At 44.1% G+C, this 72,089-nt stretch overlaps 1 protein-coding gene across 2 annotated transcripts; it reads right to left on the reverse strand.

The window, feature by feature from the left end:
- Positions 1-7,860: 7,860 nt before the first annotated feature.
- On the reverse strand, positions 7,861-33,689 carry NUP50 (nucleoporin 50). Of its 2 annotated transcripts, none has more exons than XM_050805914.1 (8): positions 33,232-33,689; positions 29,004-29,082; positions 24,956-25,039; positions 20,565-20,751; positions 17,772-18,434; positions 14,185-14,266; positions 12,393-12,511; positions 7,861-11,447 (listed from the first exon to the last, which is right to left on the reverse strand). In XM_050805914.1, the coding sequence occupies exons 2-8, from the start codon at positions 29,070-29,072 to the stop codon at positions 11,245-11,247; spliced, it is 1,407 nt and encodes a 468-aa protein (XP_050661871.1). In that variant the 5' UTR covers positions 29,073-29,082; positions 33,232-33,689; the 3' UTR covers positions 7,861-11,244. The 2 variants fall into 2 exon arrangements, with proteins under 2 accessions (XP_050661871.1, XP_050661872.1); XM_050805915.1 differs by lacking the exon at positions 33,232-33,689 and adding an exon at positions 32,746-32,874.
- Between the last annotated feature and the right edge of the window lie 38,400 nt (positions 33,690-72,089).

Raw genomic sequence — 72,089 nt, forward strand, 5'->3', positions numbered from 1 at the left:
AGTGTCCGCTCAGGCCTGACGGCTCAGCTCTGCACGATTTCATGTTCCAAACCCATGTCTTAGGGCAGCACAGAGCCAGGTCATGTCGTGCCCCAAAGTGTGGGGAGAGAGCCTCAGCGAGCCCCGAGCGTGGCCCAGCCTTCTGGCCCAGCCCCATTTGAGTGCTCTCAGGGGATGCCAAATGCTGTTTCCAAGTTTGTGTCCGTGTGGCTAAAATCCACCTATTTCTTCAGGAACTCTTCCCCTGGTTGTTCTGGGGACCTTGGGAGGAACACAGCCCTGACAGCTCGTCCGTGGGAAGATGAGGCAGTCCAGGTCATGAGCAGCACAGCGGCCCGCCCTCTGTTCTCAGAGGTGAGGGGCGTGAGAAGGTTCTCTCCCCTAGGCCAGCATTTGGCCGAGCTTGGAGGCTTGCCTGGATGGCTCGGGGCGAGCTGGGCTCCTCGTCTGTCAGATGGTAAAAGTGCTGCCCGCCTCACAGGTGACCATGAGGACCAGTCACAGTGATGTGTGAGAGGGCTCGCTGGTCACAGAAACGTGTGCACATCATGCTGGTTTAGAGACCAGCCCTCAATGTGTAAGGCATGTGAACAGAGCACACGGTGGACTGGCGGTTTCATAGCCAACACATAGCATCTACTATGTGCGGCCGCTGGTCCGACCCCATCTTACAGACGAGGAAACCAGCACACAGGCACTAGGGGACTGCCTGGAACAAACAGCAGGGGCCAGCGACGGGAGTCAAACCCAGGCATGTGGCCCGGCCTGCACGCTGAGCCACACGGTGCTGCCCGGACATATGGACAGACACTTGGTGGAGTCTGCCTTTCTCGGTCCCTAAAACCCTCTCCAAAGGGTACTTGCGATGCCGGATTCAAACCTTGCTCAGGGCCACTTAGCCACTTGAGAACTAGACAGGAAGGTATTACTCCCAGGTTTGTCTTTCCAAAGTAACAAATGACATGTGGAATAAAGTAACAGAGTAACAAGTGGCAGGGCCAGAACCAGCGCCCCCAAAGTCCGGGTGTGGGCACATTTGTATTTCTTGTGCGGCCATCTTTAATTTTTCTGGGAACATAACCTGCCTCTTGTGTAATGCAGGGAAGACTCAAGCATGGTGACAGGTACCTAGGTGTCCTCAACAGAACACTTGATCCCAAAACCCCTTTAACACATTAGGTTTCCTCAACAGAAAACTGTGCTTTAATCCCAAACTCCCTTTAAGACATATTGGGGCCGGGCGCCGTGGCTCACGCCTGTAATCCCAGCACTTTGGGAGGCCAAGGCAGACAGATCACGAGGTCAGGAGTTCAAGACCAGCCTGGCCAATATGGTGAAACCCTGTCTCTATTAAAAATAGAAAAATTAGCCAGGCGTGGTGGGCACGTGCCTGTAATCCCAGCTACCCGGGAGGCTGAGGCAAGAGAATCACTTGAACCCGATAGGTGGAGGTTGCAGTGAGCCGAGCTTGTGCCATTACACTCCAGCCTGGGAAACAACAGACTCCGTCTCAAAAAAAAAAAAAAAAAAAAAAGACATATTGGTCTTTAATGGCAAACTCCCTTTAAAAAAGGCCTGTTGGTCTTAAAGAGGATTTGGGATTGAAGCACAGTTTTCTGTTGAGGAAACCTAGGTGTCACTTTTTAGAACATGAAGAAGAAAGTTGTGGGATGGGCTTTTCCATTTAAAGGAATGTGATGATCCCAGGTTCTGATGGGTGATGATGGTCTCCGTTTATACCCTTTCTTCTTTCAGCAGCTGTGAGTTCAGGTAGTGGCCGTCTTACATTTTGACGTCCTACTGGAGGTGCCTAGTTGCCTGCAAAGACAACTAAGACTCATTATTTCAAAAGAAGATTATTGAAAACACGAGTGACAGGTAGTCAGAAGAGAACAAAAGGATGCAAGATACTCTCTAGCCAAGTCAGCTTGGAGGCAGGATGGGTTGCTGAGTGGGGTCGCCGCTCACGTCTGGATTCTTACGGACTGTGAGTTAGTGCTTCCCTCTACATGGAGCCATGGGAAGGGTCTAAAGGCACGTTCCTGAGGTGCCCTCCCTCAGAGTCTACCCGCACTCAAACCACGGCCTGTGTCTGCTGTTTTCATCATAAACAGACTAGTCTGAGGTGCCCTCCCTCAAAGAGTCTACCCGCACTCAAACCAGGGCCTGTTTTTGCTGTTTTAATCACAAACAGACTAGTCAGTAGAAGACTTTTGAAGAACAAAGTAAAACTTTTTTGTCATTAAAAGACGTGCCGGAGGAAAGGCCCTGTGCAGCCGGTATATTCTAATGACTGCCTTGACCACGTCCTAATATGCTGGTTTTAAGTTGTTGGCCAAAATCCTCTAAAGACATATGAAACATCTGCCAACTTTTTAGTGAACTTAACAGGTTTCACTGACGTTTTTCTCAATTTTTGAATCTGGGTGGGATCTGCTTTCATGTCCTGTTTCAAAAACCAAGTCTCTCTTGACAGCCCATTGGTTCTTCCTGTCCTCTTGCTCTAGTCTGTATCAAAAAGCAGAATGACTGTACTTCTGTTTTAAAAATAACCACCTGATAGGATGGACACTACAAGCTAAGGAAACGCACGTGCCCTTGAGCTTGAAGGAAGCGGCCTCTGGAGTGGCAGCCACTGCCCTTCGAGGGAGAGCAGCTCTTCAGCAGGTGGGCCCTGGGAGCCGGGTGATGGACACCTGCTGGGGCTCTCCTTTTCTCTTTTTCACTGGCTGCTTGATCCTCAGCGGCAACGCTCCTTGGGACATGGAGTGGCCTCGGGGCTGGTTCAGAGCTCCCGCAGGGGGAGGAGTCTCAGAAGTGGAGGCAGCTGCCGATGGGCGAGTTTGCAACTTCTTATGTCTAAGGCAAGTAGGCATTTTTATTCCGTCTCCAGTCCTTGAGCTCAGCAGATCAAAATCACAGTGACCCCGCAACCCTACAGAGCCCAGGGCACGCTCGCTGTCGTCTGCCCCGCCGTGCCCCTTTAGTCCCCGCTCTGTGGAAGACCAGGCAGTTTAGGTGTACATAGGTATCTTTTATGGTTTCCAAATGAATTATTTGTGTGAGTAATTAAATCTGTAAGAAAACTGACTCTGAATTATGATTTCTACAAAATGTATTTTAGCAAAAACACCACGATACCTGCACTGGACAGCTCGGTATGCTAATTGCCAGTGCTAGTTTCATAAGCATTCCCAACAGCTGCTTTATTAACCGTCTTCCACGTCCAGTAGCGATCATTTCTAGGCGGTATTGGTTGGTTGGCTGTTAGCTTTGCTTTATGATTTCATGTTTCTTTTAAAAGTTGTTTTGCATGTTGAATATTAAATTTGTCTTTTGTCTTCCTCTAATCTTTTTTTCTGTCATGGGCATTTCAGGGTAAATACAGATATAGCAAAGCGATCATGATTGAACCTTAATTTGCCCCCAATGATTCCTTAAACTTTTTTTGGAGCTTTCACACAAGCTGCTTTTTTGAACTGGAGTGTGCTGGAGGCAGAGAGAAATCACCCTGTGTGCTGGCTTTGCCTGTCATGAGCCAGTGAGGAGTCCGAGAAGTGGTGGGCAGGTCAGTGACTGGGGTTTGGCCAGAGATGCCATATTTGCAGAATTAAATCATTTCAAGATAAATTTCAAGGCCTGGCACAGTGGCTCACGCCTGTAATCCCAGCACTTTGGGAGGCCGAGGCAGGCAGATCACTTGAGGTCAGGAGTTCGAGACCAGCCTGGCCAACATGGTGAAACCCCGTCTCTACTAAAAATACAAAAATTTACCGGGCGTGGTGATGTGCACCTGTAGTCCCAGCTACTCAGGAGGCTGAGGCGGGAGAATCGCTTGAACCTGGGAGGCGGAGGTTGCAGTGAGCCGAGCTCACACCACTGCACTCCAGCCTAGGTGACAGAGACTCCATCTCAAAAAAACAAAAAAAATGCATTTCAAGTTTAGCGTTCAGCCTCCACAAGGTAGTGCATACCCTTTCAGTTGTACTGTAAAATTTCCCAAGCTTTTTCAGAGAACCTCTTAACCCTCACAGAAGTGGGAAAACAATGGAACAGAGGCCAGGAGTCCCAAGTTCAGGTTTTGCAGGCTCCAGGTAAGCTGCCTGGTCTAACGGAAGATGAGGCGTTCGCACCAGGCGGCTCTGCTGCAGCTCAGCGGGCGAGGGGACCTCGAGCAGGTTCTCGCGTTTTCTGGCGGATCCTTCCGAGCCTGCTACTGCAAGGCCCTCGTAGGTGGAAGCAGGCTCGTTGTCGCCTTTCACACGAGCTTTTCCTTTCCATGGTCAGATGGACTGAGGAAGTTACCAGCGATGGGTGTAAGGCCCAAGACACCGCAGAAAGTTACAGAATGGAAAATGAGGGGCAGAGAGAAAAGAGGGTCTGAGAGGAATGCAAGCATTCTGGAACATAGTAAGGGACACCCCACCAGTGACACTTCTTGGGAACAGTCACTGCCTTAGAAACACCAGACCAGGAGAATTTTCTGACCAGCACCTCAAAGGCAGCCCATGAAGATGGCGGTTAGAAAGGAGACGGTCTAGCAGGTGAGGACTTCCTTGTCATCCAGGTCAACCCCCTTCTCGTTGAACAGTGGGAAGTCCTTTTAAAGCAGTCACCTGAAAAATGTTTAATAGATATTTGGGGAGAGTCTGTATCTTGGAAGCTGCCTGCAGAAACTTCATTCCTATTCATTGCCTCCTCTGGAAGGCTAATTTTGCTGTTTCAGTTCCTTTATCCTTAGATGAGCTTTTAGGAACTACTGTCATGCCCTAGCTTAGAAGGAAAAAAGTTAACTGGAAAGGAAAACCTTTGGGAATCATACTGGGAGGAGAGGGGAATGTAACTCAATCCGTACAATAACACAGTTCATTGTAAATAGACATGTTGACTGTGGTAACATGCTATACTTTGTGCCTGATTGTTAAAATGACGAGAATAGCTGGAAAATTTACATGAGGAAGGGAAAATACTTGTTTCTGGGGATGAAGGATCATGTTCTTTTCTTTCCTTGCAGCATCACCAAATTGCCCCCGACCTAGCCTCTCCATCAGCCACCAGGTTAACGAGATTTCTTTTTTTTTTTTTTTTTTTTTTTGAGACGGAGTCTCGCTCTGTCACCTAGGCTGGAGTGCAGTGGCCGGATCTCAGCTCACTGCAAGCTCTGCCTCCCGGGTTCACGCCATTCTCCTGCCTCAGCCTCCCGAGTAGCTGGGACTACAGGCGCCCGCCACCTCGCCCGGCTAAGTTTTTGTATTTTTAGTAGAGACGGGGTTTCACTGTGTTACCCAGGATGGTCTCGATCTCCTGACCTCATGATCCGCCCGTCTCTGCCTCCCAAAGTGCTGGGATTACAGGCTTGAGCCACCGCGCCCGGCCCGGTTAACGAGATTTCTTTCCTCCGTGTGAACCGGGGTCTTTCCTCTTGGAGTCTGACTTTAATAAAACAATTAGGTTGTTCCTTTTGAAATAACCATGGCTTTTAGCCAAATTTTATGCTACTCTGAATAAACAATTTTGCTCAAAAGATTTTAGCCAATTCCAGAAGTCAGTGCAGTTGAGTAATTTAGTGGGCACGTACATCTGCTTAACATGGCACGTGGGGAGAGGAGTGTGGGGCTGGGACCTCAAGCTGCAGCACCTCAGACACACTCAACCCTGGGCCTGGGTTTCCTCAAGTAGAATCACCACTTTCCTTCCAGGGATGCGACAATGTTGAAGTGAGACAAGGTACGTCCAAAGGCTGGCGTGGTTCCTGGCAATGCTGATAACTACTGCCATGTCTTCCCGGCGTGCCCAAGGGGTATTTCATGGGCCATCTTTAGAGTCATCAGGAGTGCATGTGTGCCAGCGGTTCCCAAATGTGAACGTGCATCAGGATCACCTAATGCATGCTCTAACCCAACGTTCAAACCCAGAAGACTGGTAAGGAAAGTACTTTGGAATCAGTGATGACGGCTGCACAACTCTGTGAGTATGCTGAAAGCCACTGAATCGTATACTTTAAAGGGGTGCAGTTTATATGAATTCTATCTCAATTTTTAAAAATGGGCTCCAGCCTGAGGTGCTGATTCAGTAGCCTAGTTGGGGCCCATGGGTTTGCCTTTTTCTGGGGCGGGCGGGGGAACGGGCAGAGTCTTGTCCTGTCACCCAGACTGGAGTAGAGTGGTGCGACCACAGCTTACTACAGCCTGGACCTCCTGGGCTTAAGCGATTCCTTCCACTACCACACCCAGCTAATTTAAAAAAAAAAAATTTTTTTTTTTTTTAGAGACAGGGTCTTGCTGTGTTGCCTAGGCTGGTCTCTAACTCCTGGGCTCAAGCAAGCTTCCCACCTCAGCCTCCCAAAGTGCTGCAATTACAGGCATGAGCTACCTTGCCCAGACGGGTTTTTTTTTTCTTTTTTTTTGAGAGATAGGGTCTTGCTTTGTCACCCAGGCTGGAGTGCAGTGGCATGATCACTGCTCGCTCCCTGGAGCCTCCACCTCCTGGGATCAAGCCATCCTCCCACCTCAGCCACCCACGTAGCTGGGACAACAGGTGCGTGCCATCGTGCCTGGTTACATTTTGTATTCTTTGTAGAGCCAGGGTTTTGCTATGTTGCATGTTGGGGACCAGCCTCAGCACCACCCACAGGGTACCCGAAGTCTGTTGGCGACAAAGGATTGAGAAGAGACAGGCTAAGAGTAAAGGTGGAGCCAGGGGGCCAGCTGCAAAATGTGGAGGCTGCAAAAGGCTCAGAGCTCTGGTCTCTACAGTATTTATTGAGTACAATTACAGAAGCAGATGTTGAGGGCGGGACAGTGAAAGGGTGCAGTGAGTCACAGGCGTAATCCACAGCAATAGCGGTTTAAATGAATCTCCTTTGTGCTCAAACAGCGTATCTTTAACTTATCGGAGAGTAGCTAGTGGGAGCGGCTTACTAGGAGCCTGCATGTCTGTCCACATTCCAGTGCTTCAAAGGAGTGTCTTTCTCCTTGAACACAGCGTTTACAGATAGGAGAGCGGGTCTCGCTCTGAGCATGGGAACATGATGGCAAATAGGCTTTCCTCCTCACAGGCCTCTTGTGACTTTCCACAACTTAATGTCCCGTATTTTTATGGTCAGTTTATACAGGCACCCACAAGCCCTTTTCCCGACAGTTGCACAGGCTGATCTTGAACTCCTGGGCTCAAGCGATCCACCCGCCTCGGCCTCCCAAAGTGTTAGGATTACAGGCGTGAGCCACCGCGCCTGTCCGGGCTTGCATTTCTATCAAGTTCCTATGTGGCAGTCCCAAGACCACTTTGAGAACCCAGGTTCTAGCCCAGCCATGCAGCTGAGTATCTATACAGGGCTTCTGCGGTTTAGGCACCATCTTCCTCTTGAGATAACATTCTCTTAGTGTCATTTAGTTTCTATTAGATGTTAACAGTTCAGGAAAATACTTTGATGAATAACCAGTCTTTGCAGTACTATTTTTTTAAACCAGAAAATACCCCTTATAAACCAAATAAATGCTGAGTAACGTAGGAAAGGTTAAAAATATGTCTCAAAGGTTTGCTCTGAGGACTAACCAAGGTAATACATATAAAGCAGCTAGCCAATGCTTTGCACACTAGCCCATTAGGGATCAATTGTTCCCATTCCAATCTGTTAAGATTTTAATCCAACAGGAACCCTTGGTCTGAATGGTTTAAAAGTAGTCTCAACCCCCAGCCAAGAGTCTGATAATAAATTGGTCTCTCACTCACCTCCAAGCCGACCCTCCTGTTGTTCAAGAACTTTCTGGTTGCAGCTTCTGCGTGATTCTTTTCCTCAGGTCTGACTTGTATTAATGCCAAGTGCATCACAGAGGAACATAAGACTGCCATACACTGGGATTTTGTTTACTTTTCATTTATTCACATTTCATGGATTGTTACACTTCTTCGATGGGAGCATTCAAAACTAACAAGCTGAGATTATATTGTCTGACAATTCAAGTATTTTAGTTTTAGAAAACAATTTCCTATTTAAAGTAAAAAGCAAACAATGTATCCATCTGATTGCTAAGAAGTTTACATCTCCATTACAATTGTGTCTGCATCAAACGGAGAGTCCTTCGTCCTCAGGATGATTGTTACTGGCTGAGAACATACAGTGGCCTGTGTTGCGAATGCCTGATTGGAAAAGACCTCCCCATCATCTACCATACTACGGGACAAACCAGTATCTACTCAAATTCCCACTTCCAGAATGAGAGGACTCATCAGGGGTTTAGGAGTTTGCAAAGCCTTCAAAATACATCGTGCTTGAATTTGGACTCTTCTGAAACAGAATAACTGACAAATGCTCAAAAAACAAACTTGTTTAACTTTTACTGAAAAGGCTCTCAGGGAAAACTTGTTTTGAACTCTACTAGTAAGGTAGAATATTAGTTTTTCTTCCCCTCTACACCAGAAAAGGTAGTTTTCTCTCTCCTTTTTTTTTTTTTTTTGGCATGCAGCATATACAAAATTGCAATCTAGAATTGAAATTGTAAAATATAATAATCCTCTTAAAGAAAATCAGTCCATGAACAGTCAGACTTGTCCTTCCATGGAAAACATAATCTAAACTTCTTTAAAAACTGGACATATTTTAAGTCTGTAATTCGAATAATGAAGATGGCATAACAAATTTTTTGCTTACTAGGAATGCGCAAAAGGATGAGATGGATACACAGGTTTAAAAAAAAAAAAAAGGCCACTGGGATACTTAGTATTTGCCAAGATGCAAAACAATTTTAGAATAACAAAATACACACCTTGCTTTAGGCCACGTATATGATACACTTCATAGATTCTCAAAAGACGAAAATTTCAGTCCACATTAAACATTTTAAAGCATAATTGCTAATATTTTGTTAAAAATAAGTCAAACTAGACGCATAAATCAGAATTACCTGTTAACATAGTGGGGAAAACAGGTAAGCCCTCCGGGGGCCCCGTGCCCCAAATAAAAGACAAGGAGTTACATTTCACAGTCAAATCCACATATACTCGGGCTCTTTACACCAATAATCAAAGTGGAGACCAACCAGTTCCTAAAGCATACAAGAGTGATTTTAAGAAAATCCCCCATTCTAAGTTTTATGGTAGACGTGTCACATTTTCCCTGTAATTTTCACTTTAACAGTGATAGTCTTAGCAGCAAAAATTTGCTGGGAATGTTAGGAAAAAAGAAAGCCACACATACCCACTAATTTAAAAATATATAAACTATTTTTTACAGAAGGGGCAGGTTTAAAAGATAATCCAATCATGATCTTTTCATGCCATTTTTTGTAGACTTTCCATACACGCGCAGACGCTAACAAAGTACTGTGTCATATACACTTAAGTGTCCGAAAGATGCCTGCGAGCTTGATTCCAGCTGGTACCAGGGAAGCACATGTGGCTAAGTTGCAACAAACTTAAAATTTGTTCCCCTTAGTTCTTCATCTTTTTAAAAGTTGAATAAACCTAATGTCAATCGGGCAGGGCCGGTATTAACAGCATCAACCACTTGCTTACTAGAAATCATCGGCAACAAAAACTCACATGCATTCTCAATTCTAAAAAGTCAATGTAAAAATAATGGCCACTTCCTAGGTGCCTACTATAGCTATGTCTGACAGCACCCTGTAACAGTACAAGCACACCTCTCTGCACAGATTCATGCAAGGCCACACACTAGGCCAGAGTCTCCCGGTGGAATCAGAACACTAAAAGTAGAGCAAGAACCTCATGACAGCGCTGGCCCAGTCGCACCTCAGGAACCTCGTGACAGCGTTGACCCAATCACACCTCAGGTACCTAGGAGTTCATCATATTTGATCATGAAATTGCTCCCGGCCCCAAACTTTACACTTAAAGATTGTAGTTTTAAAAAAGCCACTTGTGCCATCCACAATTATTCTGACTACTCTCTTCTACATGCGAATGCGCAAAGCACCGAAGATCAGAACACACACACGTGAGCCCTTACGGCACCGACCCTGAGCCTGTACACAAGATCAGCTGGCACTAGTCTCAAACGATTCATGAGGAATCAAAGTGGAAATTTAAACATTCAATTCTGCATCTCATTCCTGTGCCCAGAGTCTTCAAAGAATGCTCGTGTTAGTTACCTGACCACTCTGGAGAAGTGACGTCGATATTCGTGAGCATAACCATGGCTCCCTTCCAGACAGACATATGGAATCTTATTCTTAAAAAAGTAAAGGTATTTCAGATATCAAATGTATAATATACTGCTGTCTAAAGTTAAAGGCAAAATTTACACACGATTTTCTCTTCCATTACCTTATTACATGTTTCCTAGTGAATTCAAATGGCTCATGTGTCAAAGCTCCCAGGCACGTCACTTGGTCATAGTTTTCATTATGCGTGGGGTTGATTATGGTACAAATGCCTATGAGCATCTTCTTTTTCTAGGATGGTCTCGTTTGACTTTCATTTCGTAAAAGGGTTCACTGTCCATGGTATAGATGATAAGCTACCAAACTTGTGCTTTTAAACCCATTCCTGGCAATCCCCCATTATCTTAATTTTGTCTTTAGGGGGATAAAGAAGTTAACACTACCTCATGAATAGAAACTACAAAGCCAAAAAAATCCTTCACAAGCTGTTCATTTCCTTTTAAAATGAAAATGCAGGTCCTGAATTCTCGTGAAGCAGCCCACAGGGTTACAGGCCAATGATTCGTATGCTGAGGTGAACACTTAGTACTCACATTTTAGCTTCAAAATAAAAATAAAGCAGAGGACAAACACCTGTCACAGCGTGGCAGCCCAGTTCATTTGGTAACAGAATGAGTCTCACACGTCGGCTGAGCCCACCGGAGAGAAGCACACAAGCCAGCTTTCTTCTGAACGTAGCCAGGCACCTGTTCAAAAGCCTCTCTGGTGGTGGCGGTGGACCCCAAAACCCACGAGTTGGAAGAGCCTTTGGGAAAGCGAATCGATACCCTGATTACGGTCCTTGAAGAAATCACTTAGGGTTAGTTTAATAAACAAACGAACATTAAAAAATCTTCCAAAAATTGCATTCGAATGTATTTTAGACTTTAGGCAGTTCTTAAGGGAGAGTGCGGTTTCCTGACACTTAACATTTAAAGGTTTTATTGGCCACATTAATCTTCCTCACAAAAGTTTTAAGTTATCTATAAGTTCTTAGAATGTCAAAGAAGAGAAGAAAACTAAGTTTAAGGGGCGGTGGGAGAAGCAGCAACTTGGCAATAATTCCGCAGCCGACTTCGCACGTTCAGGCATCCTTTTTCTCCAGTAAAATTTTGTGCAACTCATCTGCATCCTCGCTGGTTTTTACCCGAATCAGCATGGTGACTGGCATGGTGGCATTCTTCTCGTCGATTGGTGGATTTGGAACACAGACGATAAGAACGTTATTTTTCCCTGTTCGCGTACATGGCATATTGGGCGGAATCAGAACATTCAGCAATATGTTGCCTGCATTCAAACAAAACCAAACCCATCAAAATTATAGAAGCTACAGCTCCACCAAACGAGTCTGTAACATGCTAAACATTAAACACTGAAATAACTTATACTTAATGGATCTAACATGGAGAGCCAACAGGAATGGCTCAAAATCAGGACTGGTTCCCTGAGAACTGGGAGGCCTCGGGGAGGACTTGCCCTCACTGTGAGGAGTGGCCTTCGGCCCTCGCTCCAGCCCGGGTCTCCGCAACCACACAGCGTTTCTCACTGAGCCAACAGCCTGGCTCAGAACCATCAGCCCTCTCAACTGTCCGTTTTTGCACTGAAGGAAGAACACGGTGGCACAACAGAATCTTCACTGCACCACATGACCAAAGGACACCTCTGTCACAGAGGCCGGCACAGCTCCCTGGGCAAGAGTGACACGACCATAATGTTATTACTAGTCAAGCCTACGGGCAAGAAAAACGCCTCCCTGGAGTTTCTTTCTGCAACACAGCCCCCCGTTCTCTACCACTACTGGCCACTCCACCGCAGCCTGCCCGTCTTCCTCCTCCTCCGGGTGCTAGGCTCCTTGCAGTGGACTCTTTTCAGGGTAAACTGAGGGTGGACAGCGATCAGTTAGTGATTACTTGCTATATAAAAAGGATTCCTTTAAAAGGTTAATTTCCTTTGGGTGTTTATTAAACGGTCTAATCTCTAGCTTCTTAGTCACATTTCTAACACAAAGTAAAATGAAAAACCATTTTGTTTACAGTTTCTAACACATCTATGTTTCCTTACACACTATTATCCTGGGACTCAAAACTAGAAATAAGTAAATACAGGATGAATTTGGCCTGAATGCGCTCTGTTTAAAAACGTACTAATAACCTTGAATCAGCAGGGCAAAGGCTTTTATATATTATGTGATGATGATGATGATTTTGCGCCAAGTGAAAAAAAGGTACCCACCTAAATTGGTGTCTGCCCGCACCAAAAGCTGTGTCTTCTGATTCGCAGTAGGTTTTAAATGCAGAGTACCTATGCCTTTCTCTTTAAACTCATTGTCTTTCTTGTAAAATAGTTTACACCTATGGAGAAGAAAAATAGGTGCCATCAAGCATTCAGAGACGAATCAAGTCACAGTTTTCTAACAAGCACTCTTCACACTTGGGTGGAAAATCTGTATTAAATGAGAGTACAGGAAGTTTCAGGACAAATCTTTAAACGATCCAAAAGGAGCCTGAGCAAAAACCAGAATAAGAAAATCTGCTTAGAGATTTTAAAACCCCCTCCCCATTTTTTCAAATTAAACAATGGGCCCCATGAAACTTTTTATAACACTTTATGAAACTGTGTTCTCAAGTCAGTCAATATCAGGGCTCAACACCCCTCCCTCCCTATTCTGCTCCTTTGGCCCTGAGCTCAAGAGAGCTGATCTGGTCCTCTACAGACAGCGGCAAATAAAGGACAGACTCTGTCCTGCATCTCACCCACCTCTCCCTTTTTTTTGGCCTATTTCTTATTTTAAAAATTCTCCTCAAGGCTCCTTCAGTTTTTGCCCAACATTTTTAAATAAATTTGGAAAACATGCTTGGGTAGGGTCTAACTAATAACAAAGTAATCAAATATCTTCCCAGCCTCCTATGCTACACATCTCCTGAGGTGGTTAATAATACAAAACCATGGCTCATTTATATATTTATTTAGAGACAGAGTCTTACTCTGTGGTCCAGGCTGGAGTGCAGCGGCATGATCTTGGCTCACTGCAACCTCTGTTTCTCAGGGTTCAAGCAATTCTCGTGCCTCAGCCTCCCAAACACCTGGGATTATAGGTGTGTGCCATCACATCCGGCTAATTTTCATACCTTTAGTAGAGACGGGGTTTCACCATGTTGGCCAGGTTGGTCTGGAACGCCTGACCTCAGGTGATCTGCCCGTCTCAGCCTCCCAAAGTGCTGGGATTACAGGTATGAGCCACCATGCCTGGCCTCATTTGATTCTAATTAAAAATCTTAAAGTTGGGTCACTCCTTTATGTCATGTGAGTAGTGAAATTTAAAACACACACAGAAGAAACTGCTGGCCTCTTTTACAAGTTCTTGAAACACCTGGGAATCCCCAGGATGTGGTGACCTGTTACATGGAGAGCTGCTCGCTCATTATTCTGAAACTTCTGCATTACAAAAACACATCTTGAAAGTTTCTGAAATGGCACAAGTGTTTTTTCAGCAAATATCTTTGTAAAAACTAATCTCATTTAATTGAAAGGAAGATGAAAATTTTTATAGGTCCTAAACAGGAAGGGACGGTTACTGTGCATAACTTTTTGACTATGAGAAAATCCAGAAAGGCCAACCAAATCTCCTGGAAGGGATCAGAGATACTTCCAGGGTAAAGTAAGTGAAGCCAAACCTGAAATCAGTGACTGACTCCGCGATTTCTTTGTTGGGGGAGGAGGAAGGGGAGGGAGAAAGACACAGGGAGAGAAGAGGGAATGGGACGGGATGGGATTGGGAAGATCATAGAAGAGCCTGTCTCTAAAGCACTTTAAAAGAGCTAAAGTGACAGAAAAGAGTGAGACCTGCCCACCAGGACATTCCTAGAACTGGTTTTTAAAATAAACTGGCCAAGAATTCTTTCCTGTTCCACTTGAGAGCAGGCAAAGCTTGACCCTCAGTCAAGTCCGTAAGGACATTCTCCGGTCTGAAGCATGCTACCATGTCTCTAAAACACATGCACCCGCAGGCTCTGGTGAGTCTTACTTTTTGGAGTAAAAAGCATCATCTTCTTTTACTTCGGTAACTACTACTTTGGGTGGCTCATCATTCTCTTCTTCATCTCCACCTTTTATAAAAAAGACAATAATTCAGTAAGATTCCAATCCAGAGTTTAAAAAAGTGAGAGTTTTGTTATGTAACACCCTAAACATCCATCTGAGCACTCCATGTAAACTGAGAGACATAACGCAGGGGGATGCCAGAAGGGAGTGCCTGCTGGATTTTAACTATTTTGTGAAAAACAAGAATCCTTTCTAATGGGAACATACCTCTTAATTCTAAATAACTTCCAATATATAGAAAACCTTAGAATGGAAAAATCTCCATGCTTATGACAGAAAAATAATCATCACTCTATATTCAAATTACCCACTGGAAAATTACATCTCAGATGAGTTTTTAACACCTTCACCCCTGAATATTCCTGTGACCATATCCACAACAAGTATCAGTAATGGCCAAAGATAGAAAAATATATATATATATTTTTTTACAACGGGGCAAGTTGTCGGAGAAATCATTCCAAAACCCCAGTGTAAGTAATTTAAGCTTTGTCTGAATTGCCACATGGGTCACTGCTCTGGTATCAAAGGTATCCCCACTAATGGGGTCTCCCAAACATGGGAGACCTAGGCCATTATTTAAACAAGACACTATTTAAACACATGTATTAGGCCGGGTACAGTGGCTCACGCCTGTAATCCCAGCACACTGCAGGGCCAAAGCAGGAAGATCACTTGAGCCCAGGAGTTCGAGACCAGCCCGGTCAACATGGTGAGACCTCCCCCAATCTCTACAAGAAATAAAGTTAACCAGGTGTGGCAGTGCATGCCTGTGGACCCAGCTACATGGCAGACTGAAGTGGGAGGATTGCTTGAGTCCAGGAGGTAGAGACTGCAGTGAGCTGTGACTGCGTCACTGCACTCTAGCCTGGGTGACAGAGCAAGACCTTGTCTCAAAAAAATAAACCCACATATATAAAAGGATCCTCTTAAAGAGAATGGCAGTTGCATAAAAACTCACTAAAAAGCAATTCTAAGAAAAACAACTCTGGTGCTCAGATGATGGGTCACACGACAACCCATCTCACCACTCCAATCTCCCTGGTCACATGACTCTCCATCTCATCACTCCAATCTCCCCAGTCACACAACTACCCATCTCACCACTCCAATCTCCCCGGTCACATGACTATCCATCTCATCACTCCAATCTCCCTGGTCATGTGACTAGTCATCTCATCACGCCAATCTCCCCAGTCACATGACTAGCCATCTCATCACGCCAATCTCCCTGGTCATGTGACTAGTCATCGCATCACTCCAATCTCACCGGTCACATGACTAGCCATCTCATCACTCCAATCTCCCCAGTCACGTAACTACCCATCTCACCACTCCAATCTCCCCGGTCACATGACTACCCATCTCAGCACTCCAATCTCCCCGGCCACGTGACTACCCATCTCACCACTCCAATCTCCCCGGTCACATGACTACCCATCTCAGCACTCCAATCTCCCCGGCCACGTGACTACCCATCTCAGCACTCCAATCTCCCCGGTCACATGACTACCCATCTCAGCACTCCAATCTCCCCGGCCACGTGACTACCCATCTCAGCACTCCAATCTCCCCGGTCACATGACTACCCATCTCAGCACTCCAATCTCCCCGGCCACGTGACTACCCATCTCACCACTCCAATCTCCCCGGTCACATGACTACCCATCTCAGCACTCCAATCTCCCCGGCCACGTGACTACCCATCTCAGCACTCCAATCTCCCCGGTCACATGACTACCCATCTCAGCACTCCAATCTCCCCGGCCACGTGACTACCCATCTCACCACTCCAATCTCCCCGGTCACATGACTACCCATCTCAGCACTCCAATCTCCCCGGCCACGTGACTACCCATCTCACCACTCCAATCTCCCCGGTCACATGACTACCCATCTCAGCACTCCAATCTCCCCGGCCACGTGACTACCCATTTCACCACTCCAATCTCCCCGGTCACGTGACTACCCATCTCAGCACTCCAATCTCCCCGGCCACGTGACTACCCATCTCACCACTCCAATCTCCCCGGTCACATGACTATCCATCTCAGCACTCCAATCTCCCCGGTCACATGACTATCCATCTCATCACTCCAGTCTCCCCGGTCACACGACTAGCTATCTCATCACTCCAATCTCCCCGGTCACATGACCATCCATCGCATCACTCCAATCTCCCCGGTCTCCTGATGTGTACACTGATAACCAAGAGCAAGGAACAGGCGCTCACTGAGGGGCATCCTGCATCCACTGGGACTCGATTCAAATCCAGCATCACTGTGTCCCAGTGCCTGCCTCAGGAAAGACACCCCATTTGTTGTAGTTATGGGAAGCAGAGAAGGAATTAAAAGGGGAGACCTTTATTTCACTCTGTGTCCAAAGGGCCCATGCCTGAGGATAGACTTGAAAGTAGGGCAAGGCAAAACAGCAATGGAAGTCTAGCCTCCTGCTAGAAAACCGTAATTCTAAGGATCAGTATGTTCATATGTCTGAAAAGTACACTTTTTCTTTTGTTGAGGCAAGGTCTGTGTTGCCCAGGTTGGAGTGCAGTGATGCATCCATGGTTCACTGCAACCATGAACTTCTGAGCTCGAAATACTCCCCTCAGCCTCTTGAGCAGCTGTGACTACAGGCACCCACCACCTGGCCTGGCTAATTTTTTAAAATTTTTGTAGAGATGGGGTCTTGCTATGTTGCCCAGGCTGGTCTCAAACTCCTGGCCTCAGGTGAGCATTCCACTTCAGCCTCCCAAAGTCCTGGGATTATAGGCGTGGGCCACCTCACCTGGCCTCATTTTTAACTGCTTACAAGTAGGCATCTTCACAGACATCATTTGTTCACAATCACCATGTAAGGAAGCGGCATTATGACATCACCCCACTTTTTAAGCTAACAACAGAGGGAGTGGAGGGCCCAGACTAAGGCCCAGACCTTTTGCCTGGTCTAGGGTACTGATGCTACATACAGGAGACATCACTTAGACACCACTGCTGTCCTCTGGAAAGGAGGTGCCCCCAAACCCACAAGAGGAAAACACTGTTGATTTGTTCTCTATGGCTATGAAAAGTCTACATTTTTAATGTATAGTCAAGTACTGTTTTGCCACATGACTTTATTTACAGTCAAATCTCCTAAGTACAAATCAATTCAGGGGACATTCATGATGAACTTGATCAACTTTTTCCAAAACACAATTCTCAAAAAACGTCTTTAATTCACTTCTTTTTTATATGCTAAGCCACGTGTGTTTGAGACGTTTCAAAGTCAGGTGTTTCCAAATTCATTTTATTTTTAATCCTTATAAACAACCCTACAAAATAGGTCTTACTCTTTTATAAAGAAGGAATTGGAAACTCAGAGAAGCCGATTAGCTCTGCCCAGGATCACACATGGAGAGGACAACAGTGTCTCAATGTGGATCCAGATCCATTCGGAATCAAAGTCTCTGTGTTTCCCAAGACACAAATCTTATGCAAACCTCAACCCAATGCCAAAGCTGGTACTTACCTTTGCATTCACCACTGTCACCTTCCACTTGGCCCTCCAATGGTTTAGTGGGAAATGGTGAAGAGACTGGTTTACTCTGGGTGGTATCTTTGCCAAATAAACTGGAGGTTCCAGGGGAAAATGAAAATCCAGTCAGGGGGACAGAGCTCAATGAGCCCAAAACAGAGCTATCAACTTTCTTGCCGAAATTAAACGAGGCACTTGTCGCTCCTAGTGACGGGTCCGTTTTCTTTTCAGATGCAACCTCCACCTTCTTGTCAGGTGTATCTTCAGTTTTGTTGCCGTGAAACAAAAACGTTGACTCTTGCTGTAACTTTGTTGAGCCAAAAAGGGAAGGAGACTGTGTTTCAGCCGCCGTTTTGTTAGATTCACTTTCAGAATTCCTGCCACCATTCCCGTGTTGCTGTTCAATGTTTGCTAAATATTTCTCGTAGTCTTTAAAGATAGGTGTCAGATCACAGAGGGGGTTTGTATTCACGTGCTTCACTATCCAATCCCGCACAGAGCAGTTCAAGGCGGCCAACTGCTTGTGATAGGCATTTCCGACACAAGCTTTACTGGAAGCAAGGCCAGAGGAGGAGGGCTGCTGACTGTCCCCGTTAGTTTTGGGATTTGAAACTTTTTTATCAACCAAGGCGGTAGGGCCATTTGCAGCAAGAGAACCTATAGAAAGTTAATAATTAAGCCATTTATTTAGACTAATTTGATTAAGTCATCTAGATTTTTATGCCACTCTGCCTTTACACTTCCTGCTTTGACTGTATCTCCCCCTCCACCGAGACAGTCTTGTTCTGTCGCCCAGGCTGGAGTGCCGTGGCATGATCTTGGCTCACTGCAACCTCCGCCTCCCGGGTTCAAGCGATTCTCCTGCCACAACCTCCTGAGTAGCTGGGATTACAGGCGCCCACCACCACATCTGGCTAATTTTTGTATTTTAGTAGAGACGGGGTTTCACCATGTTGGCCAGGCTGGTCTTGAACTCCCGACCTTGAGATCCGCCTGCCTTGGCCTCCCAAAGTGCTGGGATTATAGGCGTGAGCCACTGTGCCTGGCCTACTGTATCCTATTTTTGTGACAGCTCAAGAAGTATGTGTTCAAGGAGTAGTATTTAGTAACTGGTTATCAGTAAAACCGATGAATAAAGATCAAGTCAAAGTTTATATAAGAACACTAACTACCATATGCTTGTTCTACGTATTTTAAAAATAATCTTTTCCTTCAAAAGGACACCTATTTGAGATGAGATCAGGCATGTCCAGGGTGGTGTGGCTGTAGACAAAAGGATGCCCATTTCAAACAGCACTGTCAGAATAGTAGGTCAGCATAAACACTTAATACCCAAGGTTCTTGGAATGAATAGTATTATAGTCGCCCCTCTGTATCTGCAGGTTCCACACGTGTGAAATGCAGTCCTCAGCCAGGTGCGGTGGCTCATGCATATAATCCCAACACTTTGGGAGGCTGAGGCGGGCAAATCGCTTGAGCTCAGGAGTTTGAGACCAGCCTGGGCAACATGGCAAAACCCCATCTCTACAAAAAATGCAAAAATTAGCTGGGTGTGGTGGTGTGCACTTATAGTCCCAGCTACTGGGGAGGCTGATGGGGGAGGATCACTTGAGCTCCGGAGGTTGTGGCTGCAGTGAGCCAAGATCACACCAATACACTCCAGCCTGGGTGACACAGCGAGACCCTGTCTCAATGCAGTACTCTGGGGATGAGGACTAGTGGATACAAACACTCACGTTTCCTAAGAGTTATGTTGGTCTGACTATGGGACTTGAACACCCGAGGGGGTGCTGAAACCAGTCCCCAGGATACTAGGGGATGGCCGTAGTTAGAAATCTTTACAGAGGCTGGGCGCAGCGGCTCACAGCTGTAATCCCAGCACTTTAGGAGGCCGAGGCAGGTGGATCACGAGGTCAAGAGATCGAGACCATCCTGGCCAACATGGTGAAACCCCGTCTCTACTAAAATTACAAAAATTAGCTAGGCGTGGTGGCGTGCGCCTATAGTCCCGGCAACTCGGGAGGCCAAGGCAGGAGAATCGCTTAAACCCAGAGGCAGAGGCTGCAGTGAGCAGAGGTCATGCCACTGTACTCCAGCCTGGTGACAGAGCAAGACTCTAACTCAGGAAAAAAAAAAAAAAAAAATCTTAACAGAGAACGCTTATTTTAAATCACACTACACATTCTGCCAAATTAAAATCAAACAGTACACACTTTCAGAATCATCAGCTAACTACAACCAACTAGTCAGGATCATTTCCAAGCTTTTAACCCATGTTGCTAATTCCAAGAGTTTTTGACTAATTCCCTCAAAACAGGATCAGGCAATCAACACATCCCATACCCAAACCAGTCTAGCGTGGGAGGGACCCTGGTCACGGAGAACCTCATCTGAGTTCCCAGTAGCTGCTTTGGTGTGAGGCACACAGAAAGCCCTTGCACACAAAGGGTCTACATAGCATTTTCTTTTCTCTCTTGACTTTACGTCAATTCTGAGGGTCATTCTCCTTTCAAAATTGAACATTCTGAGGCTTAGAGGCCAGGGTCACACAACTGGTAACTGGCAGAGCTGAGAACAAAATCGAGATGTTTTGGATCAAAAGCCTGTGCTCTGCCCACTTACTCTGTAAATAACCAACACCTCCCTAAGTCTCATCTCTTTCATTATTACTCTAGTTTTGCTCACACAGTTCCAAGACACAGGGTAGGTATAAGAAAAACATCTTTGCAAAGCTATTTTCCATAGATTATACTTACACAGGTGGCTGGGGGATGGGAGCCTACTTACCAAAGGCTACCTTGGGCTCTGCCGCTGCCTTCGCACTGGTGAAGGGAGGGGCACTGGCTATGTTGTTTCCATTTGACAGTCCTTCCAAAGGCTTCCCTCCAGCGCCACTACCAAATCCAGGAAACCGTCCTCCTCCAGAAGGTACAACCAAACCTTTAAAACCTTTAAAGGCTCCTCCACTGTCAGACTGAAATATGAAGGAGGAGCACACATTAGGTAAGCATACTTTCTATTACCAAATAAGCAAGTGAGTGACTATAGCATCTTGGCTAAATAGCACCTAGACTCCATATGCAGTCAGCATTATAAAGCAAACTGCTGGCACAAGCAGAAATAAGAAATGAGATGGGAGGATTCTATTCAGAAGAATGGCTTTGCAACCCACAGCTGCCTTCCTGAAACAGGCAGGAAGGACATTTAAAAAATATATGTGTATTTTTAGGACATAAAAGGTAAGAAAGACTAATGCAATAAACCTGTGTACCCACTGCCCAGCCTCAGAATTACTGAAGTGTCTCAATAAAACTAAATCCCAGTGAAAGATACTTCATGTACTATTCAGCCAAAGACCATTTACTGCCTAAAGAAATTATAAAAACATCAAGTTAGGTTAACTAAGAATATCCATTTGCCTAATTTCTTAAGAACATCGGTAGCTTGCAATCTGCTTTCAGCCTACAAAAACTTAGATGATCAAGTCTCAAATCTACATGTTCCTGTTAGTTGAGCAGCCCGGGACAACTTCTTACTCTCCTTTTCCTCACTGCTTCCTTAAACTCGATTGTTTTAACAAGGTTTTTCTAGTAGGCCTTTTCCCTTTGTGCTAGCCTGCTCCCATCTCTAATCTAAAATGCTCTGGAAATGTTTGGCATTCCTTATGAATTCTAAAGCTCCTCTCTGCCCCTGGAACTTTTGGACAAAGGTTCCTCAGTTTATAGTGTTTTGCTAAATAAACTCACCACAATTTTTAGAAGCCCTTTTTTGTTGTTGTTCAAAGAAGTGATTACATTATAGGAAGTGATCTGCTTCTCAGACCAAACACCTAAGAAAGTTCACCAATCTTAAGTTTCCACGAGTGAATTATAATCATGATTTCACCAAAAAAAGAAATTAAACTGGAACCCCTTCATTTACTAAATGGGCCAGTTAGCCTAAACTTTATTGCATGTTTTTCCAAAACCAAAGTGTCGATCTCATCTACAGAATTTCAGATGTTTACTGACCACTGATATATTTATGGCAATAAAATTAGGCAAAGAATGTAAAATTCTAACTTGTATGAGTTTTAATGCACATATCAAATACAGCTTAGATTCTGTTGCTCTAAATTTGATTTTTCGTCATTTAAAATTCCAAATACACCAAACTGATAGCTGTCATTTTAAAACAATGATTCATGGACAAACTCAGAGCCTTGAATTTTGCACAAACTTAACAGTCACTTGGTTTTTCTAGGGATTTTAGAAATTGCTGATAGTAAACTGGCTCTAGAATCATAACAAAAATTCAAGAACCACAAGTTAAACAAAAAAAAGATATTCAGAAAAATGAGAGTAAAAGTTGATTACGATATTCACCAAGGGGCCGGCGTGTGGCTCACACTTATAAAATCCCAGCACTCTCGGAGGCTGAGGCAGTCAGGTTACTTGAGCCCAGGAGTTCAAGACCACCCTGGGCAACAGAGTGAGACCCCATCTCTACAAAAATGCAAAAATTAGCTGGGGGTGGTGGCGCGTGCCTGTAGTCCCAGCTACTTAGGAGGCTGAGGCAGGAGAATTGCTTCAGCTCAGGAGGCAGCGGTTGCAGAGTCAAGATTGTGCCACTGTACTCCAGTCCGGGCGACAAAGACCCTGTCTCAAAAAAAAAAAAGTGGGGGGGGGAATACCCATGTGGGCTGCATGGGTACTGACACAGCCCCACATCCCTCAATTTCCCTCATTGGTTTTATTTTTCCCCATGGCACTTACAGAAGAAAAATTAATGCTGTGCATTTATTTGTTTCTCTTCCATAGGGCAAGGAGATTTTGGTCTTTTTTACTCACCAATATATCTCCAGTGCTTAGCAGATCTATTGAATCCACTATTTAGGAAAAGCCACATTTCAGCGTTCTGGTGGGTGACATGACATTTAATTGTCCTAATATACAAGTTCTGATGAAAACTTCAGGCTAAGAGTTACAGCTAAAATTATCTGTGGATTTCTATTATCCACCTACATTGAATTTCCCTTAGTGGCCCAAGGGCTCCTGCCCTCTCCCTGCCTCGTCCCTTCAGCTTAATTGTAGATTATGGTCTGTACTGTTTCTATCTCTTGACCTTCCTTCAGTTCCACAGGGGGACTGCCCCTCCTTCAGAATGGCTTCCCTCGGCTTCTGCAGTGAGCTTTTGTTCCTCCTTCCTCATAGGGCCCTCCACCTGCATGACTCTTCTCGCCTACTCCCATGGCTTCAATCCCCACATGACGAAAGCTCCCGGAGCTGTGATCCTTGCCCTAATTCCTGTTCTCTACCTAGTGGTCTTCTAGGGCGCTCCACTTGAGTGTCCCAAGGCCTTTCAAATACAACATTTCCAAGACGAACCATTTCCTCCTTAATTAAACTGTCCCTTCCCTCATGTATCTTCTCAGTGAAAGAGCCATCAAACACCACTCAGCTCAACACCTACATCTACCACCTAGTCACCAGTCAAGGCAATTCATAAAATGAGACCAGAAAAAACAAACAAATAAAAACACCTGAAGTTCAAGAGGTTTACTGTACAATAGGCAGGGAGAAATGTATCGTACACTTGAAAACAACACCATGTTGTACACCATAAGCACGTAATTTTTGTCAAATCAGAAATACAATTTTTAAGCAAAATATAAGTAATTAATTACAAAACAGAAGACCTAATCTCTAGCTTGGATCTGAGATATGCTTCCTCTGTACCTACTTCCTTTCTTGGCAGTGCAACCCCTGTTAACCTGAATTCTACATGAAAGAGCTTTTACAACGTCAGGAAATGAAGCTCCTCTCATGCATCTGAAGCGTGCAATGGAGCAGAGAAAGAGCACACACTTATGACATTAGCCATGGCATTCTAAAGTTCAAGACTACCCAGAACCACCTGAGAATCAATTTGATGTATGGTTATGTATCTCTGCCTCGAATCACACTATATTAGTATATATAGTAATATATTTTAGGAAAATTGTGAATACTTGATCTTTGTAATATGAATTGTTTTCCCATTAACACATACCATCATTTATGAGACACTCTGCGTGACTGGCTGTTGTAAACCTCTGACTGTCTCCCCACCACTGCCACCTACCTGGCTCCCTTCCTCACATGTTTTCAAACTTAATAAATTTTATAATCAAAACTTTGGCAACGTAATGAATATTTTTGTAATAATTTAATTTCATTGCTTCTCAAAGTGAGTGATATACCTTTCCTATCCTTTTTATTTGGAAATAAAAGGGAAATAAGCTTCATGTCCCTTAAGGAGAATGCTTAGAAATGGAAAGATTTCTGTTCCCGGGATGTCTGTGTTATGCTCACTGGTGCGGCACCTCTAACCTGACCCTCTGAGATCCTCCAATGACGGTCTCCCTGGAGCATCACGTTGGTGCTCAAAAAGCTTCAGATATTGGAGCACTTTGGATATTCAGATTAGAGACACCCAAGAATATAGTCTATTCTTGATGTTTTAAACATCACAAAATGTGGGGTAGGGTAGGTTTATTTCAAAGCTGCCACCCAGGATGTTCAAAGTGGCTTCTCCTGCCTAACACCAGATGTCCAGGCCACCAAGACCACACACTGTTGCGTCTAGAATGTATCTGAAGGGAGAGGATGTACTCAGGCAGAGTTCTTAGATGCAGTGATTGCTTAATAATCACCACATTATTTCAATTTAAGAGTTACAACTCATCTTTCATCTTTCTTGGCACAGGAATGAATCATGTTAATATACTATACTAGAAAGAAAGTCCACACCTAAAATGCTTCTAGTATAGTGAAAGGGCTCCTCCTACCCAGGCCTCGATACCAGGGAGCAGACAAGACTCTCAGAAGATCCTTGCATTTTCCTTTCTTCCTCCAATCTGATGCCACTTCACCCACCTCTGTACTGCTTTGCTAGTTTTTCTTCTCCTCTCCATTTTTTATCCATATTGTCACTCAACTTGAATTTGTCTGTATTTATCTTATTTTCTCCACTGGATAAGCTCTCTTTAAGGTCCAGACCTTACGTTTCTTATTTTTTTCTATCTCCTCTGATCTACATTAAAGAATAAGCATTTTAAGAAAGGATTTGTTGATATCATTGCTCCCAGCGGAGGGAATGCTGTACAACTCAGAAATCAAATGAGTATTTAATAGCAAGAGCTATAAGGAGGCACTCACTTCGAATCCAACATTTCTGCGCTTTGCTTTCTTTATGGCTCTATTCTTCAAGACTTCCTCACTGGCCACGGAGAATGTTCCCACCTGCAAGACAATACAAATTCAGCAGCAGTAAGATAAAGCCAAAAAGATGACAAAATGCTCAACAAGAAGCTAGAACTGAGCCACTGCGCCTGGCCTCTCAAAAAATAAATTTTGGCCAGGCACAGTGGCTAGGGCCTGTAATACTAGCACTTTGGGAGGCCACAGGTCAGGAGTTTGAGACCAGTCTGGTCAACATGGCGAAACTTCGTCGCTACTAAAAATGAAAAATTAGCTGGACATGGTGGCGAGCACCTGTAATCCTAGCCACTCGGGAGGCTGAGGCAGGAGAATCACTTGAACCTGGGAGGCAGAGGCTGCAGGGAGCCGAGAGAGCGCCACTGCACTCCAGCCTGGGCAACAGAGCAAGACTCTGTCTCAAAAAAATTAATTAATTTTGTTATTTATAACATACACACGATTTTTAAGATGAGTCCTGCCCAACGTACAAAAGGCCACAGAGGCACCTAGGACCTCGCTGGAAAACCACTGCTCTTCCAGATGTGCTCAAAGTGCACTCATGTCCACACATCTGATGTCCACATCAGAAATCTGCTGAGTATCTTCGGCTTTAGTTTATAACCTTTTTTTTACTCTGTAGGGTCGGAATAAAATATTTCCCGTGCAAAAATGCTCACCTATAGTTGTTTCAGATCATATTAAACATAATGGGATCCTACACTCATAGAGGGGACGTCTGGCTGCACTTGCCCCAAGTTAAATGGACTTAACTAAATGTAATCTTTCCATACATTTCATTAGCATATGTTCAAATGGGAGCTCTTTCATTCCTCAATATTTTAATGTCTAAGCAAATTGTTACATGGTAATCTAGATGTTACTATAGCCCAGAATGTAACTGCTTAAGATCTTAACCAACAACAAAAAGCCAAAAACCCCCATAACCAAAGATTTTAGTTAAAAAGCACCAAGTCAGTTTTGACCCTGTCAAAACATTCACATCCTTGTGATTCATAAACATATGAGACGCGATACACTTGCAGAGAAAAAAAGTACTAGTACCAGAAAGATTCCGAAAGAAGAAAGATGACAGTCTAAGAATAAGCCTGGTAGGCCGGGCGCGGTGGCTCAAGCCTGTAATCCCAGCACTTTGGGAGGCCGAGACGGGCAGATCACGAGGTCAGGAGATCGAGACCATCCTGGCTAACATGGTGAAACCCCGTCTCTACTAAAAAAATACAAAAAACTAGCCGGGCGAGGTGGCGGGCGCCTGTAGTCCCAGCTAGTCAGGAGGCTGAGGCAGGAGAATGGCATAAACCCGGGGGGCGGAGCTTGCAGAGAGCTGAGATCCGGCCACTGCACTCCAGGCTGGGCAACAGAGCCAGACTCCGTCTCAAAAAAAAAAAAAAAGAATAAGCCTGGAAACACTTGCAAGTTTTTAAATTTTTCTTTTTTTTCCTTAGCACTATGCTGTTAACCTGAAAGGCTAACTTGGTTACAGATTTCCTTAGTCATCTGGCCTGGGGGTAACACACTGCTGATAAGGTATTATTGTAGAGTCCAGCCCTGCAAGGCTTTGTGGGTGTTCTCCCTGAAGGGGGAAAAAAGAGATTTTAAGAAATAAAGACGGCCGGGCGCGGTGGCTCAAGCCTGTAATCCCAGCACTTTGGGAGTCCGAGACGGGCAGATCACGAGGTCAGGAGATCGAGACCATCCTGGCTAACACGGTGAAACCCCGTCTCTACTAAAAAATACAAAAAACTAGCCGGGCGAGGTGGCGGGCGCCTGTAGTCCCAGCTACTCGGGAGGCTGAGGCAGGAGAATGGCGTAAACCCGGGAGGCGGAGCTTGCAGTGAGCCGAGATCGCGCCACTGCACTCCAGCCTGGGTGACAGAGCCAGACTCCGTCTCAAAAAAAAAAAAAAAAAAAAAAAAAAAAAAAAAAAAAAAAAAAAAAAAAAAAAAAATAAAGACACAAAACAAAGAGATAAACAGCTGGGCCTGGAGGACCCTTACCACCAAGACACTAGACTGGTAGTAGCCCTGAAAGGCTGGGCGTGCTGATATTTACTGCATACAAGACAAGGGAGCAGCGTAACAAGGATGAGTCGTCCAGATAAGGTCAAGCAAGTCACGTGATCATGTGACAGGGGGCCATTCCCTTTTAGGTAAAAGGGGGCCGAAGCAGAGAGGGAAGGCAGCATACATCAGCGTTTTCTTCTATGCACTTGTAAGAAGGATCAAAGACTTTAAGACTTTCACTATTTCTTCTACTGCTATCTACTAAGAACTTCAAAGAGGAACCAGTACGGGAGAAACATGAAAGTGGACAAGGAGCGTGACCACTGAAGCATAGCACCACAGGCCTCCGGATGACTGTGGGCAGGCCTGGATAATATCCAGCCTCCCACAAGAAGCTGGTGGAGCAGAGCGTTCCCTGACTCCTCCAAGGAAAGGAGACTCCCTTTCGCGGTCTGCTAAGTAAAGGGTGCCTTCCCGGACACTGGCGTTACCACCTGACCAAGGAGCCCTCAAGCGGTCCTTATGTGGGCGTGACAGAGGGCTCACCTCTTGCTTTCTAGGTCATTTCTCACCACGTCCCTTCAGCACCTGACCCTATACCTGCCGGTTATTGCTTGGTCATATCAGTAGTACAACAAAGAGTAATATTAAAAGCTAATGATTAGTAATGTTTATACTAATGATTGATAATGTCCACGATCATCTCTATATCTCATTTGTATTATAATTATTCTAACTATTTTCTTTGTTACACTGAAACAGTTTGTGCCTTCGGTCTCTTGCCTCTGCACCTGGGTAATCCTTCACCCACATCCTGTAAGTACAGCTGTGTTTTACTCTTTTTTAGACAGAGTCTCACCCTGCTGCCCAGGCTGGAGTGCAGTGGTGCAATCACAGGTCACAGCAACCTTCAACTGCTGGGCTCAAGCAACCTCGCGCCTCAGCTTTCCAAACTGCTCTGACTGTACGCTCAGGCCACCATGTTCAGCTAATTTAAAAAAATTTTTTTTGGGTCAGGCGTGGTGGCTTGCGCCTGTCATCCCAGCACTTTGGGAGGCCGAGGCAGGCGGATCACTTGAGGTCTGGAGTTTGAGACCAGTCTGGCCAACATGGTGAAACCTTGTCTCTACTAAAAATATAAAAATTAGCTGAGTGTGGGGGCGCACATCCATAATCCCAGCTACTTGGGACGCTGAGGCAGGAGAATCACTTGAACCTGGGAGATAAAAATTGCAGTGAGCCGAGGTCATGCTACCGTGCTCCAGTCTGGGTGACAGAGTGAGACTGTCTCAAAAAAAAAAAAAAAAAAAAAAAAGAAAAGAAAAGAAAAAAGAAAAAAAAATTTTTTTATAGAGACTGGGGTCTCTCTATGTTGCCCAGTCCTATTGTTTATGAGGGAAAAATGATCCGATTTCCTCAGGGGAGACCATTTTTATTTTGCTGGAAAAGGAACTAGGCCAATCTAAATTCTATTTCTATAAATGCAATTGTTAGGGGTCTCAGATCTACCATTAAGAAGAGGAAATAAAGCAGGCCTCCAAGAAGCATTAGGGAAAGGGAGTACCACAGTCCGAATGGTGATGGCATACCACTTTCACATCTGAGCAGTGTGCTAAGTTCATGACTAGATAACCTACCTCAGCCTTCAATCATGACTAAAATGGCTTACTGCAAACCATGGGTTTAGAATGCTTCAAGTATACGAAACTCAGGAGGAAACTGCTTCTACTAAGGAGAATATTTAACGAGCGGGCACTAGTGGAAAAGCACATCTAAATGAAATTAATACATTTCTACACTAACTAGAGGTCACAGAAATGTAATTAATAGCTACACTAAGTACAGGTCATGTGATTTGTCATCTGCCATTCATGATGTTCTTAGAAAGGTCTTTTAGTTCTGTCACAAGTCTTCATGAGGAACCCCAAAATGAATTTAAAAGGTAGAAGAAACAGGAAATCATTCTTAGAGAAGCTACTTTTTACCTCTTCAGCTTCATCTTCTTGATCCCAATTCCTATCTGTCAGTTCCTTCTCAGCATTTCTTTTGGCCATGTTTTCGAACCTGTTATAGAAAACAGAAGTAAGGAGTTCATTTCCTTAAAAGAATAAATTCTTACAAAGAATTTAAAAAATTCACTCTAGCATGAAGTGAGATAAAAACATCTCTGATCCCACTGGAAACTGCTTTAATGAAACCTTCACAATGGTGCTGTTAGACTCCCAGTGTTACAAATCAATAAAGGTTTTTTCCAGGAGGCAAAAGAAGATTCCTAGGGAACACCAGCACTCCTGAACAACACTAAACCAGCTCCATTTGGAAAAATTAAAATGAATTATCAATTGATTTTTAAAAATCTGGAATCTGAAGTACGTATATATGATCAAAAAGTCCTTAACTAACTTATTCTATGCATATACTTAAAGTTTTGCCATAAGGAAAACAATTTTAATATTTAAAATTCTCTTAAAGATGATGCATTAAAGAAGTGTATCTTTCAGTGAGAATACAAGTAATGGGTTGGAAATGCCTTCACAACACGAATATTGTTCTTTAGGCTACAGCCGACAGAGATACATGGTTCCAAGACTGAACATTTCGTTGCCTCAAATTGTATATTGCCAAGACAATTAGAAGTTCAAAATGATTAACATGGATGTGTTAGTATTCTGAGAACTTATAACCTTTCAAAAATAAATCATTGGCTTAACTCTTGAATACCATGGCATTAGTGGAAGGGGCAGGACTGGGGGAACAGCATGAACTCTGCAGTGGATTCCGGTGCCTATCCAAAAAGGGTGCTCCTGTCCATCCCTTAAAATTTGCAATTTGTTTTCTGATCCTAATATCATAACAACAACAAAACAAAAAAGTCCACAATCCAGAGCTCCACTCTGAGTGTTATGCTGGCTTCTTCACTAACTCTCCAGCTGGACAAACAAACCTTTCCATTTCCTCTACTACCCACCTCGCCCAGGAGCTTACTGATTAGTTTTGGGGACCTGCCAGGTCTTGTTAAACCTACTTGAACTCCTTCCTGATATTCTCCCCACTCTTGTTTGCCCTCAACACCACAACACACCAGAGTAAGCTTCCCAGAACTTTGTAGTCACTGAGATATAAGGTGATACATCACTCTTTAGTATCTAAAAGTAAAATGCAAATGCTGGCATTCCAAAGGCCTCTACAATTTGATGGCCAGTTGAGTAATTACACAGGGGCTGTCAGCTTGTAATACATTTTAGTGATTTTTACATTTTATAAGTATGTGCTATTTTTCTGATTACAAATGATATTAAAGTCCAAGATTCTAAAACATAAAGTATGAGAATACACTTTCCATTCGCTGGGAACCCTCTCTTTTTAATGCCCGGCCAAAAATACTTGGTTAAGTTTTGTCATTAATCTTTGTCATACAAACAAAAACAAATACAGGAATACACATAATTCTTTACTGTTCAGAAACCAGGTCTCTATACGGATTCTTTTTTTTTTTTTTTTTTTGAAACGGAGTCTCGCTCTGCCGCCCAGGCTGGAGTGCAGTGGCCGGATCTCAGCTAACTGCAAGCTCCGCCTCCCGGGTTTACACCGTTCTCCTGCCTCAGCCTCCCGAGTAGCTGGGACTACAGGCACCCGCCACCTGGCCACCTCGCCCGGCTAGTTTTTTGTATTTTTTTTAGTAGAGACAGGGTTTCACCGTGTTAGCCAGGATGGTCTCGATCTCCTGACCTCATGATCCGCCCGTCTCGGCCTCCCAAAGTGCTGGGATTACAGGCTTGAGCCACCGCGCCCGGCCCTCTATACAGATTCTTTTAGCAATTTTTCTACTCATTAACTAACATCTCCGCCAGAGGGTCGGAAAAGTAAGAAGTTGCCAATGGTCACATATGCTATTTAAGATTAACTGTAGGGCCGGCGCAGTGCCTCACACCTGTAATCCCAGCACTTTGAGAGGCCAAGGCGGACAGATCACTTGAGGTCAGGAGTTTGAGATCAGCCTGGCCAACATGGTGAAACCCCACCTCTACTAAAAATACAAAAATTAGCTGGATGTGGTGGTGGCACCTATAATCCCGGCTACTCGGGAGGCTGATGCAGGAGAATCTCTTCAACCCGGGAGGCAGAGGTTGCAGTGAGCTGAGATCGCCCCAATGCACTCCAGCCTGTGTGACAGAGCAAGACTCCATCTCAAAACAAAACAAAACAAAACAAAGAAAAAAGAAAATTAACTGTGGAGAAAAAAGGGATGGAGCTGAATGCACAAAAACTGTAACAGTAAAATTTTACCTTCTAACTCATACCCACAATGAAGAGACAGGTGGCACAGCAAAATAGTCTAAATAAATGTAGGGGCTTCCACGTCCTAACACACTCACCAAATCAGTATATAACCAAAAGGCAGGGATCTTTCTTTTGTTTACAGATATACTCCAAATGTCCCAACAGCGCCCAGCTCAAACAGCAGGTGTCCTGTCTATCATTAGATCAATGAGCTGGGGTATTGCATAAAGTATTTCAAAAAATACTGAAAGATCTGGCGTCCCAGTTTTGCCATTTTCTAGCTGTGAGAACTTGGGCAAGTTATATTTAATTTTTGTGCCTCAGTTTCTTCATCTGTGGAACAGGAAGTATTAAGAAAGTTAAGATAAACAAAGATTGGCTTAGAACACTGCCTGGAGCAGAGGACGGGCTTAATAAATTATTAAACAAACAAGTGTTATTAGAAGCAAAGGCTATAAACTACCATTTTTCCTCCAAAACGTAAAAGTTGTAGCATGGAAGAATAACTTGGATTACAAACCAGACTTTTAAAAACATTTTACCTAATCCCTATTTGATTTCAAAGCATGACACTTCAGACAATACATTTTACTTCTATGCTACAAGTGGGGGGCGGGGGGGAACCCTCTGTAAAATATTCTGAACAAGGCCTGGCACCTGGTCTTATGTCTAGCTACTATTATGAAGAACTTAAGGGAGGCGGAAGAATCACTTGAAGCCAGGAGACGGAAACCAACTTGGTCGCTACAAAAATAAAGATGGACATAGATTAGATGAATAAATAGAAATAAAAAATTAGCCGGGCGTAGTGGCGCACACCTGTGGTCCCAGCTACCTGGAAGGCTGAGGCAGGAGAATCACTTGAGCCCAGGAGCTTGAGGCTACAGTGAGCTACTACTACACTCCGGCCTGGTGACAAAGCAAGACCCAGTCTCAACCAAACAATCAATAAAAGGGAATTTAAAAAGCGTCTGTGCTTGTGGGTAAAAAACCACCAAATTCGACATGATTTCTAGGTATGAAGCAACGTGGTAGGAGACTGAAAGTCTAGGCAAACTGGAAAAAACATTATTTGTGCCTGATATAGTTATGTGGTCTCTGGCATCTGGTGTAGCTCTGCCCTTGGAGCTCAACTTGTCAACATCAGCTTAGAACGAAAACACAGATTTCGTTATACTTAATAGTGAGGTGCCTTGTTGAAGGGAGAGAACAAGCGGGCCAACTAAGGAGACAGAAATAGCGAATCTCCAAACTCTTTCTTAATGGAACCGAGCAAATGGGTGATCAATGACCCGGGAACGCAGTAAGAAAGTGAAGCTAGGCCAGAGAGGTAATGGGCCCAGGAGAAAAGCGACGAGGGGTGGCCAGGGGGAGAGGAGAATCGAGAGGAATCGCTAGGAAGGAAACGGAGACCACCACGCCAGGACAGCCCTGCCAGCCCCCTACCTCCGCCGGGGCCGCAGGGGCGAGCCTCACTCGAGTCGGACGCCGCAGCCTGGCGAGGCCCAGGGCCCGCTTCACAAACAGCCCACGCTGCGTCGCCGCTGTCATCCCACCCCACCCTCCACCCGTCGCTGCCCACCCGCGCGCCCCGCCCGGCACGCGCGCCCGACCCAGGCTCCCTCCCTAGGGTCCCGGCCCCTAGCCCTGTACCCCACTCCCCAGTGTCCCGTCCTCCAGTCCCTCCCCAGGGTCTGGTCCCCCGGCCCCGCACCCCTCCCCAGGGGCCCGTCCCCCGGCCCCGCACCCCTCCCCAGGGGCCCGTCCCCCGGCCCTGAGCCCTCACCCCTCTCCCCAGGGTCCAGTCCCCAGCCCTGCACTAGCACTCCCCTCCCAGGCCCGAGCCCGCTCCCACCCTCCCGGCCCTGGGCTCTCAGCACCAGGCTCCCGCCCTCAGCCCCTTCCCCTCCTGCGCCAGCCGCCGCCCCTCACCTCCTCGGCCGCTGCCGCAGCACTCGCTAGGTCTTGGGTGCGGCGAAACCCGGGGCGCGGCGGCGCTGGGGTCTGGAGCGTACTGGTGGTCGTCTGGCTGAGCGCGCTCGGCCGCTTCCGGTGCTGCCCTGCGGGCCTCAGAGGACTTGGTGCTCGGCAAGCCCAGAGACTCAAACACCATGTCCCCGGGCGGGGGGGAGCTCCTCACGCTGTGTTCGGCAGGGAGGCGAGAGAGCCGGTTCAGCCCGAGACCGCCGTAGTAACCGCGCCGAACACGCTCCGGGCGGCCATTTTGTAACTCGAATCTACCCCCAAAACCAATTCGAAAAAAAGGGAGGAAAGAAACGCCCGCGTTCAGCTACTGCGCAAGCGCGCCGGCACCTCCGGTAGCAGCGCCTCCTTCCGCCGGCCGGGCCCCTCACGCGGCGCATGCGCCCAGCTCCCTAGAAACCGGCGCCGGGCTGAGCGTGCCCGTCTCGCGCAAGCGCGCACGCGCCGACCTTAATCGAGGAGCCGGCGCCGGCAGCGGCGGCTTGGGGTGTTCGGCTCACGTGGGGCTGGCTGCGCGTCTTCCAGGCTGTTCTCGCGCTAGTCGCTGCTAAGGGGCCGGCCATGGCGCGAGGAGCTGCGGCGAGGAAGGTCGGTCAGTGGACATGGCCGAGGCTCGCGGTGTCCGTGTGTGGGAGCTGCAGGGCTGAGGAGAGGCCGCCCGCGACCCTCGGGAATCCTGTGAGGTGCCAGTGGGATCGCTTCACGTCAGGAGGCCCCGCCCCGGGGCTGGCCGTACCTGGCCGGGGTGGCCCGGAGCGGCTGGGTCTCGGCGCCAGGAGGGGACGTGTGGACCGCCTGTTAAAGGACCCCTCGTTCGCTGACATTTGATTTTGCGTCGCGTGGCTTCTCTTCTGTTTTTTTTTCAGCCCCTGAGATCCCTTAGTGCGTCCTGGGCACTGAGCTTTGTCACCCAGGCTGGATTGAAGTGGCGCGATCTTGGCTCACTGCAACCTCCGTCCCCTGGGTTCAAGCGATTCTCCTGCCTCAGCCTCCCGAGTAGTTGGGATTTCAGGTGCCACCACCGCGGCCCGAACCCGTGTGGAATGTTTCACTTTGACCAGTGTCTGCGAAATAGCGGGGGGCTTAGAAAATGGTGCAGTTTGGACTAACAGATACGGCGACATCAAAATGTTTCCTGGGTCTGTTAAGTCCTGGGTTTGTTAACATTATTAATCTGTTCCTGTAACCCTAAATATCTTATTGTAAGGGTAAGCAAAATAATGAACACATTTAATTCTTAATTACACATTGTAGCATGAAATAACTGATGCTTTTCTAATACAAATAAAAAAGATTTATGTCTATAATAGCACTGTAGCTGACTTGAGCCTTTCTGGATGGATTTCACTGCTGACTAAAATGACAACTTTAAACTGGCTATAACTCAGGAGAATGGAGGCACTTTGCACGCAGACATCTACCTCCATTGAATTTGGTTACTTTTAATGAAGCTCAAGTCTCAGGTTATGAAATACTGCTCCAAAGGTGTTAGCCACTTTTTTCCTATACTCTGCCTTTCAAAAATCCCTTTCAATTTGCTTAACCCCTGAGAGCCGAAGGACTTTGATGGTTGTTAGGTTGGGTCATTGTCATCATGTTCAGTAAATAAATATCCAGACATGTCAGTTTACCTACTTGACCTAATTCCAAACGAGTCCATGGTGATGTGATCCTGCCTTTCTTTCTGCTGTTAGAGGTCTATGCCAGGAGCCAGCTTTGTCTCCGTTTTGCCACAGTGATCAAGTCATAAATGTCTCAGATCATTCAAGTCCAGTTTAACCTAGTAAAGAAAATTGCAAGATAATATTGCTGTATTCTAGCTGTGTTCTGGCCTGCATTTTAGGTAGGCTTAAACCTTGACCTGGAGTCATTCTTGTTACGATTTACCAGAAAACACCCAACAGGAAGCTTACAGAACTACACTTTGCTCCTACTGATAAGAAATGAAAACAGGAAATGTTCTGTTTTCTGCCTGGCAGTGGGGCTTTGGAGTTAATCTCCTGGCCATATCACTTCCCAGCTTGACAGCCTTGGACAAACTGAACTCTGAGCTCAGTTTCTTCATCTGTAAAGTGAGGGTATATTATGTACTTTCATTTGGTTGTAGAGATTAAATGTGAACACTTAGGTAAAGCACACAGTATGGGCTGAGTAAATGGACTGTTAAATAAGATAGTATCAGTTGTTTTTAAGTTCCTTGGAGCTTTCCTAAACACCTCAAAAGATTTTCATTTTTTTCTAAAGCTAATATTTTTCTAATTCTTGTTTTAAAATATTTTACAGTAAAATTTTTGGCCAGGCGTAGTGGCTCACACCTGTAATCCCAACACTTTGGGAGACCAAGGCAGGAGGATTGCTTGAGCCCAGGAGTTGGGAGACCAGCCTGAGCAACATAATGAGACCTCGTCTCGTCAAAAAACTATGGAAAATTTTTGAAAAACAGGCCAGGCACGGTGGCTCACGCCTGTAATCCCAGCACTTTGGGAGGCCAACATGGTCAGATCGCTTGACCCCAGTAGTTTGAGACCTACCTTGGCAACGTGGCAAAACCCCATCTCTACAAAAACTATAAAAATTAGCTGGGCATGGTGGCATGTGGTAGTTCCAGCTACTTGGGAGGGCTGACGTGGGAGAATTGCTTAACCCGGAGAGGTCGAGGCTGTAGTGAGCTGTAATTGCACCACTGCACTCCAGCCTGGGTGACAGAGCAAGACCTTGTCTCAACATAAATAAAATATTTGTGAAATGGTAATTCAGTTCCATTTTTTTTCTTTACTGATCAGAAATATAACTTTCACCCCCACTGAGGCTTAAAGGAACAAAAATACAAAAGTGTAGCGGACATTCAGAGATTTCGGCTTCCAGACCGTCACTAATATTGAACTGAGTTCCTGTAATTCTGGCTAAAAGCAAAGAGCTGTGTTTTAGCCAGAGCAGTTTTATTATGAGTTAGATTTATGATTTCCAGTAGGCTTTTGGGAATGTTGCCCAGAGGTCAGGGACTCCCTGTGCCCATTCATAGATTCTAGACTGAATCTCTTTCAGTATGAACACATTTGGCTCTGCAACAGACTTCTTAAACTGGGATTCAGCTGGATTGCCCTGAGGCTTTGGGCAGAGCACATGACTTATTTTGTCCTAGAAATTCCAATCTACTGGACACTCAGAAACTTTCACAACTTGTATTTTTCATATTTTTTCATATTTTAGGCTTCAGTACAGAAAGATTAAAACTAATGGCTAAGTTTTCTAATGCTGTTATTTATTTTTTCTTGAGGCTTTATGGACACTAAAAAAGTAACAATATATAGTATGTTAAAAAAAGATACCTTGAATTGTAAAAGCATATGTTTTTTTCTGAGAACAAAATTAGCCAATTAAATAATAAAACCATCAAGAGACATCACCAGCTAATCACGACAGAGGCAAAAATTGCTCTGCATTCCGAGGAGGGAGGAATCAGTGCAAGCAGAAGTGATTAATCATCCACATGTTGGAGCTGAATGACCTCCTAGGATGGTTTTATGGAGGTGGAGAGGTGGGGGAGGGTGCTGATGAAATCACTGGGAAAGCTCCTTTTTCTTACTATTTTTCTTCAGTCCCTTTATAGCCACAACTGCTTAAAGAAACCAGATGGCCCCAGGATGGTGCCAGAGCTTCTTGACCCCTTATCAGATACCAGAGGAAGATAAGACTGCAGAGTGGAACAGGATAGGCAACCTCTAGTTGGCTTCAGATCATTATCATTATCCCCTCCCCTAAAAGAAAGTCTCCACCATTTTGTGTACATGTGATGCATGAAGATGTATGTTTATGAATCGTGCGTGCACATTTAGAGTCTCACTTTGCACATGCTAACATTCTTCTCCTGTCCCACACCTAGTCCTAGAAACTCCATGCCTTCTAGTGTTTGGGGAGAAGGGGCATTTAGAGTGAGAGCTCCTTCCCTGGCCAGCGACTAAAACCTGGTTACTGTTTACGGTTGGATGTCCTCTGTTTAAATCGATACAAAGTGGGGAAAGAGCTGAGTTTACCAGTGGCGACTGGAAGACCCTCTCTTTGAGACTTGTATCAAACCAGGCCTCAGTCTGCCTGGACCTGCTCTGTCATTGCTTTCACTATGTTGACCTGCTTGCTGTTTTACCCTTTGTGTCTGGCCCTCCATTATACTTAGCCTTCTTTCCTCCTGTCCATCCCCACCCTCTTTCACATACTTTTTCTCCAGTTTTGTGACTTTAGCAGACCTTTTTGGCTGGCCCCCAGCACATCCTATGGCCTGGCAGCAGGTGGTTTCTGCCTGGAGGGCTGAGCCATGGAAAGATTTCAAGATGTGTATTTTGTAAGGCAAAGCCTGTATTCATAGACTGTGAAGGACCTGGTTGGGGAAATGAGAAAAAATGGATGGGAAAAAAGTAGTAAGCAATTTTACTGTGTGAGATATTAGTGGGCCAGATAACGCGAAGCAGTGCTTGATTAAATGCCAAATGAAGTTCCAGTGGTAGCTGAGAGAAGCGAGGGGAGAGATCATTTCAGACTGGGGCCTGTGTTAGTCTGCTTGTGCTGTTGTAGCCATGTAGCACACACTGAGTGGTTTAAACTAAAGATTGATTTCCTTACCGTCCTGGAGTCTGGATATCCAAGATCAAGGTGTCAGCAGGGTTGGTTTCTTCTGAGGACTCTCCTCAGCTTATAGATGGTCACTTTCTCCTTGTGTCTTCATGGTCTTCCCTCTCTATTTTGTCTGTGTCTCTAATCCCTTACACAAACACCAGTCAGGCTGGGCACGGTGGCTCACGCCTGTAATCCCAGCACTTTGGGAGGCTGAGACAGGAGGATCACTTGAGGTCAGGAGTTTGAGACCAGCCAGACCAATATGGTAAAACCCCATCTCTACTAAAAATACAAAAATTAGCCAGGAGTGGTAGCTTGCGCCTGTGGTCCCAGCTACTTGGGAGGCTAAGGCAGGAGAATGGCTTGAACCTGGGGAGGGTGAGGTTGCAGTGAGCTGAGATCACACCTCTGCACTGCAGCCTGGGCAACAAGCAAGACTCCATCTCAAAAACAAATAAGGCTGGATGCAGTGGCTCACGCCTGTAATCCCAACACTGGGAGGCTGAGGTGGGCAGATCACTTGAGGTTAGGAGTTCGAGGCCAGCCTGGCCAACACAGTGAAACTCCATCTCTACTAAAAATACAAAAATTAGCTGGGCATGGTGGTGCACGTCCGTAGTCCCAGCTACGTGGAAGGCTGAGGCAGGAGAATCGCTTGAACCCAGGAGGCAGAGGTTGCAGTGAGCAGAGATTACGCCATTGCATTCCAGTCTGGGCGACAAGAGCGAAACTCCGTCTCAAAGACAAACAAAAAAACACCAATCTCTGGATTTCTAACTGCCTCATTTTAATTTAGTTACTTCCGAGGCCCTTTCTCCAAATATAGTCACATTTTGAGGTGCTGGGGGTTAGGGCTTCAACATAAGAATTCGAGGGAAACAAAACTGAGCCCACAGCAGGGTAATAGGAAAGGCTTTACCAAGTAAAAGCTGGGATTGGAAATACCCCACTTCTGTGGTTAAAAAATGTACCTTTGACATTTCTGAAATCGGTATATTTCTGACATTCAGGGTACAGTTTAAAAAGGCATATTGCCCTGGTTTTACCATTAATGGCTGAAAGGATGGACAGTACAGACGTTCACTGGGAAAGAGGTCTCAGTGTTAGATGCATAGGCTTCTTGGGGCAGGGGCAAGAGTTTTCTCTAAGTTGTCTATCCGAATTGAATCTGCCTTGCCTGAGCCGCTCCTTTCAGACTTTCTTCCCTCTCCCCAGCCATCAGGGACTTTCAGTCTTCATCCCCAAGTCCTCTTTCTGCCTCTGCCTCAGAACCTAGTTAACTGCTTCTATTCAGGGAAATCAGAGAGCAAGAGTCTGGGACTGGGATTCCTTTTCAGAGAATGCAGGAGTAGAAGGCAAACACATCTGACCTCTTGCTTATGTAACAGAAGAGTACAGGATGCTATGGACTGAATTGTGTTCCCCATGAATTCATATGTTGAAGCCCTAACTCCCAACGTGATTGAATTAGGAGTAAGAAAGTAATTAGGTTACATGATGTCATACAGCATGTGAAAACACAGCCAGAATGGCCATCTGCATACCACCAGGAAGTGACTTGCCAGCCTCCAGGACTGTGAGGAAATAAACTGTTGCTTAAGTCATCGGTCTATGGTATTTTGTTAAAGCAGTCCAAGCTAACTAATACACAGGGGTATGAGTCCCTCTGAAAATTGTCAGTGTTCCTTCAGTTCTCTTTGGGTCAACTTCAGTACGAGTTCATCCCTGCACTAACAATAGGTCTTAGGCCAGTCAAACTGTACCCCTGACACTGAGGATGGTTCCACTCATTTGCCATCCCCTAATTCAGGAGGTGGATGGATAGATAGATGAACAAAATTGGGATCCTTTTGAGAAGGAAGAGGAAGGGAATCAGTGCTGGGCACACATTTAGCAGTGTCCAGATGCCCATAGGTGATATGACCATCATATGATCTTAGGTGGCATTAACTGTATACTATTTAGAAGGAGGGAAATGACCTCTTTCTATTCCCAGCAGTTGAGACCAAACTTGTAGTAGGCACAAGGAGAGGCAGCGAAGAGAGTAGAGGCTAAGCCTGCAGGGCCCTGGAGATTGGCTGCTTGCATTTTAATACTGTCTTTCACATCCTAGCATTGTGACTTTGAGCAGGATACCTCTATGTCTCCTTGTCTCCAAAATGGAGACTAATAATAGTAACCTATCTAACGGGATTACTGAAGATTCAAGTAATACAACTGAAATGCTTTAAACACAGCCTGGCACATAAGTACTGAATAAAAATTGGTGTTTATAATTAGTCTGCTCTGGGAAACATTCTTTAAAGAAGCATATAGACTAAGTGCCACAGATTTAGAGAATGTGACTGAAAAGGGAAGGGGACAAGCCATGTCATCGAACTGAAGGCTGAAGGAGCCAGGGATGTTAAGACCAGAAATGAGAAAACAGGATATAAAGCATTTGACACATCTGGAAAAGTCTCATATTGTTTGTTGTCTGTTATATGTGTTTTGTATGACTCAGAAGTAGATAAGACTAACAGTCCTAGAAGGAATGTGGAAGACAATGAGATGGAGAGGAGAGTGTGGTTTCATAGTCATAAAGACCCAGATCTGAATTCCAGTTCTGTCACTGATGAGTTCTGTGCCCTTGGAGACTTTACTTACATTCATGGAACCTCAGTTTATTTGTCTGTCTGTAAAATGGAAATACTGACTTCTACTGCTGTTTGGTTGAGAGGTGATGGGCATGGTGCATAGCGAAGCAGAAAGGTACTACCAGATGAGTTTACTGTCTGTGATCCGGTCCTCAATTTTGCAGGTCTAAACTTTTGTAATTACCCAAAGATGAGGTTGGCGGCAGACCGACACTAATACCTCTTCAGGGTTGTAGTGGGTTGAATAGTTAGTGGCCCTCAAAAGATATGTCAGCATCCTAGCCCACTCAACTGGTGAATGTAACCTTATTTGGGAAAAGGGTCTTTATAGATGTAATTAAGGACCTTGAGATGAGATGATCCTGGATTTTCCAGGTGGACACTAAATGCAGGGACAGGTGTTCTTAAGGGAGGAGGGGCAGGCGGCCATGGGAAGACAGCAAGAGAATGGAGGTATGCAGCCATAAGCCAAGGAACACGTGGAGCCACCAGACACTGGAAGAAGCGAGAAAAGATTCTCCCCTAGAGCCTTTGGAGGGAGTGAGGCCCTGCTGGAGTTTCAACTTTTAGCCTCCAGAGCTGTGAGAGAATAAATTTCTCTTGTTTGAAGCCACCAAGTTTGTGGTAATTGTTAGAGCAGCCTCAGTAGCCACTAGATAAAGTCTAGTTGATTAGGGAAATCTATCTGGCTTAACTAATGGTAAAAACAAATTTAAGAAAATAATTCCTTTGGGAGGCCAAGGCAGGAGGATTGCTTGAGGCCAGATGTTTGAGACCAGCTTAGGCAACTAAGCAAAACCCCATCTCTACAAAATTTTAAAAAATTAGCTGGATATGGTAGCACATGCCTGTAGTCCTAGCTACTAGGAAGGCTAAGGCCGGAAGATTGCCTGAGACCAGGAGTTGGAGGCTGCTGTGAGCTATGATCGCACCAATGACTCCAGCTTGAGCAATGCAGCAAGACTGTGTTGCTCAAAAAAAGAATAGTAAGTAATCAAAAGAAGGTGTTGTTAATAAAAACCAGATAAGCTGGGCTTGGAAAAGAATATTTTGCCATATGATTCCATCCCGGTCCAGGTGAAAGAGATGAGGAACCTAGAAACGAAACATTTTGGTTACTATTGAAGTGTTCTGTTCAGTGGGTCATGGACGTTTCATCATTACGCTACTTCCTGGTCTGAGTGAAATCTCTTCAAGACTGTTTCTTTCTTTGCTGCAGTTCAGCATTTATCAAAAAATAGCCAATGGAATGCCAGTGCTGAGAAATGCTCTGAAGTAGGTTAAATAGGCTCAGAATGTCGTTTCTCCCCCGTCTTGGAGCTTCACAAGCACATCATCATAGGAGCCAAGAAGTTAAGACCTAAAGCTGTTTAAGCTATTTAATATTTTCACAAATTTATTTGAACCCAGGACCTTTATATAGCAAAATAATACCACATTAGAAACATTAGTAACTGGCCGGGCGCGGTGGCTCAAGCCTGTAATCCCAGCACTTTGGGAGGCCGAGACGGGCGGATCACGAGGTCAGGAGATCGAGACCATCCTGGCAAACACGGTGAAACCCCGTCTCTATTAAATACAAAAAAAAACTAGCCGGGCGAGGTGGCGGGCGCCTGTAGTCCCAGCTACTTGGGAGGCTGAGGCCGGAGAATGGCGTGAACCCGGGAGGCGGAGCTTGCAGTGAGCTGAGATCCGGCCACTGTACTCCAGCCTGGGTGACAGAGCGAGACTCCGTCTCAAAAAAAAACCAGCCTGGCCAACATGGCAAAACCCCATTTCTACTGAAAATACAAAAATTACCCGGGCATGGTGGCAGGCGCCTGTAATCCCAGCTGCTTGGGAGGCTGAAGCAGGAGAATCACTTGAACCCAGGAGGTAGAGGTTGCAGTGAGCTGAGATTGCTCCAGTGCATTTCAGCCTGGGCAACAGAGCAAGACTTCGTCTCCAAAAAAAAAAAAAAAAAAAAAAAAAGTCAAATTAATAAAATTCAAAATGATAAAATAATAATTTTTTTTAATACTTTACCCTATAGTAGTTTCCTTGCCTCTTCCGGCTTCTGGTGGCTGCCCCAGCATTCCTGAGCGTGTGGCTGCGAAACTCCAATCTCTGCCCCCACCTTCACATTACCCTCTCCGTGTCTCCTTACCTTCCTTTGCCTCTGTCTTGAAAAGATACTGTGATGGCATTTAGGACCCCCCCAGGTAATTCAGTGTGTTCTCATCTCCAGATCCTTGATCAAGTCACATTTGTAAAGACCTCTTTTTTCTCTTTTTTTTTTCTTTTTTATTTATTATTATTATTATAATACTTTTAAGTTCTAGGGTACATGTGCATAACGTGCAGGTTTGTTACATATGTATACTTGTGCCATGTCGGTGTGCCGCACCCATCAACTCGTCAGCACCCATCAACTCGTCATTTACATCAGGTATAATTCCCAATGCAATCCCTCCCCCCTCCCCCCTCCCCCCTCCCCATGATAGGCCCTGGTGTATGATGTTCCCCTTCCCGAGTCCAAGTGATCTCATTGTTCAGTTCCCACCTATGAGTGAGAACATGTGGTGTTTGGTTTTCTGTTCTTGTGTTAGTTTGCTGAGAATGATGGTTTCCAGCTGCATCCATGTCCCTACAAAGGACACAAACTCATCCTTTTTTATGGCTGCATAGTATTCCATGGTGTATATGTGCCACATTTTCTTAATCCAGTCTGTCACTGATGGACATTTGGGTTGATTCCAAGTCTTTGCTATTGTGAACAGTGCCGCAATAAACATACGTGTGCATGTGGTAAAGACCTCTTTTTTCAAATAAGGTAATATTTCCAAGTTCCTGGGATTAGGACTTGATATCTTTGGGTGGTCATTATTTAACCTATGACAATGGGCCTATCCCTGGGCCATGCCAGCCTGGGTGATAGAGCAAGACTCTGTCTCCAAAAAGAAAAAAGTGTTTAATTGCTGAAAAGCATGAAATGTTTCCTTTCCATCCCTGAGTTTCCTCATGTCATTTTTTCCACTGGAATGCCTTCTCCCTCTTCTCTGCTTGTTCAAATTCTACTTTGTCTTTCAAAGCCCATCTCACCTTCTCCCGTAAGTCTTCCCTGCGTGCTCCAGCTTTTGATCAACTCCTCCTCAGAATCCTGTGGCACCCCCGGTATCATTCTTCTGAGGCCTCTTCGTGTGCGTTGTCTTGGCATTTAAAGTAGGCGTTTGTGTGTATATGAACACATGAGTGTATGTACACATGTGTGATCTCATTTACATTTAAGATCCTCGAGCAGTGTTTTTCAGCTTTGGGCTCCTCTGGTCTCTAGGGATTATGAAGAGCTAGTAATGGCTTCATTACAGCTTATCACAGGGACATTGCTAGAGATGTAAAAATGAGTGAGACATGGTCCCTATTTACAGGAAATTCAGAGTGTGGGACGGGCTCCAGTCATAGAAACAGAATTTCAATACAGTATGCTGAGTGCTGTACTACAGACACGCACAGGATGCTGCTGTAGGTGTGTACGCTTCAGGAAGTCTACTTCAGAAAGTTTATCCCTGGTCACATGTTTACCCCACAACGGTTGTCACATTTTAATTAGAATGTCAGTTTCTCTCTTGGCTGGGATTTTTCATACTGAGTCTTTTTCAACTCAGTATGATCATTCTAGATGTTTCCTGCTGATGAAATTTGATTGACATTTTGTCTTTGATTTAAAAAAATTTAAAAAATGATGAAGTTGTAAGCTAATAAATGCAGTTTGGCAGACGAAATGTTTAAAAGCCTGGGAGTTCATTGGGTAAAAGTATAATAGTTGTGTAAAAGGAATCACTTCTCTAGAGGTCAGTGTTTTAAACTTAACTTGTGTTATGCATGTGGTAGTTGTTTGCTAAGAGTCTGGGTTGTGTCCCCCCAAAATTTATCTTTTCTTTTTTTTTTTTTTTTTTTTTTTTTTGAGACGGAGTCTCGCTCTGCCGCCCAGGCTGGAGTGCAGTGGCCAGATCTCAGCTCACTGCAAGCTCCGCCTCCCGGGTTCACGCCATTGTCCTGCCTCAGCCTCCCGCCTCAGCCTCCCTAGTAGCTGGGACTACAGGCGCCCGCCACCGCGCCCGGCTAGTTTTTTGTATTTTTTTTAGTAGAGACGGGGTTTCACCGTGTTAGCCAGGATGGTCTCGATCTCCCGACCTCGTGATCCGCCCATCTCGGCCTCCCAAAGTGCTGGGATTACAGGCTTGAGCCACCGCGCCCGGCCAAAATTTATCTTTTCAAGTCCTAATCCCTGTACCTCAGAATGGGACTGCATTTGGAGACAGGGTCCTTAAAGAGGTAATTAAATTAACATAAAGTCATTAGGGTGGGCTCTAATCCAGTATGAATGCTGTCTTCTTAAGAAGAGCAAATTTGGATGTAGATGCATGGACAGAGGGAAGACCACGTGAGGAGGCATCTGCAAGCCAAGGAGAGCCGCCTTAGAAGGAACCACCCTGCGGACACTTGAATCTCGGACTTCTGGCTGCCAGAACTGTGAGAAAAGAAATTTCTGTTATTTAACCACTCGGTCTATGGCAGTTTGCGATGACAGCCCTAGTAAACTAACACATTGTTTAATAAACGTTCTCTTATATATTGGCTCTCAGGGCCCTTCATAGACATCTTGCCCTGGGCCATTTACTCAGCCTTCTGTCCTGACAGTCCCTCATGCGCTCTATGCCCTCTGGCCTCTCAGTGTTCACCGAACACATCCTACCTTTGAATGCCTCTGAGTCCTTCCTGAGGATTCTCTCTGCCTGGATTGCTGTTTCTTCTCCTAGTTGGACTTCTTTGAAAACCTTAGTCAAATGTGTGCTCTGTGGAGCCTTCCAGAGCTTCCAGGCTGAGTTAGAATTTTTTTGTCATTGTATTTTCATGAAAGTCTCTCCTCATTAGACAATGTGCTCCTAAAGTGTAGGACTTAGGTCTGATTCATTTTTGTACCTCTAGAGCCAAACATGGTGTATTAGTTTGCTCAGACTGCCATTATTAACACAATATCACAGGCTGAGTAGTTTAAACAACAAACATTTATTTTCTTACAGTTCTGGATGCTGGAAGTCGCAGATCAAAGCCCAGCAGGGTTGGTTTCTAGTGAGGACTCTGTTCCTGGCTTGTAGAGAGCTGCCTTCTAGCTATGTTCTCACATGGTCTTTCCTCCGTGCATATATGAAGACAGAGGTCGGGCCGGCGGGAGGGGGAGAGGGCTCTCTGGTGTCTCTTCTTATAAGGACAGTAATCCCACATGTGGTCAAGCCCCTACCCTTATGACCTAATTTAACCTTAATTACTTCCTTATTGGTCCTGTCTCCAAACAAAGTCACACTGGGGATTAGGGCTTCAGTATATGAATTTTGTGGGGACACAGTTCAGCCTATAACACATGGTCAATCAGGATTTAAGCTGATTTGGAAAAAATTAAGTCTCAATTGTTAGTGAACACCAGTCTCCATCTTGATATGAGCTATCAACAAATAATTCTATTTGAATAAAAAGAATATTTTGAATAAAAGGTAGAATCAAATACTGACAACCATGACCACAAGTGGAATAAGATAATCTAGGATTATATATCTACATAATTATATATGCAGAATGCTTGCACCAAGTTGTGTTAGGCAAGGATATTACAATCACTCTCACTGGAATCTTCCAGAAGAACATACTACATTTCAGATGTCTATAATAGCAATAAGCCACTCAGTCTCTGACTCAGCTTAACTATTTTCATAATTGTTTTGAGCTTTAGGCTCAGATTTTTTTGCCAGCAAAACTCACACTTGACAAACACAGACTGCTGAATGCAAAACAAGTTTTAGTATTTACAATCGGATAAACTTGATATGAAAAGAACAACTTAAGAGCTTTTTATGAACACAGACTAGAGGATAAGCTACTGAGTAAAATTCTATATCATAGAGATTAATTAAATCCCAATTTAGATTTTATTTTAGGTTTGTTTTGTAGTAAAAAACCAACCTTATAAGATAGGAGTTTCAGGTGTGCAGTTAAGAAACCGAAATAATCTAAGTGAAATATTTAATATATATGGCCATGTATAGATGCTCCTCAGCTTACGATAAGGTTATGTCCCTCATCATAAGTTGAAACTATTATAAACCTAAAATGCATTTACTACACCTAACCTACTGAACTGCATAGCTTAGCCTAGCCTACCTAAAACTTGCTCAGAACATTTACATTGGCATACAATTGGGTAAAATCATTTAACACACAGCTTATTTTAAAATGCTGAATATCTCATGCAGTTGATTGAATACTGTACTGAAAGGGAAACAGAATGGTTGTGTAATTAGTCAAGGTATGGTGTCTACTGAATGGGTACTACTCTTGCATCCCTGTGAAGTTGAAAAACCTTAAGTCAATTCATTGTAAGTCAGGAACATTTCTACCAAGAATTTAGAGACCTTGAGTATATTAGGGTAAACTGGGTTGGCATCTACATAGATTCTAGGCAGAGATAAAATCCTGACAGCTGTATAGTTTCATGATTATGATTTTCAGGTGAAAAACACAGCCTGGGAGAAATGTAATGTTTGAGGATCTCAGAGATATGGTGCCTATAATTACTACACAAAAACACTGAAGAGGGCATTAGGGTTGGTATATTAGTTTTTATCTTCAAGTTTACCTTACTCTTCATCTATGTCACTGATGGATGTTTAAGATCCCTTAAATGATAATTTTGGAGAAAATGAATATGATCATTGTACAGTATATGAACCTCAATATTGTGGCCTAGAAGATATTATAAAACAAGATTGATTCTAACTGAAAAGCTTACACATTCTCTAAGCTCCAAATCAGATGTCGAGGGTGGGAGCACTTCTGGAACGGTGGAATAAAGGCCTGAGAATATCAACTCTTCCATAAAAGCAACAAGACCAAGATACATGAAATAAAAAGCGACAATCAAAGGGAGAAATGCAATACCCCCTTTTCAATAATAGACAAAACTACCAGGCAGACGATCAACAAGGAAATAGAAGACTTAACACTGTAGACAACTAGACCTGATAGACACTGAGAGAACATTCCACCCAAGAACATCAGAATACCTACTCTTCACAAGGGCCCATAAAACATTCTCAAAGATAGGCCATGTATTAGGCCATAAAACAAGCCTTATAAAGTTAAAAGGGTTGAAATCATACAAAGTATGCTCTCCATTCACAAGGGAATGAGTTAAGAAATTATTAACAGAAGGAAATTTGGGAAATTCACAGATACGGAAATTAAACAACATACTCATAAATAATGGTTAAAGAAAATCACAAGGGAAATTAGAAAATATTTGGAATGAATTAAAATGAAGACATAACACCAAAACTTATGGGAAGCAATAAATGCAGTGCTTAGAAGGAAATTTATATTAACAAGAGATCTCAGTCACAATGGCTCATGGCTATAATCCCAGGGACTTGCAAGGCTGAGGCAGGAGGATCACTTGAGCCCAGGAGTTGGAAGCTGCCATGAGCTGTGGTGGTCACACCATTGCACTCAAGTCTGGGCCACAGAGAGGGGCAAAAAAAAAAAAAAAAAAAAAAAAAAAAAAAAAAAAAAAAAAAAAAAAAAAAGTGAGGGCTCAGGCCAATAACCAAATCTAAAATCTTTTACCTTTTAAGAAAGTTAAAAAAAAGGGGGGGGGGAGGGTGGGGAAGTGGGGGCGGGAAGTAAAGCAAGCTAAAGCCAAAGCAAGCAGAAGAGTAAAAATAACACAGATTTTAGTGGAAATAGAGAATAGAAATAGAGAAAAATCAAAAGTTACTCCTTTGTTCTTTTCAAGCTTTTTAGTTAGACTGACCAAGAAAAAAAGACTCAAGTTACTAAAATCAGAAATGAAAGACAGGACATCACAAATGGCCTTAAGGAATAAGAAGGGCTACAAGGGAATATTATGAATAATTATATGCCAATAAATTATATAACCTAGATGAAATGGACAAATTCCTAGAAAGATAAAATTACCAAAACTTGAGAAGAATTAGAAAATCTGAATACATCTTTAACAAGTAAGGAGATTGGATTAGTAATGAAAAAAAACCCCAAAACCCACCCAACAAAGAAAAGCCCAGGACCAGATGGTGTCACTGGTGAATTCTACCCAATATTTAAAGAATTAACACCAACCTTCTCAAACTTCAAAAAAACAAGAGAAGAAAACACTTCCTAACTCATTCTATGAGACTAGTATTACCATGATACCAAAACCAGAAAAAGGCACTGCAGACCAGTATTCTTTATGAACATAGATGTGAAAATTCTCGAGAAAATACCAGCAATCTGAATTTAGCAGCATATTAAAAGAATTACAGGCCAGGCGCGGTGGCTCACGCCTGTAATCCCAGCACTTTGGGAGGCCGAGGCGGGTGGATCACGAAGTCAGGAGATGGAGACCATCCTGGCTAACATGGTGAAACCCCGTCTCTACTAAAAATACAAAAACTAGCCGGGCGTGGTGGCGGGCGCCTGTAGTCCCAGCTACTCAGGAGGCTGAGGCAGGAGAATGGCGTGAACCCAGAAGGTGGAGCTTGCAGTGAGTTGAGATCCCGCCACTACACTCCTGCCTGGGTGACAGAGCCAAGGAAAAAGAAAAAATAAAAAAGGAATTACAGGTATTTGTCACTTATGACGAGGATACCTTGTGAGAAATGCATCGTTAGGCAATTTTGTTGTGCAAATGTCATAGAATATACTTACACAAACCTAGCTGGTATAGCCTACTACACACCTAGGCTGTGTGGTATAGCCCATGCTCCTAGGTTACAAACCTGTACATGTTACTGCATTGAATACTGCAGGCAATTGTAACGCAGCGGCAAGTATTTGTGTATTTAAACACAGAAAAGGTACAGTAAAAGTAAGGTATTATCTCAAGTGAGCACCATCATATGTAATGCTGTTGTGCAGCGTGTGACTGTATATACCCTGATCAAGTGAGATGTGTCTTGAGAATGCAAGCGTACTTCAACATATAAAAATCAATGTCATATACCACATTAATAGAATAAAGTGGAAAAAACTATATGATTATCTCAATTGATGCAGAAAAAGCATTTGATGAAAAAAAAACTAACAGCTTTTCATGATAAAAACAGACAGCAAACTAGTAACAGAAGGGAATTTTGTCAACCTGATAAAAGGTCTGAAAAAGTCACAATGAACATTATGCTGAGTGTTTTCACCCTAAGATCAAGAACAAGACAAGGAAGGGCACTCTTGTTACTTCTCTGCAACACTGTACTGGAATTTGTAGCCAGGACAATTAGACAAGAAAAAGAAATAAAAGGCAAGATTTCAATGGGGGAAAGAATAGACTTTTCAACAAATGATGCTGGTACAACTGGATATCCACAGGAGAAACAATGAAGTTGAGCCCCCACCTCCCACCATATACAAAAATTAACTCAAATGAATCAACTAAATGTAAGAGCTAGAATCACAGACGTCTTAGAAGAAAACATAGGCATAAATCTTCATTGCCTTGAATTAGGTTATGATTGCTTACATATTTGTAACACCAAAAACACAAGCAATAAAAGAAAAAATTAATGAGACTTCATCAAAACTCAAAACTTTTGTACTTTGTAAGATGCCATCAAGAAAGTGAAAAGATAACCAAAAGAATGAGAGAAAATATTTGCAAATCATATATCTGATAAGGAATGAGATATATATATATACACACACACACACACACACATACATACATATATATATATGAGACATGTTGGGACCAGGAGTGGTGGCTCACACCTGTAGTCCCAACACTTTGGGAGGCTGAGGTGGGAGGATTACTTAAGGCAGGGAGTTTGAAACCAGGCTTGACAATGTAGTGAGACCCCATCTCTAAAAAACATAAAAAGTCAGCCCAGCTACTTGGGAGGCTGAGGCGGGAGGATCACTTGAGCCCAGGAGTTCGGGGCTGCAATGAGCTATGATTGTGCCACTGCACTCTAGCCTAGGTGACCAATTGAGAGCCCGTCTCTTTAAAAAAAAAAAAGTGTATAACTCAACAATAAAAACGACAAAAAGCCCAGTAAAAATGGGCAAACTACCTGAATAGACACTTCTTTTTTTTTTTTTTTTTTGAGACGGAGTCTCGCTGTGTCGCCCAGGCTGGCGTGCAGTGGCCGGATCTCAGCTCACTGCAAGCTCCGCCTCCCGGGTTTACGCCGTTCTCCTGCCTCAGCCTCCCGAGTAGCTGGGACTACAGGCGCCCGCCACCTCGCCCGGCTAGTTTTTTTGTATTTTTTAGTAGAGACGGGGTTTCACCGTGTTAGCCGGGATCGTCTCTCGATCTCCTGGCCTCGTGATCCGCCCGTCTCGGCCTCCCAAAGTGCTGGGATTACAGGCTTGAGCCACCGCGCCCGGCCGACACTTCTTTAAAGAAGATATACAAATGGCCAGTAAGCATATGAAAGATGTTGAACATCATCAGCAGGGAAATGCAAATCAAAACTACAAAGAGATATCACACCCACTACATGGATATAATAAAACACACAACAAGTGTTGATGAAGTAGAAAAATTAGAACCCTCATACATTGTTGGGGGTAATAAAAAATAGTGTAGCCACTTTGGGAGACAGTTTGGTAGCTCCTCAAAATGTTAAAAAACAGAGTTATGATATCACCCAGGAATGCCATGCCTAGGTATACACTCAAAAGAGTTCAAAACATGACCACAGAAAAACTTTTACACAAGTATTTACAGCATTATTCATAATTACCAGAAAGTAGAAATATATCCATAAATGAATGAGTGGATACATAAAATGTGGCATGTTCATACAATGGAATATTATTTGCAATAAGTAGAATGAAGTATTAATACATCCTGCAACTTGGATCTACCTTGAAAACATGCTAAGTGAAAGAACAGAAGACCAGTCACAGAAGACCACATATTGTATGACTTTGTTTACATGAAATAGCCATTATACAGAAAACCATGGAGATAGAAAGTGGAGTAGTGGTTGCTAAGGGCTGCAGGGAACAGGGAATGGGAAGCAATGGTTAATGAGTATGGATTTCTCTTTGGAGTGATAAAAATATAACATTTGATAGTGGTTGATGATTGCACAATTCTGTGAGTGCATTACAATCCACTAAATTGTACACTTCAAGGGGTGAATTTTATGGTTTGTGAATTATATCTCAACAAAGCTGTTATTAAGAAAAAAATATGATGGGACTCGAAGGCAGATTAAGGAAATATGTATTCTTTGTAATTTTCCAACATGCTGTTTGTTAGAGGTTCACTTCAGAACTACCCGTTGTATTGGAGGGATAAACTGCAAAGATCTCTGGTGTTCCTTCATTTGCGCTTCTAAAAGCTTATTGAGGACAGGAATCACATCAGTTTTGTCTCTGTTTTCTAAGACTTTGGGAGTCCTGTGACATTAATCAAGAGTCTGCCATTACCCCTATGAGCCCCAGATGCACAAGTCATCAAAGACCAAGTCCTCACATCCTTCCTACTACAGCATCACTCACCAGGTTCTTTTTATTTGCCCTGTTTCAGTCAGACTGGATTGCTTATTCTCTATGTTGTTGTTACCACTATTTCTTTGTTCAAGCTTCTGTTTCTACCCAGAACGTTTCTCTCTGTCATCTCTACCTGTTAAAATCCTACCTACTATTCCTTATATCATCTCTTAATCATATGTTACTATTGTCTGGTATTATCATTTTTTATAACCTTCGTAGACATGATTATTCTTTATACAATCAATGTTTATTTATAGTTGCCCACACATTTATTACTCCTTTTTTTCATCTTAGAACTTCTAACTGGGAACTCTTTTCTAATGCCTGAAACACGATTGGTACTATTTCATTCAGTGAGGATCTACTGATACAGATTCTCAATTTTGTTTGTTGAAATGATTCTTATTTCATTTTAATTCTTGAAAATTTTCTTGGCAGTTATTTTCTTTGAGATGATTTCTTACACTGTCTTCTGATTTCTCTCACTGCTGTGGAAAATCAATCTAATCATTGCTTCTTTGAAGGGCATCCCCTCCATACACACTTTTACAACTTTTTATTTGATTTTTTTTTTTTTTTTTTTTTTTTGAGACAGAGTCTCGCTCTGTCACCCAGGCTGGAGTGCAGTGGCGCAATCTCAGGCTCACTGGAACTTCTGCCTCCTGGGTTCAAGGGATTCTCCTGCTTCAGCCTCCCAAGTAGCTGGGATTACAGGTGTCCGCCATCAAGCCCAGTGAATTTTTGTATTTTTAGTAGAGACGGGGTTTCACCATGTTGGCCAGGCTGGTCTCAAATGACTGACCTCAAGTGATCCACCCGCCTCAGCTTCCCAGAGTGCTGGGATTACGGGTGTGAGCCACGACACCTGGCCCTCTATGTTTTTATGAGTGGCACTGATATCATTTTATGATTTTAAAATTTATACTGTGTGTACCTGTTAGTCACCATTTTTACATATTTTTTAGGTTTATCATATTTGATATATTTAGGTCCTCTTTGTCATTTTAATAGTAGTAGTAGGCTATTCTGTTTATCCATTTTATTTCTATTTATGCGTTCATCCCCCTATACAACCACTAGTGTGTGGCAAGCACTTAGTAAATGTCAGTTGTTATTGATGGACATTTAGAAACAATTGTTTCTATTTGTTTTTATAAACAGTGGTTGGTTAACCATCCTTATCAGTGTCTTTGTTCCCATATGCAGCAGAGATTTTCTAGCACAGGCTCCTGGAAGCCAGATTGCTGGCTCCCAAGACAGACATTCAGATTTTACTACGTTTTGCCAAATTACTCCCCAAAATGGCTATTCCAATGTATATTCCCAGCAGCAGTAAGAGTTTCTTTTTCTGAAAATCCTCACTGGCACATGGCATTACCAGACTTCTTTTTAAAATATGAAATATTGAGTACATAAAGATACATGGAGGGCTGAGCGTGGTGGCCTTCCCCTGTAATCCCAGCATTTTGGGAGGCTGAGGCAGGCAGATCTTTTGAGCCCAGGAGTTCGAGACCAACCTAGGCAACATAAACCTCTACAAACACACACACACACACACACACACACACACACAAATTAGCTGGGTGTGGTGGCACATGCCTGTAGTCCCAGCTACTTGGGAGGCCAAGGTGGGAGGATCACCTGAGCCTGGGGAGGTCGAAGCTGCAAAGAGCTGAGATTGTGCGCCCCTGCACTCCGGCCTGGATGACAGAGCAAGATCCTGCCTGCAAAAAAAAAAAAAGAAAGAAAAGAAAAAGACATATGGGGAGTAAGATAAGGAGTTTCCATATTCCCTCTATCCAGCTTCAGAAATAAAACTGCAAACACAAATGGAGCCCTTTCTGCACTCCCTGACTTCATTTTCCTCCTTTGCCCTCACCGATGAATGTCATCCCGAGTTTCATGTTTTTTATTCCCAGGCAGCTTTTCGTAGTTTATACCATTACACATGTATCTATCCATAAGTATGCATTACAACATTGGTAAAATGATTTTAAACTGCATAAACTTTGTACCAGGAATAACACACCCTGCACAACTTTCTGTTGATTTTTTTTTTACACTGAACTTGAGCTCTTGAGGTTTATCTACGCTGATGATGATGATGACAATGATGATGTCATCAAACACTTACATAGTGCTTGGTATGCCAGGCACTCCTTGTCACAGCTATTAATCATGGTCCATCAAATAAGGGCACCACTGTTGATCTATTTTAAAATCTTTGCCATCACATGTAATGTTGCAGCAGGTGTTTTCTTGTCCATATATCCTTGTGGAAGTGTTTGGGTATACACCTACATAGAGTTGCTTGGTTATGTGGTACCAGCATCCTCGTCTACCAACTCTGTCCAAATGGTTACCCCAAGTGTTTGTATGACCCTGTCAGTATGTGTGAGAGTTTGTTACTCCACATTTCCTCCCAAACGTTTTTTTTTTTGAGACGGAGTCTCACTCTGTCACCCAGGCTGGAGTGCAGTGTCACGATCTCGGCTCACTGCAAGCTCTGCCTCCCAGGTTCACACCATTCTCCTGCCTCAGCCTCCCGAGTAGCTGGGATTACAGGCGCCTGCCACCACGCCCGGCTAATTTTTTGTATTTTTAGTAGAGATGGGGTTTCACCATGTTAGCCAGAATGGGCCCGATCTCCTGACCTTGTGATCTGCCCGCCTTGACCTCCTCCTGCCTTTTTTTTTTTTTTTTTTTTGAGACAGAATCTGGCTCTGTTGCCCAGGCTAAAGTGCAGTGGTATGATCTCGGCTCACTGCAACCTCCGCCTGCTGGGTTCAAGCGATTCTCCCGCCTCAGCCTCCCGAGTAGCTGGGATTACAGGTGTGTGCCACCACACCCAGATAATTTTTGTATTTTTTAGTAGAGCCAAGGTTTCACCATGTTGTCCAGGCTGGTCTCGAACTCCTGACCTCAAGTGATCTGCTCACCTCGGCCTCCCAAAGTGCTGGGATGACAGGCATGAGCCACTGTGCCCAGCCTCCTTGGAAACTTGATTGTGTCCAATTTAAGTTTTTCCTTTCTCCTAGGTATGAAAGGGAACCTCATCATTTGCATTTGCATTTCCTTGATTACCAGTGAGGTTGATTTTCCTTGGCCTTTTGTTCCCTCTTCTGTCAAATGCTTATTTATATTTTTCCCAATTTTTCTACTGGAGTTTTTGGCCCTTATATAGACATATATGGATTATGATATATACATATATATTAGTTATATGTTATATAATTGTTATATACATATATATAACATATAATAGTGTATATTATATATACATTATATATACATATATCATATATATGATATGTATGCATAATTTTTTAAGTTTTTTTTTTTTTTTTTAATAGAGATGCGGTCTCACTATGTTGGCCAGGTTGGTCTCGAATTCCTGGCCACAAGCAGTCCTCCAGTCTGGGCCTCCCAAAGCGCTAGGATTACAGGTATGAGCCACCACGCCTGTCCTTTATTCCTTCTAAACATTCTTTATATGTTTTGGAAGTGAATTCTTAGTCAGTTGTATGTATTGTGTATGTCTCCTGCTCTATAGGCTGACTTTTATCCCAGCAACGGTGACTTTGGTTGTAACAAAGTTTTATTTTTTTTATATCATCAAACTTACCAACCTTTTCCTTATGGTTGATGTGTTTCGTCTATTCAGACCTTTCTTATCCTTGAGAGCATAAGAATATTCTGTTTTCGTTCTATTCTTCTATTTCAAGTTTTGCTATTTTTCTTGTCTTTCTGTTTCCTTTGATTTCAAGTTTTGCTTTTAGGTCTTTAATCCACCTAGGATTTATTTCTGTGAATGGTATTAGGAAGCAGTTCAATTTTTTTTCATATAGAAAACCAACTGTGTCGAGCCCCATTTGTTAAATCCTTTTCCTTTTGTAATAACAGCTATCATATGTTATCACACATTGTGTTTTCATGTATGCATGAGTTGGTTTGCTGCTCTCCTTTTCAAATTTGATTTTTAATTGATGTATAATGTACATATTTATGGGGTAGAGTCATGTTTTGAGATGTATAATGTATAGTGATCAAGTCAGGGTTATTAGCACATTCATTATCTCCAACATGGACTATTTCTTTGTGTTGGGAACATTCAATATTCTCCTTCTAGCTATTTGAGACTATATAATATCTTATTGTTAACTACAGTTAGACTGCATTGACATAGGACCCTAGAACTTCTTCCTCCTGTCTAGTTGCTAGTTGTAATTTTGTATCCCTTAAAAATCGACTCCCATTGCTCCCCAGTGCTCTTTATTCTCATTCACCATATATTTATCTCAGTATCGATATCTTAAATTTAATAGCTTCTTAGTAAGTTTTGATAACTGGCAAAGGAAGTCTCACATTGTTTGAAATATTCTTAGTCGTACTTGACTTTTTGCTCTTTCATATACATTTTGGAATCAGTTTACAAGTTCTTCAAAAAAAGCCTGTTGAGATTTTGTGTGAAACTGCGCTTAATATTGATATTTAATATTAGTTTTGAGAGAATTCTCCTCTAAATGGGAGGTTTTCTCATCCATTTATGTTATTCAAGATGTGTTATAATTTTCAACATAAAGATTTTATACATCTTTTGTTTGATACATTCCTAGGTACCTTACTTTGTAATTCTTTAAAAATGACAGTTTTCAGGCCGGGCGCGGTGGCTCAAGCCTGTAATCCCAGCACTTTGGGAGGCCGAGACGGGTGGATCACGAGGTCAGGAGATCGAGACCAACCTGGTGAACATGGTGAAACCCCGTCTCTACTAAAAAATACAAAAAACTAGCCGGGCGAGGTGGTGGGCGCCTGTAGTCCCAGCTACTCGGGAGGCTGAGGCAGGAGAATGGCGTGAACCCGGGAGGCGGAGCTTGCAGTGAGCTGAGATCCGGCCACTGCACTCCAGCCTGGGAGACAGAGCGAGACTCTGTCTCAAAAAAAAAAAAAAAAAAAAAAAAAAATGACAGTTTTCAGCCATTCGTTGTGGGCATATAGGCACACAATTGATTTTTGTATATTCATCTTATATCCTGCAGCCTAATTAAATTCTTTTCTACCTATGCCTTGTCTTTGATCTTCTTTCATTTTTTTTTTTGTTGGAATCTTCTGCAAATAATGACAATTTTGTTTCTCCCTTCCCAGTATAGTGTCTGTATATGTGTGTTTGTGTGTGTTGTCTCAGCATTGGTCAGGAGCGGGTAGAGTGGCACCATTGAGGTAATGTTCAAAAACATTATTCCATCCTAAATGATAGTTGCTGAGTTTTTCTTTGACCCATGAGTTATAGTGAAGTTTATTTTTTAACTTTCCAATTGCATGGACATGTTGGACTTATTTTCTGTTAATGATTTCTATTTTTATGAAATTGGATTTGAGAAATTGGTTTTTATTGTATCAATTTTTGGTATTTGTTGAGTTTGCCATTATAGCTTAGTATGTGACCAATTTTTGTAAATATTCTTGGGAAAATGATATGTTCTTCGATTTTGATGTGGATTTGCCAATTTCTCCTTGTAATTCTGTCCATTTTTGGTTTATGTTTTGAGATTATGTTGTTAAGTTGAAAACAGGTTCCGAATGTTTATACTTTTGTGGGGGAATGCTCCTTTTATTATAGCCTTCTATTTCTGATAATACTTTCTATCTTTCTTTTTTTTTTTTTTTTGAGAATAAAATAACTATACAAGCTTTCTTTTGGTTCATATTTGTCTGGTGAAATAGAAATAGGTAAACCTATTTCTCCCCTTACCCCCCGCTTCCTTCAGTTTGTCTTTCTAGATACTTCAACTTTGGGTGTGGTTCTTTCAGTATTATAAAGATTAATTTTTCTTGTCTATGTCTTGTCTGTGATTCTCTGTTTTGTAGTGGAAACTTTGTTTACAATCATTGTGACTATAGATAACAACATTGTACTAATGTTCATGTTTGTTGTTTATTTGATTAAAAAAGACTATTCTTGTTTTCTGTTTCAACTGAGTTTTCATTATACCCACTTCTCAACTACCCCATCCCACGGGTAGAAGTTTTTAAAATTTGCATATTTAACATTCATTTCTGACTTGTCTGAAATTAATCAATATCTCTACTATAGTCTTGGATAATGCCAACAGTTTAAAATGCTATAATCCAAAAACCTGTTTGGACTTAATATGTCATTTTATGTCTTCTATGTCATTTTTCCCCCTGTTGCCCTGCTCAGAGTAAGAATTATATGTTATTATTATTCATTATTTTACTTCAAACTCATTTTTATATTCAAATTAGTTACAATTTGCTGGGTTTTTTTGTTTTTTTGGTTTTTTTTGAGACGGAGTCTTGCTCTGTCGCCCAGGCTGGAGTGCAGTGGCCGGATCTCAGCTCACTGCAAGCTCTGCCTCCCGGGTTCACGCCATTCTCCTGCCTCAGCCTCCTGAGTAGCTGGGACTACAGGCGCCCACCACCTCCCCCGGCTAGTTTTTTGTATTTTTTTAGTAGAGACGGGGTTTCACTGTGTTAGCCAGGATGGTCTCGATCTCCTGACCTCGTGATCCGCCCATCTCGGCCTCCCAAAGTGCTGGGATTACAGGCTTGAGCCACCGCGCCCGGCTCATTTTTTCCTTAAAGCCCTACTTCTCTATTTTCTACCAGAGAATTTTGGAGTTACTGTTTTTTTCCACTCATGAAAGGAAAACGTATTTACATTTTTGTTAATTGCATGGCAGATGTGATCAGTATCTTCTCTATGTCTCTTAGCTCTGATGACCCCATCTGTCCATTTCCGTCTCTGCGTCCATCTCTCTGTCCTGCAGCCCTATTCATCATGCTACAGGCACACCTCATTTTATTGCGCTTTGCTTTATTGCGCTTCACAGATACTGCTTTTTTTTTTTTTTTTTTTTTTTTTTTGCAAATTGAAGGTTTATGGCAACCCTGTTTTGAGCAAGTCTATCAATGCCATTTTCCAACAGCATATGCTCACTTTGTGTTTGTGTCACATTTGGTAATTCTCATGATAATTCAAACATTTTCATTTTGATTATATCCACTATGGTGATCTGTGATCAGTGATTTTTTTTTGAGACAGAGTTTCACTCTTGTCACCCAGGCTGGAGTGCAGTGGTGTGATCTCGACTCAATGCCACCTCCGCCTCCCAGGTTCAAGAGATTCTCCCACCTCAGCCTCCCGAGTAGCTGGGACTACAGGCGTGCACCACTACGCCCGGCTAATTTTGTATTTTTAGTAGAGATGGGGTTTCACCATGTTGGCCAGCCTGGTCTTGAACTCCTGACCTCAGGTGATCCACCCACCTCGGCCTCCCAAAGTGCTGAGATTAGGGTGTGAGCCATCACGCCTGGCCTGTGATCAGTGATCTTTGACATTACTTTTATAATTGTTTTGGGCTGCCATGAACCACACTCATAGAAGACAGTGAACTTATTCAATAAATGCGTGTGTTCTGAGTGCTCCACCAAACCCTGTTACTCTGTTTCTCTCCCTCTCCTTGGGCCTCCCTCTTCCCAGAGACACAACAATATTGAAAATTAGGCCAATTAATAACTTCATAGTGGCCTCTAAGTGTTCAAATGAAAGGAAGAGTTACACATCTGTGACTTCAAATCAAAAGCTAGAAATGATTAGCTTGGTGAGCAAGGCATGTTAAAAGCTGAGATAGGACAAAAGCTTCACCTCTTGTGCCAAACAGACAAGTTGTGAATACAAAGGAAAAGTTCTTGAAGGAAATTAAAAGTGCCACCCTAGTGAACACATGAAGAAGAAAGTAAAACAGCCTTATTGCTGACATGGAGAAGGTATGAGTGGTCTGGATAGAAGATCAAACCAGCCATAACATTCCCAAGCGAAAGCCTCATCCAGAGCAAAGGCCTAACTTTTCAATTCTGTGAAGGCTGAGAGATGAGGAAGCTGCAGAAGAAAGGTTGGAAGCTAGCAGAGATTGGTTCATGAGGTTGAAGGAAAGGAGCCGTCTCCATAACATAAAAGTGCAAGGAGAAGCAGCAAGTGCTGATAGAGAAGCTGCAGCAAGTTCTCCAGAAAACCTAGCTAAGATCACTGATGCAGGTGGCTACACTAAACAACAGATTTTCTTTCTTTTTCTTTGAGACTGGGTCTCACTCTCTTGCCCAGGCTGAAGTGCAGTGGTGTGATCACGTCTCACTGCAGGCTTGACCTCCCGGGCTCAAGTGATCCTTCCACTTCGGCCTCCTGAGTAGCTGGGACCACAGATGTGCAACATCACATCCGGCTCGTTTTTATTTATTTATTTTTTTATAGGGAAAGGTCTCACTATGTTGCCCACCCTGGTCTTAAACTCCTAGACTCAAGTGATCCTCCTGCTTCGGCGTCCCAAGTGCTGGGATACGGGAGTGAGCCATCGCACCCAGCCCAACAGATTTTCAATGTATATGAAACAACGTTATACTGCAAGAATATGCTATCTATTAACAGGACTTTCTTTTTTTTTCTTTTTTTTTTTTTTTTTTTGAGACGGAGTCTCGCTCTGTCGCCCAGGCTGGAGCGCAGTGACCGAATCTCAGCTCACTGCAAGCTCCGCCTCCCGGGTTCACGCCATTCTCCTGCCTCAGCCTCCTGAGTAGCTGGGACTACAGGCGCCCGCCACCTCGCCCGGCTAGTTTTTTGTATTTTTTAGTAGACACGGGGTTTCACCATGTTAGCCAGGATGGTCTCAATCTCCTGACCTCGGGATCCGCCTGTCTTGGCCTCCCAAAGTGCTGGGATTACAGGCTTGAGCCACCGTGCCCGGCCTCCTTTTTTTTTTTTTTGAGATGGAGTCTTGCTCTGTCGCCCAGGCTAGAGTGCAGTGGCACAATCTCGGCTCACTGCAGACTCCGCCTCCCAGGTTCAAGCAATTCTCCTGCCTCAGCCTCCCGAGTAGCTGGGATTACAGGCGCCTGCCACCACACCCGGCTAATTTTTGTATTTTTTAGTAGAGATGGAGTTTCACCATCTCGGCCAGGCTGGTCTCAAACTCCTGACCTCATGGTCCACCCACCTTGGCCTCCCAAAGTGCTGGGATTACAGGCGTGAGCTACCACCTAATAGGACTTTCATAGCTAGAAAGATAAGTCAATGTTTGGCTTTGAACCCTCAAAGACAGGCTGACTCTCTTTTTAGGGTCTAGTGCAGCTGGTGACTTTAAGTTAAAGGCCGGGTTCATTTACTATTCCCAAAATCCTAGGGCCCTTAAGAATGATGCTAAATCTACTCTGCCTGTGCTCTAGAAATGGAACAACAAAGCCTGGTTGACAGCTCATCTGTTTATAGTGTGGTTTACTGAATATTTTGAGCCCACTATGGAAACCTAATGCTCAAAACAATTCCTTTCAAAATATTACTGCTTTTTGACGATGCACCTGTCACCCAAGAGTTCTGATTACAGAGCTGGGATTACAGGCATGAGCCACCGTGCCCAGCCCTTGAATTACTTTAGATCCTACTTTTTAAGGAAATATTTGGCTGGGCATGGTGGCACACACCTGTAATCCCAGTACTTTGGGAGGCCGAGGTGGGTGGATCACTTGAGTCCAGGAGTTAGCCTGGCCAACATGGCAAAACCCCATCTCTACTAAAAATACAAAAATTAGCCCGGTGTGGTGGTGGATGCCTGTAATCCCAGCTACTCAGTAGGCTGAGGCAGGGAGAATCGCTTGAACCCAGGGGGCAGAGGTTGCAGTGAGCCAAGATAGTGCCACTGCACTCCAGCCTGGGCGACACAGCAAGACTTTGTCTTAAAAAAAAAAAGAAAGAAAATATTTGACGTTATTTCTGAAATGTATATGGTTTACAAATAAAGTTTACAAATGCTTTTACACTCCTTCTAGGCCACATTATTTTTCTGATCCCGAGGGGTGTGGATGTGGATGTGTATGTGGATATGGATGTGTAGTTAACTTGTTATGAAAGAGAAGGTGCTAAAAGACAGCGTCCTTAGGGTATGAAAGCAATACTGGCATTGATGAGAGAGGAGGCAAGAAAAATGGAAAGCACCAGGTGATTCTGACAATCTCAAGGCAAATGAAAGCTAGCTTGGAAAAGCCACCATCAATTTTGAGTGAGATGGTGAAGCTTTAAGGCCCAGGAGGTCTGCCAAAATGAGGGTGTTATGATGGCATTCTAAAGTCTCCGTGTTTGAAGCCATAGGCAGATCATTTCTGGGGCCGTGCAGGATCCAGAAGATTCCAGGTGGTGGGTAGATACTCAGTGCTTCCCTCTTTGCTTCTCCTCCTTCCTTCTGGCCTCCTTTCTCCCTTTTCACTTAGCCTGCTTCCTCCCCAGTCTGTCACTCTCTCAGACACATACACATACGTTCATTTGTATTCAAAGCCAGGTTCAGGCCAAGAGCAGTAGCTCACACCTGTAATCCCAGCACTCTGGAAGGCCGAGGTGGTCAGATCACTTGAGGCCAGGAGTTCGAGACCAGCCTGGCCAACATGGTGAAACCCTGCCTCTACTAAAAATACAAAAATTAGCTGGGCGTGATGGTGCACACCTGTATTCCCAGCTACTCGAGAGGCCGACGCTTGAACCCAGAAGGCGGAGGTTTCAGTGAGCCAAGATCACACCACTGCACTCCAGCCTGGGTGATAGAGCCAGACCCTGTCTCCGGATTTAAAAAAAAAAAAAAAGTCACTGGAGAATGGTAAGCCAGCCAGGGAGACTGAGGACAGCCAACTGAAGATAAAGGAAGAGAGAACTAGGAGAAGGTGTTTAGTGTTTCAAGAAAGGGAATGGTTGGGGGGGTTCCCAAATGTTGCTGAAAGGGCAAGTAAGATGAAGATTTTACAGTATCTGTTGGATTCAGGAAAAAAAAAAAATTGGTCATTGGTGACCCTGGAGAAAGCCATGTGCAGAAGGGAGGGTTGGGTTGGAGCCTTTTGCGATGAATTGGGAAGTGAGGACGAGAGGAACCGTAGAAATCATGAGTAAACAACTTTGCAGAAGTTTGGAAATGCAGACACACTGGATGTGTGGGGGTCGGGGCAAGGGGAGGGAGAGTGTTAGGACAAATAGCTAATACATGCAAGGTTTAAAATCTAGATGACGGGTTGAGAGGTGCAGCAAACCACCAAGGCACATGTATACCTATGTAACAAACCTGCACATTCTGCATATGTATCCCAGAACTTAAAGTAAAAAAAAAAAAAGAGAAATCTAGGATGAACAATGAAGGTTGAAAATTAGAACCTTAAGCTCATTCCTTAAATTTTTTCGAGACTGTATCTTTATGCTTTCCAGTTGTTCAAAACTTGAGGGGAAAAATTGTCATTTTTAAAATTTATTTTTATTTATTTTTTTACTTCTGATCGTATTCTGCTTAAGCAGGAAATCTTAATCATTGAAACCAGCTGGGCGCAGTGGCTCACGCCTGTAATCCCAGCACTTTGAGAGGCCGAGGCGGGCGGTTCACTTGAGGTCAGGAATTCAAGACCAGCCTACCCAACATGGTGAAACCCCATGTCTACTAAAAAAACCCACAAAAATTAGCTGGGTGTGGTGGCATGTGCCTGTAATCCCAGCTACTCGGGAGGCCGAGGCAGGAAAATCACTTGAACCTGGGAGGCAGAGGTTGCAGTGAGCCAAGATTGTGCCATTGCACTCCAGCCTGGGTGACGAGTGAAACTCTGTCTCAAAAAAAAAAAAAAAAAAAAAAAAAGGCCGGGCGCGGTGGCTCAAGCCTGTAATCCCAGCACTTTGGGAGGCCGAGACGGGTGGATCACGAGGTCAGGAGATCGAGACCATCCTGGCTAACACCGTGAAACCCCGTCTCTACTAAAAAATACAAAAAAAACCTAGCCGGGCGAGGTGGCGGGCGCCTGTAGTCCCAGCTACTCAGGAGGCTGAGGCAGGAAAATGGCATAAACCCGGGAGGCAGAGCTTGCAGTGAGCAGAGATCCGGCCACTGCACTCCAGCCTGGGCGACAGAGCGAGACTCCATCTCAAAAAAAAAAAAAAAAAAAAAAAAGTATATACACACACACACACACACATATATATATATATATATATATATATATAGATGTCTCAGACTTCAAAAGCTTGGACCCCTGATCTCCACCTTTGACTCTGTCTCCCTTGTCTGCTTTCTTGGCAGTCTCTCCATCTTTGTTAATGGCATCCCCATAATATATATACACATATATATATTTATATATACACACACATATATATTTATATATACACATATATATACACACACATATATATTTATATATACACACACATATATATATTTATATATACACATATATTTAAAACCTCATTATCACATGTCTATCCAAAAAAAAAAAAGTTTGAGAAGTTTATAAACTGGAAGAAAACTGGAGGGGGCTGGGCTGGTGCAGTAGCTCACACCTGTAATCCCAGCACTTTGGGAGGCCGAGGCAGGCGAATCACGAGGTCAGGAGATCAAGACCAGCCTGGCTACCACGGTGAAACCCCGTCTCTACTAAAAATACAAAAAAATTAGCCGGGCGTGGTGGCAGGCGCCTGTAGTCCCAGCTACTTGAGAGGCTGAGGCAGGAGAATGGTGTGAACCCGGGAGGCAGAGCTTGCATGAGCCAAGATCACACCACTGCACTCCAGCCTGGGCGACAGAGCGAGACTCCATCTCAAAAAAGAAAAGAAAATTGGAGGGGGCTGTGGGGTGAAAGGGTGAGTTGTATCATTTTTGTTTAAGTGGGAAACCCCTGGGCATGTTAAAATGCAGAGGGGAAGGATCTAAGGAGAGGTCAGAGATAAGGAAAAGAGAGGCATAACAGAAAGAAGGAGTGCAGTTCTTGAAAAGGTGGGAGGGTCTGGCAGAAGCGTTAACGCAGGAGGGCAAGAGGCAAGGAAGCTCCCAGGTGCAAGAGTTCAAGGAACAGCATTCCTTTCCTTCATGCTACAAGATGTTGCTACTTTCCTGTTCAATTTGACTCATCAGATACTTGCTTAACCTGTGAGCTGGTGATACAAGTGGGTATGAATCTAAGGTTCTTACAGCATTAGAGAGAAGTCGGAGAGATAAATAACCATGATCACAGCTAACATTTATGGAGCATGGACTCTGGGCCATGCAGCCATAGCATTTGGTTCTCACAACAACCCCAGGAAGTGGGCAGGAGTGTGATGCTATTTTAACATGAAGGAAAGGAGGTGAAGAGAAATGAGATGACTTGTCCTAGGTTAGAACTGCGGGACTAGAATGAAAACTCCGGAAAAGGACTCTGGGGGCTGTGCTCGTTGTGGAGACGTCACGCTCTTGTTCTTATTCACAAACCATGTCTCCGAGAAACGACTGGCCATGATACCGTGTGCCTGGGTGGCAGCAATTTTCCAGGGCAATTCTGATTTAGTATCACTTTCATCTTTTTAGCGAAGGCGATTCGTTAACTTTCCCTCCAGCCTCTCTTCAGCTGGCAGGCTCCTGCTCACCCCTCACCATCTAGCCTGGGTTAGCCCGCAGCCTCTTCTGCAAAGCTCATCTCCCTACACTTTAAGCCCTCTCGGTTTTTAAGTATAGTGATTTCCCACATCCAAAACTGGGGCACAAAGGATTTGTTTTAATTTAGGAATTGTGTGGGAAATCTTACAAAAAGCTCATGGAGAAGATGATATAAACTTTTTATCCAACCGGAGCCTCTCCCCTAAAGTCCAGATTCATATATCCAGCGTAGCACCTCTATTTGGATGTCTAATAGATGTCTCAGACTTCAAAAGCTTGGACCCCTGATCTCCACCTTTGACTCTGCCTCTCGTCTGCTTTCTTGGCAGTCTCTCCATCTTGGTTAATGGCATCCCCATATTTCCAGGTGGGTGAGGACAAAATCTGTCCTTTCAGATCTTCTCTCCTCCTCTCAGTGCACCCCGTTGGCTCTTCCTCCAAGCTATGCATGCTCATGATCCAGCCATGTGATGAATGTTATGTGTCAACTTGGCCAGCAGTACCCAGATACTCGATTAAGCACTCGTCTAAATGGTACTGCGGAGATAGTCCTTTTAGATGAGATTAACATTTAAATCTGTGGGCCGGGCATGGTGGTTCATGCCTGTAATCCCAGCACTTTGGGAGGCTGAGGCGGGCTGATCATTTGAATTCAGGAGTTCAAAACCAGCCTGGCCAACATGGTAAAACCCCATCTCTATTAAAAGTACAAATATTAGCCAGGCGTGGTGGGAGATGCCTGAAATCTCAGCTGCTCAGGAGGCTGACGCAGGAGAATCACTTGAGCCCGGGAAGCAGAGGTGGCAGTGAGCAGAGATCACACCTTTGCACTCCAGCCTGGGTGACAGAGTGAGACTCTGTCTCAAAAATAAATAAATAAATAAATAAATCTGTGGATTTTCAGTAAAGTGGGTAATGTGGGTGGGCCTCACCAAATCAGTTGACAGCCTTAAAAAAAAAAGACTGACCTCCCAGAAGGAAGACGGAGTTCTGCCAGCACATTTTCTTTGAACTCCGGCTGCAACCATCATCCCTATCCTGGCTCTCCAGTCTGCTGGCCTAGCCTGTAGATCTGGGATTTGCCAGCCCTCACAATCATGGGAGCCAATTCCTTAAAATAAAATCTCTCTCTGGAGAAAAGAAGAACATGCTCATGACAATGACAGCCCTTGGTTCTGTAACTGGTTATGTGGTCATGGCTGGTACATAAAACTACCTTCTTCCACTACCCATTCTGCATTCCCACGGCCCTCAGCAAGCACTGGCTGTGGTTCTTTACCTGGTGGGGTGTCCCGAACCCTCATTCCTAAGGGGTCTGGGCCATTCATAATCCTGCCTGGATTAGATTGTTTTGTTTTCCATTGACTTTAATCACAAGCTACGGTAATCCTAAGCGATAGCCTAAGGGACCTCCTGTATTCCAGATATTGTCTTCCTTGCCTCTGCTGTGGAGTAGTCCACTATCCCCTTGGTAGTCAGGATCAATCCCTCCAGCCAGCACAAGACTTCCCTTTTTGCCTGTTGATTCAGTGGCACGAGGAGCCCAAAGTGACTGGGCAGTCTTAACTTCTACTCAATAGAACCACTGTTGTGTCTTCTAATGGAAGGAAGCATTCCTTCCTTGAGACTAAGACCTCTCAGCAGACCATAAAGCTGCAGGGACAGGAAGCAAAAATTTTGCTAGTGAGTCACTAGGGGTAATAGTGGGTGGTGCTACTCCCATCTTCACCCGTTGGTGCTAGACCTGTGAATCTGGCTACTGGGCCACCGAGGATCTGCTAACACATTCCATTGTTCTGTTTCTTTTTTCTTTTTGAGACAGAGTGCTGGAGTGCAGTGGCACAATCTCAGCTCACTGCAACCTCTGTCTCCTAGGTTAAAGCCTGCCTCAGACTCCTGAGTAGCTGGGATAATAGGCACCTGCCACCATGGCCGGCTAATTTTTGTATTTTTAGTAGAGATAGGGTTTCACCATATTGTCCAAGCTGGTCTTGAACTCCTGAAACTCAGGTGATCTGCCTGCCTTGGCCTCCCAAAGTGCTGGGATTACAGGCGTGAGGCACCGTGCCTGGCCTCTCATTTTTTTCATGAGCCTAGCCATGCATCTAAAATAATACTTTTTATATTTAATATAGAATTTTAGGTGTTTTTAATGGAAGAGTGTCAAGGATAACTTGACCACAATTTTGCAGGACTAGAAACCTCTTGCAAAGCTTCTCCATCTTGTTTGCTGCAAAGAGGCACACTTCTTCTCTGAGCATTCTTTTATGACCATCCCCTCACCCCAAAAAAACCTGTTCCTTTCTGTGCAATTTATGTATCCAGGAAATAAGGAAAAAAAAAAAAGAACCAATGTTTTTTCCTCCCCTTTGCCAGCTTAGAATATAAACACTTCAAGGGTGGAAATTTCCTTAGGAATGCTTTGTGTAGTGAATAACTGCTCTTTTTTTTTTTTAAACAGAATCTCGCTCTGTTGCCCAGGCTGGAGTGCACTGGCATGATCTCGGCTCGCTGGAAGCTCCGCCTCCTGGGTTCACGCCATTCTCCTGCCTCAGCCTCCCGAGTAGCTGGGACTACAGGCACCCGCCACCACGCCAGGTTTTTTGTGTCTTTAGTAGAGATAGGGTTTCACCATGTTAGCCAGGCTGGTCTCGATCTCCTGACCTCGTGATCTGCCTGCCTTGGCCTCCCAAAGTGCTGGGATTACGGCGTGAGCCACTGCTCTTAATCATAAACTCCCATTTGTTTCCATAGGTCTGTATGGCAAATTGGATGTTTCCTACTTGACTATGCTTTACGTGGACTGGGGAGCTGAACTGGTAATTTAAAGGCATCTTTTATTGACTCCTTATTGTATATTAAAGGGCATGCTTTGGTTGAGTAAAAGTGCTTTGGACTGAATGTTTGTGTCTACCCCAAATTTGTATGTTGAAACCTTAACCCCAATGTGATGACATTAGGATATGGGGCATTTGGGAAGCAATTATGTCATAAAGATGAAGCCATCAGGATAAGATTAGTGCCCTTAGCAAGAGATGGGAGAGAGTTGGCTCTCTCTTTCTCTCTATGTGAAGACACAGCAAGAATATGGCTGTCTACAAACCAGGAAGTGGGCCCTCCCCAGATACTGAATCCGTAAGTATCTGGATCTTGGACTTCCCAGCCTCCAGAACTGTGAGAAACCAATGTTTGTTGTTTAGGCCACCCAGTCTCTGGTACTGTTACAGCAGCCCAGATTGACTAAGGCAAGTTTTACAGATCATAAGAAATTTTGCTTAAAGTTTCTTATGATCTGTAAAAGGGATACTCCTGGAATTGCTCAACTGTATATGGATTTAACCAGTAGAAGATTGTATTAGTCTGTTTTCATGCTGCTGATAAAGACATACCCGAGAGTGAGCAATTTGCAAAAGAAAGAGGTTCCACGTGGCTGGGGAAGCTTCACAATCATGGCAGAAGGCAAGGAGCAGCAAGTCACATCTTATGTGAACGGCAGCAGGCAAAGAGAGTTTGTGCAGGAAAACTCTGCCTTATAAAGTCATCAGATCTTGTGAGGATTTTTTTTTTTTTTTTTTTTTTTTTTTTGAGACGGAGTCTCACTCTGTGGCCCAGGCTGTAACACAATGGCGCAATCTCGGCTCACTGCAAACCTCCGCCTCCCGGGTTCAAGCCATTCTCCTGCCTCAGCCTCCCGAGTAGCTGGGATTACAAGTGTGTGCCAAATGCCCAGCTAACTTTTATATTTTTGGTGGAGGCATGGTTCCTCTGTGTTGACCAGGCTGGTCTCAAACTCCTGACCTCAAGTGATCTGCCTGCTTTGGCCTCCCAAAGTGCTGGGATTACAGGCGTGAGCCACGGTCCCCGGATGTCAGGTTTATTCACTATCATGAGAACAGCACTGCAAAGACCTGCCCCCATGATTCAATGATCTCTCACGGGGTCCCTCCCATAATACGTGGAAATTATGAGAGTACAATTCAAGATGAGATTTGGGTGGGGACACAGAGCCCAACCATATCAAAGATATTCTGTGGAAGTCTCTGTCATTATATTATGGTCAATACAATGGCTCTCTCAAGTAATCCAGCAAGTATCGTCTGAATGAAGGGGATAAAGTCAGTTTCACAGCCTCAGAGAAGCTGCCTTTTGCCTGTTGTCTTCAGCCTGAACAGGCTGCTGACCACACCAGGCTCACTGGCCAGGCAGGAAGCCACTGCTGCAAAGTCCAGTGTGGTGTGGCAGGAGGGTGAGGGGGCAATCGACATGCTTTGTTATCCTTAAGGGAACAGCTACTCATCACTCCTGGTTACTTCCAGGAATAGTCACCCTCCCTCATTTCTGTAAGCAACTAAGAGAATGCTGTCAGTGTGGAAAGCGTCCCAGCAGCGTTTGCCATTTCACTGCATCATCCTTCTGGAAAGCACCTTTAGCTCATTCCTCCTACAGCAAAGACGCTTGTTTACAGAGAGCAAGCGCTTCTTGTATGCCTCCCTGACACAGGCAGTGCATAGAACTCCCGGAGATGATGGGCAAACCCAGGAGCCCCGTGAACAACAGGCCACAGAATTACTTAGGGAATTAGGAGTTGGAGAGGAGCTAAATGTTTCCAAGGCTTTGCAAATCATTCTCACAGACCTACAAAGGACAGCTAAAAAAGCTTCCAAATGAGAGTGCATAAAATAGTAAAGAACGAGATCAGAATGAATGGAAATGATCCCGGCAGCCTTTTCATTTTTGGAATCCTTCAAAGCTGCTCATTGCCTTTGTCAGAGCCAGGGATTTCAAGCAAAAGGTTCCCAGTTGCCAATTGTTCTAAGATGTTTAAAAAATGGTTCTCATGCTTCAAGGTTTTTTTTTTTTTTTTCCTTTTTTTAAAAAAAAGGCCCAACAGGGTTTTGATTTTGTCCCATCTTTATGTTATTTCTGAAAATCTAAGACCATTTAGACCTCTTGCAAGCACAGCAATTCTCACAATAACATGTTCATCAGCGGAGCCAGTGGTGAGAGTCGTGGTCAGGCTGTTACCGTCCACTAATCCAAATGATGGTCTTTAACAAAGCCGCTCCTCAGCTGCGCTTCTGATCCCTGGGTGTCGCTTCTTCTGCCTCCTCGGAGCATCTGCATGTGGAAAGCACCCTGGAGCTGCCTTTTCAGTGCACAGCACTTTCTGTCTTAATTAATGTACCCCATGTCTGTTGGGAAGCACAGTGTCCTATGGCATCTGGCAGCAATGATACGGGTCACAGTCTAATTTCAAGCAGTTAAATGTCAGGAAGGCAGAGGCCAGCCCATTTTTTGGACCTTGACTTTGAAGACAGGTGTCGTTGCCAGGCTTCCTCATCCCCCTTCCCGTTCCCTGTGGATTCTAATAGAAACCATCCCACAGCTGGAAGAAGTCTTAGCGAATTATGGCAGTTTTCTTTTACTCCCTCGGGCAATGCAAAAATGTAGCTATCATAGGTTGTTTTTCAGGAAGCAGTTCCTCCTGGGCAGAGAAAACTATGAAAAGGACGCGTCATTTGAACTAGACCTTGAAATAGGAGAAAACATCAGGTGTGGAGAAGGATATTTTCAGAGGGTTCTACTTCTGGCTGTGACAAGTACCTGAGACTAGACCAACTTTCCTAAAAATATTAGCCAGGCGTGGTGGTGTGTGCCTGTGGTTCTAGCTGCTCAGGAGGCTGAGGTGGGAGGACAGCTTGAGCTGGGGAGTTCGAGGCTGCAGTGAGCTATGATCACGCCATTGCACTCCAGCCTTGATGATAGAGCAAGACCCTGTCTCTTAAAAAAAAAAAATTTAAAAAAATATAGACCAACTTTCCTACCGAGACCCATCACAAAAGCTGAATAATATTTCAAAAACACCTGTTTGAAGGCATTAGAGGCCAACCGAGTCAGCCAGGCTATCACCATTGTTCTCTTCAGGGCATTTGCTGATTTGTGCACGGAGTTCAGAGCCAGAGCGGAAGTGCTGCCCAGAGCTTTTCGCTCTCTCAAGATGCTGTGGAGAGTACTGGAGTTGACTGCCACCAAAGCAGTCAGGACAGGATGAAAGATTGTGGATGGTAAGCGGTTTTAGAATTCCGGTTTTAAAATTCAGTTTATCATTAACAATGAATGAGCAGGCCAGGCACGGTGGTTCAGGCCTGTAATCCCAGCACTTTGGGAGGCCAAGGCGGGTGGATCACCTGAGGTCAGGAGTTGGAGACCAGCCTGGCCAACATAGTGAAACTCCATCTCTACTAAAAATACAAAAATTAGCCAGGCATGTTGGTGTGCGCCTGTAATCCCAGCTACGCAGGAGGCTGAGGCAGGAGAATCACTTGAATTCGGGACGTGGAAGTTGCAGTGAGCCAAGATTGCGCCACTGCACTCCAGCCTGGGTGACAAGGGCCAAACTCTGTCTCAGAAACAAAAAACAAAATACAAACAAAACAATGAATGACGAGTGAAACTGTTCAGTAAAATAAAATTCTTGAGCAGTAGACTATGCCTTCTCCCCTCTGGACAGATAAACCCACTCTTCAAGGGAAATCAAGTTCTAATCAGAAAGTTACTTGATGAGTTAGGGAATCAGGTTATGGGG

This window comes from Macaca thibetana, chromosome 10 (assembly GCF_024542745.1).
Source record: "Macaca thibetana thibetana isolate TM-01 chromosome 10, ASM2454274v1, whole genome shotgun sequence".
NCBI lineage: Eukaryota > Metazoa > Chordata > Mammalia > Primates > Cercopithecidae > Macaca > Macaca thibetana.

What these genes read in the sequence shown, in the direction of transcription:
- NUP50 (XM_050805914.1), bottom strand. Translation starts at nt 29,072, where the DNA reads ATGGCCAAAAGAAATGCTGAGAAGGAACTGACAGATAGGAATTGGGAT. An exon ending in AGAGCCCAAGGTAGCCTTTG is followed by an intron (nt 18,435 to 20,564) that starts GTAAGTAGGCTC and finishes AACTTTCTATAG; the next exon opens with GTTCTCTTGCTGCAAATGGC. An exon ending in TGACAGTGGTGAATGCAAAG is followed by an intron (nt 14,267 to 17,771) that starts GTAAGTACCAGC and finishes TTTTTATAAAAG; the next exon opens with GTGGAGATGAAGAAGAGAAT.